This window comes from Gordionus sp. m RMFG-2023, chromosome 1, assembly GCF_954871325.1.
Source record: "Gordionus sp. m RMFG-2023 chromosome 1, tfGorSpeb1-WG-v2, whole genome shotgun sequence".
Classification (NCBI taxonomy): Eukaryota; Metazoa; Nematomorpha; class Gordioida; order Chordodea; family Parachordodidae; genus Gordionus; species Gordionus sp. m RMFG-2023.
In genome coordinates, this window is record NC_088775.1 from 18950298 (window position 1) to 19011245 (window position 60948).

At 26.4% G+C, this 60948-nt stretch overlaps 1 protein-coding gene across 3 annotated transcripts; it reads left to right on the plus strand.

The window, feature by feature from the left end:
* Positions 1-31296: 31296 nt before the first annotated feature.
* Positions 31297-60687, plus strand: LOC135931563 (protein scylla-like). 3 transcript variants are annotated; one of them, XM_065468784.1, is made up of 4 exons: positions 31297-31390; positions 31490-31669; positions 48732-49257; positions 60109-60687. In XM_065468784.1, the coding sequence occupies exons 2-4, from the start codon at positions 31495-31497 to the stop codon at positions 60242-60244; spliced, it is 837 nt and encodes a 278-aa protein (XP_065324856.1). In that variant the 5' UTR covers positions 31297-31390; positions 31490-31494; the 3' UTR covers positions 60245-60687. The 3 variants fall into 3 exon arrangements, with proteins under 3 accessions (XP_065324856.1, XP_065324855.1, XP_065324854.1); XM_065468783.1 differs by having other exon boundaries at positions 31301-31425; XM_065468782.1 differs by having other exon boundaries at positions 31302-31445; positions 60109-60686.
* The last annotated feature ends 261 nt before the right edge of the window (positions 60688-60948 follow it).

A 60948-nucleotide genomic window follows, 5' to 3' on the forward strand; every position in this document is an offset into this window, starting at 1 on the left:
TAAAATTTCAGTGAAGATGAGAAAGGTGACAATTGTCATAATCGTTATTTTTGAACTTTTTTGAATTTTTTTAAAGTAAATAGGTAAAAATATATATTGTAAAGATGTTAAAATAAAATTTCAGTGAAGATGTACCATAGAAAGGTGACAATTGTCATAATCGTTATTTGTGAACTTTTTTGAATTTTTTTAAAACAAATAGGTAAAAATATATATTGTAAAGATGTTAAAATAAAATTTCAGTGAAGATGTACCATAGAAAAGTGACAATTGTCATAGAACTTTTTTGAATTTTTTTAAAGTAAATAGGTAAGAATATATAATGTGATGTTAAAATAAAACTTAAATGAATATGTACCATAGAAGAATGATAATTGTCATAATCGTTATTTAAAATATTTTCGAATTTTTAAAAGTGCTAATGGATCTTTGAAAAATTTTAACAATAGGAAGGCTAACAAACTTTTAGCTTTTATTTTTCATTTAAAATTCATTAGATAAACATTAAAAAATATATGCTTATAAAAAAAATTTTAAATACCAGATTATCGATAACTGTTTCGGATGTTATCGTCGGAAAAATTAATGAGTTAATAAAAATACTTGTAGGATTTGATTGCAATTATCGGGTCGAAGCATTTCGTCCTATAATTGATAAAATTATAAATATCAGAACTGTTATTTTCGGCGAAAAGAGAACTTTTTTGGATGTGTAATATTTCCTTCCTACATTTTGATGAAAAAAATAGTAAAGGTATTTCTGAAAAGGCCTTGGAATAACTTACACAATTGGCAATATCATCATTTAAATCGAATATTTTTTTATGCTTACTAAATTATGAAATTTTTAGTAAGGGTGAAACTAAATAATTTATTTTTTATTAGATGCTTAAAAAATTTGAAGAATGGGCATATTTAAATTTATATGGGGGGCGAATGTGGTTTAAATTTTTTTATATGGGCAGGGCAAGACGAAAAGTCTATAAAAATTATTTAAATTTTTATTTCACATTTTTTTACCCATGATTAAATATCGCTTCAATAACTAAAAATTCTGCATTCTTTATGATAAAAAAAATTCAAAGGAAGACGCATTTAATTTAATTCAATTTATTAATAAATAAACGTACACATAATATAAAAATATTTTTATTAAAACGCGGAAATATATATATTTAAAAAATGTTAATATTTTATCATTATAAAAGTTCTATGTCCCAGCAATCAATAGATAAACATTGCTTCAAAGTGATGGATGAAAGGCGGTTACGTTTTTTAGTCATGCATTCCACCGCTTTGCTAAAGATTCTTTCGCTGGCAACACTCGTAGTTTGCTGAGCCAAAAAGTCTCTGGCCATTAAAGACAAAGTTGGATATATTGAGTTGTTTTTCTGCCACCAATCGAGTACATTGGTTGTCGGACTAGCTACTTCCTCTTTTAAATATGTATCTATTTCATCTGTGGCATGTTGTGGAATTTCATAATTAGCCCTAAATAATAAAGACAATATATATATAACTATGTATAATCATATTTACCTTCTTAGTTTATTATGTATACGCACAGAATAAGGCATGGCTTCCATATCGGGCTCATTGTAATCGTACGCTGACGATCCTGACATTGTACATTTATATTTAATATATAACGTTTCGAAATTTTTAAAATAATCAGGATTATTTATAAATTTAGGCAAAAATTTTTTCTTTGTCTTTGGGTCTAACAAACACGATATATAATTTGAAAGAGTATTTATGTGTTTCATATATATCTTTGATTTTTTTAACATAACACTAGCAGTATTTTTTAATGTTTCGTTTCATGATTTTCACTAACATCTTCTAGTGTTTTGACAATTTCATCTATAAATAAAACTGCCGAACCAATTGTAGAATTTGTATCTGCTAATATTTCTTGGGTAATATTGAAGAATGGTTTCAAAAATATTTCAATGTCTTTTAAAAATTTGGCCTCTTCATTATTTATAATAATTTGATTATCAGAAAGGCTGCCTTTCTTGCCTAAATCATTTACCACATCAATATTCTTTAAATATAAAATTAAATTTTAAAATGGTGTTTGTTATTACTTTGTTAATTACGGAAATCATTAAGAATTTGGAATTCCATCTTGTGACGACATCAAGTGGTATACGAGTCCCACCTGATAATTCCATATATTCCTTCATAAATTTGGGGGAATTATGCAACTTTTTAACGAATTTATTTATTTTTTCCAATTTTTCATTCATGATATTCATTCCTGAGCTCACTATTATATTTAATAAATGAGCCAGGCATCTAATGCTATATAGAGAATAACCGTATTTATCTATATAAAATTTTGTCATAATAGACACAGAGGAGAGGAATTTTTTTGCATTATCGATAGTAATGGACATTACTTTTTCTTGTATGCCAAAAGATTGGAGAGAGGATAAAAGATTATTTGATATTTCCTCACCCGTATGTGGATGAGGTAAATCTATTAGATCAAGTAGGAAATTGACAAATTTCCAATTTTGTCAATATAATGTATTGTTATAGAACAATAATGATATTGAGTTTATTCCGGTCCATATGTCCGTTGTAAGGCAGATTTTACTATTGACCTGTTTAAGGTCTTTAATAATTGTATTTTTAGATTTTTTATATAAATCTTTAAAGCAGGCAGCCGTCTGCCTGCATCATATTCTCTCATTTTTAAATATAAAAGAGAAAATATCTCTGAAATATGGAGATTCTATTATATTAAATGAGATGTTACATTTTATAATATATCTCATAATTAATTTATTCAATTGCGTATTTTCATGAGATACTAAATTTATTATCCCCACTAATGAATGTCTTTTTTTGTTTTTGTTTTCCATTTTTAAATGCGAATGTGATTTAGAAATGTGCCTTTTTCAATTTGCTAAAAATATATTATAATTTATTTAAACTATAATGTGTATTGCAATATATACACTTTCGGCGAGATTTTGTCGGAGTCATCTTGAATACATTGGAAATATTTAGCTATTAGATGTAGATATATCTGAAATCTGTGATAAGTCACATATAATAGCATCTTGGCTAGTCAAAGGCTCTATCTATATATTATTTATACATAAAAAATATATAGCATTTGTGATTTATTGTTATTATAAAAAAAAGGATATATTATATGATATTTTTTAAAATTGTTAAAATTTTATACTATCGAAATATATTACATCTGAATCTGTGTCAAACCCACGAATATTGATTCCTTCATTGTTTATGATTTCATAACTATTTTCTACTGCAATGTGAAAACTATCGGCCTTTTGATCCTATAAAATATTTTGTATAGTTAATGTTGTTAATGTACTTAATGAGTTAATTTTTGGGCGAAAAATCGACCCAAAATGACTCTGGTAGGAATTGATGCATACTTATAATGGATCGAGATCGATAAATTAAAGATTCAAGTAAGAATTGAATAAATAGATTAGAAAAATGAGTATAACCATGGTCCACAATTTATTTCAAATGAATTTATTAAATGGTGTAAAAACAAAAACGTAAAACATTTAAAAAATACACAGTATCATCCAAGGAAATTTTAAGTATTTTTATATCAATGAACTCAGAATTAAATCACAATCCAAAAAATCTAAGCACTTTTGGATAGAGAATTTAATTCTTAGTTCAATGATATAAAAATAATTAAAATTACGTTTAAAATGTAAGCCTTTTCCCTTTGAAGAAATATTTTTTTAAAAAAATTTACCATTTAATTTATATTTGTTAATTACTACGTAATCCAGTGCTTACAGTCTCTTTATACTTACTATCAATTTAGTTTTGAAAAAAAACTTAAAAATTCCATTTTTTAAAAATTGTATTTAACGAAATATAATTTAATCAAAAATTTAATTTCTAAATTAACCCTTTAAAGCTCGACTTTTTAAAATAAAACTAAAAAAAATTTTTTATAAAAAATCTTCATTAATATACACTAAGGATGTAAAATTTTATTTCGACTTTTTTTTTCATAGTTTACAGGTAAAAGATGTAAAATTTTATTTCGACTTTTTTTTCCATAGTTTACAGGTAAAAAAAAATCACGATACAATTTGACATCATTGAGCGAATTGCATGTATAAAAAAATATATATGTATTTATTATGAAATGTTTTGAAACAATTTCTATTCTGGTTAGAGTATAAATAAATTTCACATTTTTCACAATTAGTCCTTGAATATACGCTAACACATAGTTTACACCTTTTTCGAGTTTTGGACGCTTCTGGCCAATGCCCTATATTATCATCTAACTTATGATATTACCTGATATAACCTAGAACCTTTTTGTAATTTAGGAGTTTCATTTAAAGGTCTCCCTATTTTTCTTTTACTAATTTTACCTGCCATTAATAAAGCAGTAACAGTATGAATATTAGCACCTTCATGAATATTATCAAGTTCTACGTGGAGTGCATTTGTGGGCGAATCTATATCTATATTATCAATAATTAAAATTATCCTCACCATCATCAATATCTGTTAACGAAATATTACCTTCAATTTTAATTATTTTTATAAGACACTATAAAAATAAAAAATATAAATTCAATGTTAATAAAATAACTTATTAAATTCTCAATGATTTAATTTGGGATCATAATTTTAAAAATATATTTAATTGTATATTTTCAATAATAATTTTAAAAATAAATAACAACTATTTTTATTCTTATAATTTGTTAACGCCTAGCTGGCACCTAAAGGGAATGAGGGGAATAATTTTATTTTTTGGCATATAAAATTCATTGTTTTGTTTTTTTTTAAATTATATTTTTTACCAAAACGGGGGTGGGGAGGGTATTTTTATTTTAATTTAAGAAAAAATTTAACATTTACTTTCAAAAATATTAATGGTTATTTATTATATTTATAATAATAATAATATAAGGAAAGTTACAATATTATTTATGTTATGAAATCAAAAAAAATAATGATTAACGAAAAAAAAAAAGAATATTATATACTATATCTATATTTCGCGAGAAACAATTTATGATATTTATATCAATATTTAAACCAGGGTTGGCAAGCTAGTCAATTGATCAGTCACTTAACCAAAGGAGTATTTGACCTGGTCAAATACGGTCAAATTGATCACAATTTTTGCTTATTTTTTGGGTCAGCAATATCAAGAGGGGAATCTCACTAGTAGTGAATTTAATGAAGTATGTGATATAATTCTAGAATTAGCTATTTTACAAGATAGTGATGACCAAAATATTTTAAGTGATATAATTAATTTCAAAAGCAAAAACAGCATGTTTAATATAGCGAATTAGGAAAGTAGTAATTTCCAAAAATAATCAATTTCGACCTCAAGTTAATAGATTAAACTTTGCCCACCACATTAAGAAATTAATGATTCCTAGTTCTACTTCTTATTTTGAAGGAAATAGGTTGATTTGGGTTAATATTCTTATAAAAATAGTAATCGATTGAAGATCTAAGACATCAGGAAAATTGATTAAAAAATATTAAAGAAAATAATAATATTGAATATGAATCAGAACAAGAATCTGCTACGGATAGCTAAATGTTAGTTATTTAATGACAATGAATTTAAAAAATTAATAATATAGATATTAACTTAAAAAAACATATTTGAATTTGACCATATTTTACCGGTAAAATATCGGTCAATTGACCGAAACTTATTTGACCGGTCAAATGCACAACCCTGATTTAAGCCGCTAAAAAAAATATTTTGCAAATTATAGGTGCTGAACTAGGAGGGAAAAGGGAGATTTCGAAGAAACATTTTTAGGATTTCGAATTGGATTTTTTGTTTAAGAAATAAGGACTCGTTTTTGATCCCTGTCCTTAATGCAATTCTTCTACCCAATTGATTTAAGAACTTTAGGGAATGGGGACCAGGGTCTCCCAGAACGCTAAAAATTAGGGGAATGAATATAAAAGAATTCGTTCGGGAGGAATCTATATTTATTAAACTTATCGAGTTCTTGGAGTTCCAGGGGTGCGGTATTTCCGTTAGCCGGAAAGGAGGTAACACGCGAGACATCCCAAACAAGTCTTTTGCCGCCGTGATCCGGCTTGGTTAAAGAAACAAGACGAGCGCCAAAAAGAATTAGACGAATACAAAGAGGAACTTCTCATAAGAGGATATTATTGCAAAGTTTAGTTAATCATTTCATCAAAGGGTCAATAAAACCATTATCATAGCACTGAATTAAATCAGCAAAAAAACCGGGTCTAAAATCATCCAACCCCCCTGTTTTCCCTTTTTTAAAGGACTTCAAGCACTTAAGTACTTCATCACAGGTATGATTGGTTTGGGAATACTTAGAAATCTTAATCTCTAATTCATATTTTTTTTTATGTCCAAAATGTTTATTAAATTAGCAAAAATTAAGTTTCGATTTTTATATATTATTAGCTTCAATTTATAAGTAATATCATATTTTGAACAATAAAATTATTCAATACATATCATTATTAATAAATAAAAATGCATTTCAATATTTTATGGCCTAAAAAACCAATGGTTTAGGAAGCCTCTTGAAGTGGTTTGCCTCACTCTGCTATCGGGACTTGTTGAACAAAATTATCACTTTTACAAAAATTAAAATTTAAAAAAATAATTATAATCTTAAGATTTTTTATAAGTTACCTTTATAGAATATAGATTTAGGTATCTAATCATAGGAGCTGCCAATTTTGTAAAAATTGGTTCTAATAACCCCAGTCTCTCCTATATAGATAAGAGTTTAAAATAAAGGGACCAATTGTTTTGACTATAAAAGAGTCGACTTGAGTTAATCAACTAATTCGAATAACGTCTAGAGACTCTGAGTCGGGTGAACTGTCTTTTTAACAACACAATGTCTTTTGTTGCTAAATAGTTGACCGAGGCCGGCAAAACGACTCATATTCAAACCGGTTAATTATGAGTCGGCTGAAGCCCGACCCGTCCGCTATTTTTGAATAAAATATTTTTATCATTTCTTTAAATTGGTATCATATTAAATAACTTCTGAACCGGCTTGAACCCAGGCTGAAAACACTAATTAGGTATAATAATTTAAATTATATATAGAAAAAAATATTAAAACTTACATCATCTTCATTCTTCTGTTGAGAATCCATAATAGTATTAGTATTTTCTAACTCTAAATCTCTAAATAAGGTCTTTTTTTATAAAACATTGGGTTTATTAGTTTTAAATATAAAATTAATATAAATTACTTCATCTTCTACAATCTCTTGAGAATCCATCATAGTAATGGCATTGCTTGAAGAAGAAGATAAAGATAAACTACTCATTATAAATGTAAATTATTTTAAAAAAGATTTTTTTTTTTTAAATATAAATTAAAATAAGAATTTTTTTAAAAATAAAAATTTTATACAAAAACTTACTGGTGCCATCAAGGCGGTATAATCATTGAAATTTAAAATAATAAATATAATATAAATAATACATTTTAATGAAATAATTTAAAGAACCAAAAAATCTTGCCAAATTATTATTACAAATTTTAAATAACATTGGGAAAGAGAAACGTAAGAGGGATTTATATTTTCTAAAATAATAAATTAAAGAAATGTACAAAAATATAATGGTGCTAGGCCTTAAAAAATCAATAAAATTACTTTAAAATTTAAATGGTTATGTAATTAAAAAGTGTGCTCTCATCTCATAACCTCATCTAATCTTATGTTGTGATTTAATCTTGACGTGGATGCTACCTATTTCAAACAGTGCATTTAAAATTTAATAATTAAATTTTCTTTTCTTTTGGGAAAAAGGTGAAATCATATTTTTATTCACGTCGATTTATATTCATCCATGTAAATAAAATCTAAGAAGTTTTTTAATCTCATAAGCTTTTCCCACATATAACATCGACAACAATTATTTGAACTTTGGACAAATGTTAAAATTTTATGAAGCATATATTTTTTAATGTTACCTGATAAATTTTAAATAAAAATTAAAAGTAAAAAATTTTTAACCGGTCCGCTCGTAATTTTTGATATTATTTAGCTAGCTCGCCCAATAAGATAAAGGGGCGTAACTAAAAGTCTGATCGTTTCAGCTAAAAAGTTGAAAAATAGACAAATGTTACTTTTCTATGGTACATCTTAACTGAAATTTTATTTTAACATCTTTACAATATATATTTTTACCTATTTGCATTGAAAAAATTTAAAAATGTTCACTCATAACGATTATTACAGTTGTCACTTTTCTATGGTACATCTTCACTAAAATTTTATTTTAACATCTTTACAATATATATTTTTACCTAATTACTTTAAAAAAATTTAAAAAAGTTCAAAAATAATGATTATGACAATTGTCACTTTTCTATGGTAAATCTTCATTGAAATTTTATTTTAATATCTTTACAATATATATTTTTACCTAATTACTTTAAAAAAATTAAAAAAAGTTCAAAAATAATGATTATGACAATTGTCTCTTTTCTATGGTAAATCTTCATTGAAATTCTATTTTAATATCTTTACAATATATATTTTTACCTAATTACTTTAAAAAAATTAAAAAAAGTTCAAAAATAATAATTATGACAATTGTCACTTTTCTATGGTAAATCTTCATTGAAATTTTATTTTAATATCTTTACAATATATATTTTTACCTATAAACTTTAAAAAAATTCAAAAAAGTTCACAAATAACGATTATGACAATTGTCACTTTTCTATGGTACATCTTCACTGAAATTTTATTTTAACATCTTTACAGTATATATTTTTACCTATTAGTTTTAAAAAAATTCAAAAAAGTTCACAATAACGATTATAACAATTGTCACTTTTTTATGGTACATCTTCACTGAAATTTTATTTTAAAATCTATACAATATATATTTTTACCTATTTACTTTAAAAAAATTCTAAAAAGTTCAAAAATAACGATTATGACAATTGTCACCTTTCTATGGTACATCTTCACTGAAATTTTATTTTAACATCTTTACAATATATATTTTTACCTATTTGTTTTAAAAAAATTCAAAAAACTTCACAAATAACGATTATGACAATTGTCACTTTTCTATGGTACATCTTCACTGAAATTTTATTTTAACATCTTTGAAATATATATTTTTACCTATTTGCTTTGAAAAAATTCAAAAAAGTTAAAATAATGATTATGACAATTGTCACTTTTCTCTGGTACATCTTCACTGAAATTTTATTTTAACTATTTTTACCTATTTGTTTTAAAAAAATTCAAAAAAGTTCACAAATAACGATTATGACAATTATCACCTTTCTATGGTACATTTTGACTGAAATTTTATTTTAACATCTTTACAATATATATTTTTACATATTTACTTTAAAAAAATTCAAAAAAGTTCAAAAATAACGATTCAATTGTCACCTTTCTATGGTACATCTTCACTGAAATTTTATTTTAACATCTTTACAATATATATTTTTACCTATTAGCTTTGAAAAAATTCATAAAAGTTAAAATAATGATTATGACAATTGTCACTTTTCTCTGGTACATCTTCACTGAAATTTTATTTTAACATCTTTACAATATATATTTTTACCTATTTGTTTTAAAAAAATTCAAAAAAGTTCACAAATAACGATTATGATAATTGTCACCTTTCTATGGTACATCTTCACTGAGATTTTATTTTAACATCTTTATAATATATATTTTTACCTATTTACTTTAAAAAAATTCAAAAAAGTTCTAAAATTACAATTTAATATGGTACATCTTCACTGAAATTTTATTTTAACATCTTTACAATATATATTTTTACCTATTTGTTTTAAAAAAATTCAAAAAAGTTCACAAATAACGATTATGACAATTGTCACTTTTCAGTGGTACATCTTCACTGAAATTATATTTCAACATCTTTATAATATATATTTTTACATATTTGCTTTGAAAAAAATCAAAAAAGTTCAAAAATAACGATTATGACAATTGTCACTTTTCTATAGTAAATCTTCATTAAAATTTTATTTAATATCTTTACAATATATATTTTTACCTATAAACTTTAAAAAAATTCAAAAAAGTTCACAAATAACGATTATGACAATTGTCACTTTTCTATGGTACATCTTCACTGAAATTTTATTTTAACATCTTTACAATATATATTTTTACCTATTTGTTTTAAAAAATTCAAAAAAGTTCACAAATAACGATTATGACAATTGTCACTTTTCTATGGTACATCTTCACTGAAATTTTATTTTAACATCTTTACAATATATATTTTTACCTATTTACTTTAAAAATTCTAAAAAGTTCAAAAATAACGATTATGGCAATTGTCACCTTTCTATGGTACATCTTCACTGAAATTTTATTTTAACATCTTTACAATATATATTTTTACCTATTTGTTTTAAAAAAATTCAAAAAAGTTCACAAATAACGATTATGACAATTGTCACTTTTCTATGGTACATCTTCACTGAAATTTTATTTTAACATCTTTACAATATATATTTTTACCTATTTACTTTAAAAATTCTAAAAAGTTCAAAAATAACGATTATGGCAATTGTCACCTTTCTATGGTACATCTTCACTGAAATTTTATTTTAACATCTTTACAATATATATTTTTACCTATTTGTTTTAAAAAAATTCAAAAAAAGTTCACAAATAACGATTATGACAATTGTCACCTTTCTATGGTACATCTTCACTGAGATTTTATTTTAACATCTTTACAATATATATTTTTACCTATTTACTTTAAAAAAATTCAAAAAAGTTCAAAAATTACGATTCAATATGGTACATCTTCACTGAAATTTTATTTTAACATCTTTACAATATATATTTTTACCTATTTGTTTTAAAAAAATTCAAAAAAGTTCACAAATAACGATTATGACAATTGTCACTTTTCAGTGGTACATCTTCACTGAAATTATATTTCAACATCTTTATAATATATATTTTTACATATTTGCTTTGAAAAAAATCAAAAAAGTTCAAAAATAACGATTATGACAATTGTCACTTTTCTATAGTAAATCTTCATTAAAATTTTATTTAATATCTTTACAATATATATTTTTACCTATAAACTTTAAAAAAATTCAAAAAAGTTCACAAATAACGATTATGACAATTGTCACTTTTCTATGGTACATCTTCACTGAAATTTTATTTTAACATCTTTACAATATATATTTTTACCTATTTGTTTTAAAAAATTCAAAAAAGTTCACAAATAACGATTATGACAATTGTCACTTTTCTATGGTACATCTTCACTGAAATTTTATTTTAACATCTTTACAATATATATTTTTACCTATTTACTTTAAAAATTCTAAAAAGTTCAAAAATAATGATTATGACAATTGTCACTTTTCTATGGTAAATCTTCATTGAAATTTTATTTTAATATCTTTACAATATATATTTTTACCTAATTACTTTAAAAAAATTAAAAAAAGTTCAAAAATAATGATTATGACAATTGTCTCTTTTCTATGGTAAATCTTCATTGAAATTCTATTTTAATATCTTTACAATATATATTTTTACTTAATTACTTTAAAAAAATTAAAAAAAGTTCAAAAATAATAATTATGACAATTGTCACTTTTCTATGGTAAATCTTCATTGAAATTTTATTTTAATATCTTTACAATATATATTTTTACCTATAAACTTTAAAAAAATTCAAAAAAGTTCACAAATAACGATTATGACAATTGTCACTTTTCTATGGTACATCTTCACTGAAATTTTATTTTAACATCTTTACAGTATATATTTTTACCTATAAGTTTTAAAAAAATTCAAAAAAGTTCACAATAACGATTATAACAATTGTCACTTTTTTATGGTACATCTTCACTGAAATTTTATTTTAACATCTTTACAATATATATTTTTACCTATTTGTTTTAAAAAAATTCAAAAAAGTTCACAAATAACGATTATGACAATTGTCACCTTTCTATGGTACATCTTCACTGAAATTTTATTTTAACATCTTTACAATATATATTTTTACCTATTTGTTTTAAAAAAATTCAAAAAACTTCACAAATAACGATTATGACAATTGTCACTTTTCTATGGTACATCTTCACTGAAATTTTATTTTAACATCTTTAAAATATATATTTTTACCTATTTGCTTTGAAAAAATTCAAAAAAGTTAAAATAATGATTATGACAATTGTCACTTTTCTCTGGTACATCTTCACTGAAATTTTATTTTAACTATTTTTACCTATTTGTATTAAAAAAATTCAAAAAAGTTCACAAATAACGATTATGACAATTATCGCCTTTCTATGGTACATTTTGACTGAAATTTTATTTTAACATCTTTACAATATATATTTTTACATATTTACTTTAAAAAAATTCAAAAAAGTTCAAAAATAACGATTCAATTGTCACCTTTCTATGGTACATCTTCACTGAAATTTTATTTTAACATCTTTACAATATATATTTTTACCTATTAGCTTTGAAAAAATTCATAAAAGTTAAAATAATGATTATGACAATTGTCACTTTTCTCTGGTACATCTTCACTGAAATTTTATTTTAACATCTTTACAATATATATTTTTACCTATTTGTTTTAAAAAAATTCAAAAAAGTTCACAAATAACGATTATGATAATTGTCACCTTTCTATGGTACATCTTCACTGAGATTTTATTTTAACATCTTTATAATATATATTTTTACCTATTTACTTTAAAAAAATTCAAAAAAGTTCTAAAATTACGATTTAATATGGTACATCTTCACTGAAATTTTATTTTAACATCTTTACAATATATATTTTTACCTATTTGTTTTAAAAAAATTCAAAAAAGTTCACAAATAACGATTATGACAATTGTCACTTTTCAGTGGTACATCTTCACTGAAATTATATTTCAACATCTTTATAATATATATTTTTACATATTTGCTTTGAAAAAAATCAAAAAAGTTCAAAAATAACGATTATGACAATTGTCACTTTTCTATAGTAAATCTTCATTAAAATTTTATTTAATATCTTTACAATATATATTTTTACCTATAAACTTTAAAAAAATTCAAAAAAGTTCACAAATAACGATTATGACAATTGTCACTTTTCTATGGTACATCTTCACTGAAATTTTATTTTAACATCTTTACAATATATATTTTTACCTATTTGTTTTAAAAAATTCAAAAAAGTTCACAAATAACGATTATGACAATTGTCACTTTTCTATGGTACATCTTCACTGAAATTTTATTTTAACATCTTTACAATATATATTTTAACCTATTTGTTTTAAAAAATTCAAAAAAGTTCACAAATAACGATTATGACAATTGTCACTTTTCTATGGTACATCTTCACTGAAATTTTATTTTAACATCTTTACAATATATATTTTTACCTATTTACTTTAAAAATTTTAAAAAGTTCAAAAATAACGATTATGGCAATTGTCACCTTTCTATGGTACATCTTCACTGAAATTTTATTTTAACATCTTTACAATATATATTTTTACCTATTTGTTTTAAAAAAATTCAAAAAAGTTCACAAATAACGATTATGACAATTGTCACTTTTCTATGGTACATCTTCACTGAAATTTTATTTTAACATCTTTACAATATATATTTTTACCTATTTACTTTAAAAATTCTAAAAAGTTCAAAAATAACGATTATGGCAATTGTCACCTTTCTATGGTACATCTTCACTGAAATTTTATTTTAACATCTTTACAATATATATTTTTACCTATTTGTTTTAAAAAAATTCAAAAAAAGTTCACAAATAACGATTATGACAATTGTCACCTTTCTATGGTACATCTTCACTGAGATTTTATTTTAACATCTTTACAATATATATTTTTACCTATTTACTTTAAAAAAATTCAAAAAAGTTCAAAAATTACGATTCAATATGGTACATCTTCACTGAAATTTTATTTTAACATCTTTACAATATATATTTTTACCTATTTGTTTTAAAAAAATTCAAAAAAGTTCACAAATAACGATTATGACAATTGTCACTTTTCAGTGGTACATCTTCACTGAAATTATATTTCAACATCTTTATAATATATATTTTTACATATTTGCTTTGAAAAAAATCAAAAAAGTTCAAAAATAACGATTATGACAATTGTCACTTTTCTATAGTAAATCTTCATTAAAATTTTATTTAATATCTTTATGCAAAGAATAAGGATGGTGACTATTTTGCGCGAGGTTCGAGTCAGTAAAAATATATTTTATTAACTAATTTCTTTTTCTTTTGTTAAGGTATTTATACATTTTCTAACATATAAATTAGAATATAAAACGAAATACAAAAAAGTAAAATAATATATAAAAAAGTAAGGTTACGCCGTTTATAAAATAAAATTAGATTATAACAAAAATAATAAAAGTTCAAATGCACAAAACAAAAAATAAGATAAAGGAATAACGCAACATTCTCCCTCTTCTGATAATTTCATCGGAGAAGTCATAGAGAGTTTGTTGTTCAAGTGGTTTATAATTTTGGTAATCAAGTTGTATCACATTTCTCAAATTTCATAATTAATCCAGTCGAATATTGGAATTTGGAATAAATCGGAATATATAATTTGGAATAGTTGATCAAATCAAATATATGAATAATATGCACGAATAAAATTTTGAATTTTGGAACAATAAAATATATAATAAGGAATGATAATTTATGGAATAAGGAATAAAATTTTAATCCAGAATAAGGAACGATAAATCATAATAATTATTATATTATTTTTAAGTTAATCATAGCGTTTTATACTTTTAGCGTTTTATATTTTTAGCGTTTTATATTTTATAAGCGTTTAATTTTTCGTGTTTTAGTGTTTAATTAATTTTTGTTTATTTTCTATGTCCCAGGTTAAAATATGCAAATAATATATTATTCACATTTCCCTCTCTTTAAATAAAATTTTAAATTTCACACCCTAATTTTAATTCAAAAAAAAAAATTCTTCATAAGATGTTTTGAAAATTCACCACATAATTTAAATATATTTTTCTAAAATGAATGTTTTTTTACATAACTTTTTGTCTTCAAAGCTTTTAATTTCAAAAACTTTTTATCATATTAAGTATTACTTATATGGGTTATTTGAATCAATCATGTGATTTAAAAATTACATTTTAACATATTTAAAATTAAGTTTTATCTTCTTGTTTAGGATTTTTAATATTTTTAATTATATTTAAGAATTCATCTTTAGGTTTATGTTAATTTACAACAATTGGTCATCATTCAAGAAATCAAAAAATATCAATATTATCCATTATGATTTTACATTTTAGTAATTTTAAAAATTTATAACATGCCTTTATCCTGGCATAAAATTTTAATTTTTAATAACTTTTCTTCTTACGTGGATTAGAATAATAAGTAATCATCATTGGTCTCACAAAATAGAATTCATAACCTATCGTTCAACTTCCATATCAGTTCTTCCTAGGTTGTCACATTAGGTTAGGTGCTGGCTATTATATTCCAGTCCAACATCCAGAGCCGGGACACCATAAAGAAAGAAGCTTTTTGCATGAAAGAACGTACTAAGGTTTGATTCTTGGTCATCTCAGTAGTTTAGGTAGTCACAATAGATAAGATAGTCATAACATCACAATAGATAAGGTAGTCATAATAGGTAGTCATCTCCATAGGTTAAGCACAAGGTAGAGTCATAATAGGTAGTCATCTCCATAGGTTAAGCACAAGGTAGAGTCATAATAGGTAGTCATCTCCATAGGTTAAGCAATCAACACAATAGGTAGTCATATAAATAGAGTCATCTCAATGGATTAAGCAATCATCACAATAGGTAGTCATATAAATAGAGTCATCTCAATTAAGCAATCGTCACAATAGGTAGTCATATAAATAGAGTCATCTCAATGTATTAAGCAATCGTCATAGATTAGATACACAATAGGTAGTCATATAAATAGAGTCATCTCAATGGATTAAGCAATCGTCATAGATTAGATGGTCATCTCAGCAGATTAGGTAGTCATCTTTTTCTAGTCCACCACCCAAAGGGCACCATGCAAAGAATAAGGATTGTGACTATTTTGCGCGAGGTTCGAGTCAGTAAAAATATATTTTATTAACTAATTTCTTTTTCTTTTGTTAAGGTATTTATACATTTTCTAACATATAAATTAGAATATAAAACGAAATACAAAAAAGTAAAATAATATATAAAAAAGTAAGGTTACGCCGTTTATAAAATAAAATTAGATTATAACAAAAATAATAAAAGTTCAAATGCACAAAACAAAAAATAAGATAAAGGAATAACGCAACACTTTACAATATATATTTTTACCTATAAACTTTAAAAAAATTCAAAAAAGTTCACAAATAACGATTATGACAATTGTCACTTTTCTATGGTACATCTTCACTGAAATTTTATTTTAACATCTTTACAATATATATTTTTACCTATTTGTTTTAAAAAAATTCAAAAAAAGTTCACAAATAACGATTATGACAATTGTCACCTTTCTATGGTACATCTTCACTGAGATTTTATTTTAACATCTTTACAATATATATTTTTACCTATTTACTTTAAAAAAATTCAAAAAAGTTCAAAAATTACGATTCAATATGGTACATCTTCACTGAAATTTTATAATATATATTTATATATTTTTACCTATTTACTTTAAAAAAATTCAAAAAAGTTCAAAAATTACGATTCAATATGGTACATCTTCACTGAAATTTTATAATATATATTTGTTTTAAAAAAATTCAAAAAAGTTCACAAATAACGATTATGACAATTGTCACTTTTCAGTGGTACATCTTCACTGAAATTATATTTCAACATCTTTATAATATATATTTTTACATATTTGCTTTGAAAAAAATCAAAAAAGTTCAAAAATAACGATTATGACAATTGTCACTTTTCTATAGTAAATCTTCATTAAAATTTTATTTAATATCTTTACAATATATATTTTTACCTATAAACTTTAAAAAAATTCAAAAAAGTTCACAAATAACGATTATGACAATTGTCACTTTTCTATGGTACATCTTCACTGAAATTTTATTTTAACATCTTTACAATATATATTTTTACCTATTAGCTTTGAAAAAATTCAAAAAAGTTAAAATAATGATTATGACAATTGTCACTTTTCTCTGGTACATCTTCACTGAAATTTTATTTTAACATCTTTACAATATATATTTTTACCTATTTGTTTTAAAAAAATTCAAAAAAGTTCACAAATAACGATTATGACAATTGTCACCTTTCTATGGTACATCTTCACTGAGATTTTATTTTAACATCTTTACAATATATATTTTTACCTATTTTCTTTAAAAAAATTCAAAAAAGTTCAAAAATAACGATTCAATTATCACCTTTCTATGGTACATCTTCACTGAAATTTTATTTTAACATCTTTACAATATATATTTTTACCTATTTGTTTTAAAAAAATTCAAAAAAGTTCACAAATGATTATGACAATTGTCACTTTTCTATGGTACATCTTCACTGAAATTATATTTCAACATCTTTACAATATATATTTTTACCTATTTGCTTTGAAAAAAATCAAAAAAGTTCAAAAATAACGATTATGACGATTGTCACTTTTCTATGATACATCTTCACTGAAATTTTATTTCAACATCTTTACAATATATATTTTTACCTATTTGCTTTGAAAAAATTCAAAAAAGTTCAAAAATAACGATTATGACAATTGTCACTTTTCTATGATACATCTTCACTGAAATTTTATTTTAACATCTTTACAATATATATTTTTACCTATTAGTTTGAAAAAATTCAAAAAAGTTCACAAATAATGATTATGACAATTGTCACTTTTCTATGGTAAATCTTCACTGAAATTTTATTTTAACAACTTTACAATATATATTTTTACCTATTTACTTTAAAAAAATTGAAAAAAGTTCAAAAATATTGATTATGACAATTGTCACCTATCTATGATACATCCTCACTGAATTTTTAATTTAACATGTTTAGAATATATATTTTTAGATATTTCCTTTAAAAAAATTCAAAAAAGTTCAAAAATAACGATTATGACAATTGTCACCTATCTATGATACATCCTCACTGAATTTTTAATTTAACATGTTTAGAATATATATTTTTAGCTATTTGTTTAAAAAAATTGAAAAAAGTTCAAAAATATTGATTATGACAATTGTCACCTATCTATGATACATCCTCACTGAATTTTTAATTTAACATGTTTAGAATATATATTTTTAGATATTTCCTTTAAAAAATTTAAAAAAGTTCAAAAATAGCGATTATGACAATTGTCACCTATCTATGATACATCCTCACTGAATTTTTAATTTAACATGTTTAGAATATATATTTTTAGCTATTTCCTTTATAAAAATTTGAAAAAGTTCAAAAATAGCGTATATGACAATTGTCACCTATCTATGATACATCCTCACTGAATTTTTAATTTAACATGTTTAGAATATATATTTTTAGATATTTACTTTAAAAAAATTTGAAAAAGTTAAAAAATAGCGATTATGACAATTGTCACCTATCTATGATACATCCTCACTGAATTTTTAATTTAACATGTTTAGAATATATATTTTTAGCAATTTGCTTTAAAAAAACTCAAAAAAGTTCAAAAATAGCGATTATGACAATTACCACTTATCTATGGTACATCATCACTGAAATTTTGATTTAACATGTCTACAATATATATTTTTATCTATTTCATTTAAAAAAGTTCAAAAATAATTATCATGACAAATGGCACTTTTCTATGGTACATCACTTAAAAATTTTAAAATATAACTATGATGAATAGTTAATCAGAGCATTATAATTTAAAGAAGCTTTAAGTAACTTTCCCGCCTATAATATTAATATATACTAAATGTTATTTGACTTTTGGTCGAAAAAAATGATCTAGATAATTGGGTTAGGGGTGAAAAAAAGCAACCCTAACTTTAAGTCGTCTTTAAAAAAAAGATCTATATTTTGGGTCGGATTGAATAAAACGACCCGATGTTTGAGTCTGAGTCAGAAAAACGACCCAAACTTTGAGTTGGAGTCGAAAAATACGACCCAAACTTCAAATTTGAGTCAAAAAATACGACCCAAACTTCAAGTTTTAGTCGAAAAATACGACCCAAACTTCTAGTTTGAGTCGAAAAATATGACCCAAACTTCAAGTTTAAGTCGAAAAATACGACCCAAATTTCAAGTTTGAGTCGAAAAATACGACCCAAATTTTGAGTCGGAGTCGTAAAAAACGACCCATATTTTGGGTCGAAGTCGTTTTTTCGGCTTGAACTCTGGTCGAAGTCGTAAAAAACGACCAAAACTTTGAGTTGGAGTCGAAAAAAACGACCCAAAATTTGGGTGAGCTCTTTTCGAGCCGACTCGGCTAAGCCGATTAACAACACTACTTCTATAGTACATCTTCACTGAAATTTTATTTTAACACTTTTACAATAAATATATTTTTACCTATTTACTTTTCAAAAATAACAATTAATATTTTTCTATGATGGTACATCTTCACTGAAATTTTATTTTTACATCTTTACAACATATATTTTTACCTAAAAAATTTATCAAAAATAACGATTATGTTATGTTTAATGACTTAATTTAGTCGTCTATGTTAGTCGTTTTAGTCGCCTCTATTAGTCGTTTTAGTCGACTATGGTAGTCGTTTTAGTCGACTATATTAGTCGTTTCGAATTTTTCGACTAAAACTATTAGTTAGTCATGTGTTAGTCGACTAAATTTAGTCGATTAACAACACTCTGTGGTACATAAATAAAAGTTAGAGGAAAAGTTGAATGGACGGTAAAATGCTTATTGTAAAAGGGAGAAAAAAACGTTATTCTTGCGTACGTTTTTATGTGTTAAAAGATGATAAATATGTTTTCTTGTGGTTGGCATGTGCGGTATGTTTGATTTTTTTTTTCCGTTTTAATTTTTTTTCCTCGTTCCCCTTTTTTTTAGTTTATATTATAATGATCCATGTATTCTCGGCCAGCCCATAAAAGGGAATGTGAAAGGTTGTTGTTAAAATAAAATGAAAAGGGAAAGGGAAAGATGGTAGTATGATGCCTGGTTAAAGTTGTAATTTAAAATTTTTTTTTATATAAAATTTAATTAATAAAAGTTCAATTTTTTTGAAGTTCCCCAAATTTGTAATTTGAAAATTGTATTTAAAAAAACCAGTTTAATTATTTATTTTTTTAAATTCCCCAATTTGGATTGTTAAATTATATTTTTGAGAGGGAAGGGGAGAGTAAGGGGAATTTTTTTTTCAATAATGGTGCCGTGACCAGGATCGACAACATAAGGATTTAGGTACACAACGCATAAGTACTAATCACTATATAAGGGTAGGTGAGATTAAGAGGTGAGTTTAAGGGATTCTAAAAGTTTGTTTAAATGTTTAGTTTACAAAGCGTAAGATAGAAAGTATGTAATGAGTATTAGGCAGGAATATGAAAATAAGATCAGGGATTTAAGACAGTAATATTGGTTATTGTACACCCCATTTTGACAGTAGATATGGTCTATTATTTGGTACGCCTTAAGACTCATTGAATGGTGTTATAGGTATTCCGTCATAGGAAGATAAAACCTCAAGATCAGCAAGACAGAAAGGATTGCTAAATATTTAAATATTTGGAATTTATGAAAATATTAAGAAATGGACTTTTTTAATAAAGTATGTGGTATATAATTATGCATTTTGGGTTTTTAAAGGGATGACTGGACATGTGTGGGATAATTTATTATTAATTAATGTTAATATATTGTATATGTAATTCAGTTTCAATTAAGGTTGATATATTATTAAGTGATCTATTGAGGGTGAGTTAATGTTGTTTATTTTGAAGTAATTAACCATTTTTATGTAATAGGGTGTAATGTGAATTACACATATGATATATTTAATTATGAATGATAATTTAAAGGAATTGAAGTATGATGAAGTCAGAATTATAACTATAATCTTATACGTGGATAGTTATTTTGATTTAGTGTCTGCATTTGATATATATATAAATTGGGTAGGGATTTATATGATATATTAGATGATGTGTAATATTTTTTTTTAAATTATGAAATCTTTATATTTAATATATATATATTTTTTTTTAAATTATAAAATTTTATAAAAAGTTTTATTTGCAATTATTATATTATTTTTATGGTATGCAATGATGTGAAGGGAAAATATTTTTACAGATAAGGTCAGCCCGTGTTAATGGGTATGCCTTGAGGTGGGAATATTGTTAAAAAAATGCCCCTTACTCTCCCCTTCCCTCTCAAAAATATAACTTAACAATCCAAAACGGTCCTTTTAATAATATTAAATAAATATAATAAACATTACTATAAGTCCACTTTATTTATGCGCATATAACATTATATTTCATAAACATATTAAATCTTCCCCAATCAATCCCGTCTTCATCCAATATCATGTCTTCTTCACTCCAAATCGCAAACAAAGGAACTTTTATTGTTCTTTTCTAAAAACAACCCATGTGATCATTTTGTTTTCCTCCCATCCACCAGGACTAATTCCCCTGTCAGAAAATAACTGACATTTGGTGTATTATATTAAATTTATTTCTTCTTTTTTTCAACAGCTACAACAATACTCACTTCATCTATAATAATTAAATGAGCTTTTTTAAGGTTTTGAGCCTCTGGTAATTTAGGTCTCATGTGTGAAACCAATGTATCTAAAATAGTTACTGGAAGCTTAAAACCGTTATGGATAGTCCTACCACCGTTTAGAAGGATGGAGGATATTCCTGTGGTAGCAAAGGGTAAGACAATTTTTTGTTGCCCTCTAAGATAGTGTAGTAGGGTATTATAAAGGTATGTCTTTCCTGATCTACCGACCATCTATATAAAAATATCTGGAAGTAGTTGAGGCATCCTCAATAGCCTGGATAACCTGATCAAACGCACGTCGCTGTAAAATATTTAGATTGGCCACCATTACCATTGCCACATTTGCTTCTACTATAGGGTCATATAAATTAGATTGCGTAGTAGGGACAGGTGTTGGAAGATTAAAATCTTTACAATTGAACCCATGACAATTGAGCGTAGTTAAAATATCATGTAAAGCTAAATTGTTAGCTATGATTTCTGTATTATTTAGTAAAAAAAATCTTCTATTAAAAAAGGTCGTATATTAGACCATAAAGCTAAAGGATTTAGTTATTGGCCGAAAACGCATATAAAAGCAAAGGTATGGAGTAATTGATATGGCATTTGAAATAATGAAGCCTCATCTAAACATTTTTCCCTCGTTATCATCGCATAATAGTGATCTACTAATAGCGGCTTCTTTAAAAGTGGTTAACAATACACCATTTACTTTGCGCAAAAATTCAAAGCTGGTAGCTCCAGGATTATGGAGAAGAAGTAGTCGAAGATAAAATCGTTCTCCACATGTTATATTTGTAGAAAACATATGTGTTATAGATTTGTATCCACGTTTGCGTTCTTGCCAGGCATAATTTTTAAAAATATAATGATAGGGTATATCAACATAAAGGTATTGTCTATCGTTCGGAGAATGTTGATTTAAAATAAACCACGAAGTAAGGGTGGTATTTTTGGAAATGGCTATAGCTTACTTTTCACGTCCTGTATGAAAATAAATGGCTTGTTTAAATGGCATATATACTGCTAAACGAATAATGGCATGAGAACGATCATGCATTGGGTTTTCTAATAAGCGCCACATAGCTTCACATGAGCTTACATAACGTGCATTTAAATGATTTTTTATTTCATCATGTTTAGTCATAGTAGAATCTACATTTAAAACAATATTAGCACAATCATACCCTTTGTATACATATTTAAAGATATACTTAACTGATTTAAGGGAAGTACAAATTTCAATTATATGAGCATTATATTTTAGTAGTAGATATGAATTGTAAGGTATAACATATCTACCATATTTTAAAACAATAGTCATGGCATCATGATATCGTTCTTGCATATTCCTGGGAGATCCCTAAAATGAAGAAGGAAGAATAAATTGGGGACCTATCGAGAATTCTTTTGAAGTGGAACATGTAGAATTAAGCCGGAATATTCTTCTACACGAAGCTTAGATTGATTATATTTTATATAGTTAAGGTTATTAGCCTCCACCTGTAAATAGGAATCAACTATATATTGTTGCGTTAGACGTCCAGCATTGAGAAGAGGATTAAAAATATTTTGGCGTATTGCAAATCGTGCAATTTTAAATTGTAACATTTAAATTTTAGATCTAGGTGATTTTTCAAAACCTTCAGCTATCATATTAGGGGACCTGCCAGGTTCACCATGGGGGATGAGTATAGGATATACCATGGGATCTAAATTTGGACTTAATACGTTAAGAATAATAAGATCATTCTCTTTAGATATAGGATAAACCTTAATATCTCTTTTAAAAGGAGGTTCGCCATCTTCAATGTTAATAATCATAGCTACATCATCCATAGATGGTAAATTATAACGGCGCCGATCGCTAGATCTATCTCCCTTAAAGATCATATTTATGGCAGGTATTTTTGTATTGGAATTTGTTGAAAATTCTACTGCAGATTGTTGAACCTCACCTAACGTCTTAAAACTAAGAGCATAGGGGTTAATTTGACATATTAAGTGATCTAAATGTTTCATTATGTCTATGTTACATTTAGTATTAGCTGGATGTTTAACCCGCTCAGCTATAGCCTGAGGCGTATCTAATACATATAATTAAACATAGGTAGGATGAGTATTAGAGGGTGGATATAATTGAGAAGTACGGTGATATATTTGCCCATGAACTTTGAAGCAATAAGGGCCACTACCTGAAAACTCCGATATTTGAGCACCCATAGAAGCAAATGCTATAGATGAATTGTAAGAACGGATATTTTTCATAAAATCTTTGTGTAAGGAATCCTGGGGGTTTGATAAAATATTTTTTAAATACGGTGGGTAAGGTATTTGTGTAAGTTTTACTTTCCCTTTATGACAACAATGATTGAATTTTGAATCTGATCGTTTTTCATCTATAATATTCAAAGAAAAACAAAATTGGCATATTGTATTCATAGGACCGCAAGTATGCTCAATTATTAAATTATTGTCATTATTCTTAATTATAGGGAACATTTGTTTAAATTTTTGACGAAAATGGGTAGCACATGCGCGAATCATAGAAGTTTTATTTGATAAGTCAATGGGAAAAGATTGATTTAATTTAGCATTTTGAGGTTGAGGTAAAGAACCTAATTGAGGATTGATATATTTAGATTTTATTTGATTATGCATTTCAAGAATTAGTTCCTTAAAATATTTTAATTATTTTATAAATCTTAAATAAATAAACTTTTGTTTGATTTAATTTAGCATTTTGAGGTTGAGGTAAAGAACCTAATTAAGGTTTGCTATATTTAGATTTTATTTGATTACGTATTTCATGGATTCGTTCCTTAAAATAAGTTAATTATTTTATAAATCTTAAATAAATAAACTTTTGTTTGGCTAGAATTATTTATCTTTTTAGGCGTCATTGTTAAAGGAATTTTAGAAATAAAAGTGTAAGGGAATTTGTTTTATACTTTTGTATAAAACGGGCAGCGCATGCACGAATCATAACAGTTTTATTGGATAAGTCAATGGGAAAAGATTGATTTACTTTAGTATTTTGAGGTTGAGTTAACGAACCTAATTGAGGTTTGATATATTTAGATTTTATTAGATTACGCATTTCATGAATAAGTTCCTTAAAATAATTTTAATTATTTTATACAATTTAATAAATAGGTAAACTTTTGTTTGGCTGGAATTGTATATATTTTTATGCGTCGTTGTTAAAAGAATTTTAGAAATAAAAGTGTTGGGGAAGATTGTTTTATACTTTTGCCTAAAACGGGCAGCGCATGCACGCATCATAGTATCTTTATTTGATAAATCAGTGAGCAAATATAAATTAGTAGTTTGAGTGGTAGGTAATGAAACTAATCTAGTTTTGATATATTTGGATTTTATCTGATTACGCATTTCATGAATAAGTTCCTTAAAATAATTTTATTATTTTATACAATTTAATAAATAGGTAAACTTTTGTGGTTAATGATGCTTGGTACCTTAAGATACCATCAAATTTGAATTTTGTTCATTTTTCATTTGGATAGGCACTACCAAACATATTTATAATATATATTTGAAAAATCGTGATTTTTGGAAAGCCTCTATGGCCTAGTAGGCAAGAGCTTGGTTTACTTATCCCATGCTCCGGGGTTCGAATCCCGGGAATGATCATGTTTTTTTTCTTATTCTAACTTGGTGGTTCCATCCTTGGGGGGATAATATATAGGAGGCCGGACTCGACCACGTGATTCCTTATTAATATATTAAATAATAAGGATCTTATTACATTTTAATAAATTTTGGTCGGTATTTAGCAAATTAGGTTGGAATTTAGAATATTTTTATACATTAACTTGGTAGTAAGCATCATTAATCAACTTTTGTTTGGCTGGAATTAATTTTATTATTATTCGATGTTAAAGGAATTTTAGAATTTTTTTTTGACTGTTGCCTATGGAGTGTTTGTACTAATCAAAGCAGTTTTATTTGATGAATAAGTGGGAAAAGATTGATTTAAATTTGCATTTTGAGGTGTAGGTAGTGAAATTAATTGAGGTTTGTTATTTTTAGATTTTTTTTTATGACGTAATTTATGAATATTACGCAATTTACGATCACCTTCCTTAAATAATAAAAGTTTTTATAAAAACTAATTAATAAATAAACTTTTTTTGATTTGGAAGAATTTCTAGTTTCCATTCTTCTTAAAAATCGACCGTATTATTTGTAATGATTCATTCATTCCTAGCTCCTCATCATTTCACATTTTTGCCTAATTTGGCATCTGTCTATCCTCATTTATATATGTCTGTAATCTTGTATTTATTTACTTTTTTTTCTTAATCTTTAAAGTGTCAATTATTTTTTACAAATCTTAAAAATCTTGTATTTCTTTAACTTAAAACATAATTTATATTTATTTATGTTCATCTCACAATATCTCATGTCCATATTTTTATATGAACGGGGTAAATATTAACCTTTTTTTAAAAACTAATTTGTCATTTTTAAAAATTTGATAATTTATTTTTTTTTCCCTAACGATTATTTTATAGATCACATTTTAAAATGAGAATTAATAGATATTAAAAAAAATAAAATAATTGTACTTGACAGGGTAAGAAATAATTTTATCTTCATAAAAATTTAAAAAAGGTTGTGATCTTCCTAAATTTAATTAAAAATGATTTTCCATAGTTTCCATGATAATTGCTAAATAAAGTTAAATTTTATTAATAAAATAATTATACTTGACAGGGTAAGAAATAATTTTATCTTCTTAAAAATTTAAAAAAGGTTATTACTTTAACTTAAAACATAATTTATATTTATTTATGTTCTTCTCACAATATCTCATGTCCATATTTTTATATGAACGGGGTAAATATTAACTTTTTTTAAAAAACTAATTTGTCATTTTTAAAAATTTGATAATTTAGAACACATTTTAAAATGAGAATAAATATTAAAAAAAATAAAATAATTGTACTTGACAGGGTAAGAAATAATTTTATCTTCATAAAAATTTAAAAATGGTTAATTGATATTTTAATAATTACTTACGTTAATTATTTGAGCATATTTTGTAGGTACAATCATAACTTTAGTATTTTTTGAGAGGTGCATTTGCTTAACCCGACATTAAGTTTTCCATGGTATAAAACAGGTAATATAAACTTACATGATCGAAGGGTTGACATTGAATTAGAAAATTGACGACGTTTTAATATAAAAGGTAGTTGGATTTCACTTGGTACTAAAGAATTTGAACAAATTCAAAATCTAATAATATGGTAAGAATGAATATTATTAAATTTAAAATTATAAATTATTTCTTACTTTATCAAGTAAAATTATAAAAATCATTAATAAAAATGGTTGATTACTTAATTAATAAAACAAAGAAAATAAATTTAAACCAATGAAATAGAAAGAAAATAATTTTAAACCAATGAAATAAGACCTTATTAAGCCAATAAAATAAAAGATAAATAAGCCAATAAAATAAAAGATAAATAAGCCAATAAAAATAAAAAATAACAGCTAAATAATAACGTATATAAGAAAGATTATATTACAAAATTTAATATAGAAGGTGACTGAGTGGGAAGAATAAGTCATGGGTTCGAATCCAGGGTTGGCAGGTCAACATTTTCAAATTGTGGGAGAAATTCGGTATTTTGTGGGAGTAATATAAAAATTGTGGGAAAAATATGAAAATTGCTAAAAAAAATTACGGGCCGAAGGCCCGCAAGGACCGGCCTGCGGCCGGGATTTAGAATTGACTTAGTTATCCATCATAATTAATTATGATTTTCTTTAGTTTGTTTTTGAACGAAAATTTTAAATTTCCTTAACCCGCCCGCCCATTGTTTTATTATTTTTAATAAATATAAAATCGAATCTATTTTCCAAAATAAAATAGGTAATTATTTTTCAAAATAAAATAGCCAACTATTTTTCAAAATAAAATAGCCAACTATTTTTCAAAATAAAATAGCCAACTATTTTTCAAAATAAAATAGCCAACTATTTTCAAAATAAAATATCCAACTCTTTTTCAAAATAAAATAGGTAACTATTTTCCAAAATAAAATACGCAACTATTTTTCAAAATAGGTAATTATAGTACGACACAAAATTTCTTAAATACTATCTTTATTATTAAAATAACATATTGATTTATTATATTAATTTTGTTTAAAAATAATAACCAACAATTTTTTTTAAATACAAAAGAATGTAAACAAGATAAAATTTTATAAAAAAATTGTAATTTTACAATGTAAAAAAATATATTTTATGCTAATGTATAAATAAGATTTTATAAAAAAAACAAACAATTTTAAATTTACAATGTAAAAAATAATTATAATCAGTGCGGGGAAGTTGTTCTACAGTATTTAGTTAATACAATGGGGGAAGGGAATATGATATTTTGAGGCATCAAAAATCTTCAAAGCATAAATCAGAACAGGGCAGTCTATCAACATCTATTGCAAAACAAAAATATTCTTCAAAAATAAGAAATAATACAGATGCAACTACAGTTGCGGAAATGGTAAATACCTATCATGCAGTACAACATTCAGAGAGCTACTTAACATCACAATGTTGGTAGAATCTTTCCCCATAATATTTAACGACTAATATAAATGAAAAGTATACTTTGTAGAACACAAATGAGCAAGGCTATCATCAATGTTTTAGGATATAAATCCAGAAGGTCTATTCCTGACGATTTGAAAGATGTGCAAACATATGCAATTCTAACAGATGCATCTAATAAGGAGATATCAAAACATTTCCCTTGATCCTTTCCTATTTCAACAAAATTAATGTCATTTAAATAAAACTATTAAAAAAATTTTCTCCAGATATGAAATATCCAAAGACATAGCTAACCATATATAATGGTAAATATGGCAGATTTGGCATTACCAATGAATTACATGGCAGCTTTCTGATCTGATAATTCCTCAGTGAATTTGCAAAAACCAAAGTGTATTTACAGAATTGAGTCAGCATAATGTTGGTTGACAGGTTTCTCCTAATATGCGCCATCGTAGAATTTTAAAATTTTACAAACCTTTAAAAAATATATATATTATAAAAGCTGTCCTAATATTTTGAAAAAAATTTTCAAAAATAAATGGCAGAAGTATATTTAGGAATTTTACATATAGGAAATCTACTATATGCTGTTAATATGCAGTTGCAATTATAAGAATATAATTTAATAAAGGATCACTAAATTATGCTGCAGAAATACCAAAGTAAGAATATTATAACTATTATATCGGATAATTATTAATAAGATTTAATATGATGTCATGTTTGAGGAGATTGTAATGCTTCTTTATTTTTATGATTTGCCAAAATATTCAAAATATTAATTTTACAATGTAAAAAATAAATTTATTTGATTTTATGCAAATGTATAAATAAGATTTTATAAAATATAGAAAGTCAAATAGTTATAGTTAATTATATTTTATTTGAGATTTAAATAATGGAACTAAACGTTTACCGTCGTTATTAAGATATTTATAAAATTCCTGGCATGACATTTTATAATTTTGTTTAACCATTAACTCGGCCTCTAATGTTGTTAAAGCAATTCGATTTCTCTCCTTTCTCCAGGCAGTCCTCATCAGGCTAAAAATGCGCTCCGATGAGGCATTAGAATGAGGTAAGGAGAAAACATACTCGCAAATTTTTTCCAAACATGGGGATTTATCGTTATTACGAAAAAATTCCACCCATTTCTCCTCTGCTTTTAGACCATCTAACTTTAAGTATTCTGGCGAATCATAAAAAATGGAAAAAATTACAATCTCTTCAAACAAGGCTTCAATTTCTATCGGTAATTTTAATATATTTATTAAATTACAAAAACCATCAAATGATGGTTTCTGTTCCAATGTTATAATATTTATACACTTGTAAATAGAGTTATTAAAATCAAATCTTGATTGTAAATATTCCAAAATTGTCTTAATAAAAATATTTGCTTCATTTAAAAATACGTTAATTATAGTAATATTTGAACATTTTAATATGATATTTTTAGCAATAGCGCCATAAAATTTATTATCTATTTTTAACTGGAACAGAGCTGTAGCATGATTTTGTGAATCTTTATCAATAAAGAATCTTCTGATTGCAACTGAATATTAACTACATGAAGTAGATTTCCTACATGTGAAACTAATCCCAAATATGCTTCTGAAATTTCATCCTCGAAATTTTTTTTTAGCAAAATAGAACATTTTATTACTTAAATCTGTTTGGTATATGGGATATCCACTTCTAAAAGTTCTATTCTTCTAACACAAAAAGTTTGAAAATGTCGAGTGGAGCACTGCAATTCTAGATAACGATATAAAATATATTAAGTAATTTAAAATATATTTATAATAATTATACATACTGTTCTAACTTCTATTCTTTCTAACACAAAAATTTTGAAAATGTCAAGTGGAGAATTGGAGAATTAAATAAAAAATATATTTTAGAGCGGAAAAATAAAATAAAAGAACTAGACATATTTTTCGAATAAATATTTAAAATTTATTTTAAAAATATAAAAATAATCAAATACTGTCTCTCAAAATTATTATTTATATATTAAAAACATTAAAATGCTAAAAAAAAAATGTGGGAGAAATTAAAAAATTGTGGGAGCTTTTTGTGGGAGATTTCTAATTGTGGGAGTTTTGTGAGAGTGAGATGTATGTGGGTAAACTAAAAAATTGTGGGAGACTCCCACTGATGGGGGGAGACATGGCAACCCTGTTTGAATCCCGTTATATACAAAAAATTATCTTAAAATTTAACATTATGAGAGATATAGTCTCCATCGATTTATTTAACATTTAGAAGATAGGAAAGTTGAAAGGAAAAATAAAAATTAACATTAAGAAGATAATTGATGAGAAAAATAAAAATTAACATTAAGATAGGAAAGTTGATGAGAAATAAAAATGAACATTAAGGATATACGAAAACGTTCATTTCTTGATTACGGTGATTATATATAGATATTTCATTTAATTCTTTACTCGGTCCTAAAATTGAAATTGGCCGACTGGATCTGAAAAGGCATACAAATTTCGGGCCAGCTTAGAAATCTATCTTAAAAAAAACTTTAATCGATGACACTCGCATAAGAAAATATCCCTAGTTAGGTCTTCGTGCCTTCCGATAGGTTTGACATTAAATTTAATAAAACGATAAAAAGTCAATAATTAAATATTTTAATAAGTTAAAATTTAATATCTATTTTTAGAATTTTATTATTTTTTTCAAAAATACAAGGTCATTTTATTTTGACAATTTTTATAACAAAAAAATGATTCCTTAATTAAACAAACATACACACCTTCTTCTCAAAACATTTTCCAAGAATTCGTAATGTAACATAAGAAAAGCATAAATACATATAAACAAAGATATTTAATAAACAGATGTTTATTATATAATTTTAATGATTTTTTATATTTTGTTTGTTTGTTGTATTTATTTATTATTATTTTAAAATTTATTTATTATCTTTGTTTGAAAAATCAAAATAAAAATATTCTATTTTTTTAGCTATTTTTCGAAACTATCAAATTCTATTTGTAATAAATAATTAATATAATATATTCCACACAACGTAAAATTAGTTTACTTACAGTAATAATTAAATATATGTATAACTTAATATTTTTATTTTACAGAATCAATGGCCACATTACCATTTAACAATCAATATGAGTTCACTGGAGACCTCAGCTCATTACCAAGATCTCACAAATTTCTATTAAAGTTGGGCAACTTAATTCAAGTCCAAAACTCAAAGGTCTGTTCCTCAACATCACTAGCAAGTGACGTATTGTCTTTGTCTACGATGGTTGAAGGTTAATTAAAAAAAACAATTAAAATGTATATTTAATAGGCATTAGCTTTAAAAGTCTCTGTCTAATAAGGTATTGTTATAAAAATATGTGTTTCTGTAAAATTACTTATAATAGGAGAAATAAGTTTTATGTTAATAATAATTGATTACAAATCACATTAACTATTAATAAGAAAGACATAAATTGTTTTATTATATATATTATTAGAGATTTAATGGATTTATTAATAAAATTTATATACTGAAATTTTCAGCTTTATTAAAATTATCAATATCATTAAAGTTATCATGATCAACCAATGAATTAAATTTTCATAATACAAAATAATGTTTTTATATAAAATTATATTGATGAAATCAAATCAGGAATGGATACAAATATAAAATCTTGCATTAAATACTTAGCCACTTTGGAAAAAGTTGATGTGCTAAGCACACTTTTGTCTTTTCCAACAATGCCATTGATATAATTTTTTACAATAAAATCAATATTTTTGGTGATGGTAAATATTTTTTAAGAAAATTATATTTTAAAAAAAACTATAAAAATAAATAATTTGTGTTCATGAGAGTGGGGTTCAGACTAACCTCATCAAAAGTCTGGGAATGGACAGAATATGAGCTAAAAAATATTTTATTTTTTGGCAAATTTGGGATTTTTTGTACCCTTTCCCACTATTCTTTTCTTTGCATCACTAGCTATTAAAATAAACATTTTTCTTAAATAGTTTGGCCCATTTAAATATTCACACCAAGCTATATTTTTACCACTGCCTACCAAATGGTTCAAAATTGATATTTAGAAATTGACACTGTAACTACCTACCGAGAAGAGTTTAAATCTAGTGGCAGCTTCTCTGCCTTTAAATTATAAATAGGTGGTAAAATAATAATTATTTTATTGATAAAAATGAAACTTTTTATTTTGTTAGTTAGTCATTGTTTACCTTTACCTAGAGTAACTTACTGAATTAAAAAATTTATTAAATTTTCTCTGTCTACAATTAAATGTAGCTAAATAAATATTATTTTTTTTGTTATAAATCTTTACTGATTGATGTGATAAGTCATATTTTCCACCTAATTTTTATGACAATTATACACAATATTATTATATTTTTCTTTAAATGAATTCTTAAAATCAAAGCTATCACTAACAATTAGGTCTATTCAAAAAAAATTCTAATCAAATAATTACGAATACGAATAATAAATTATTTGTTTTATCCGAATACGAATAATTATTTATTCGATTCGAATAAAACGAATTATTCGGAATATTTAATAATCTAACATTTGTCATTTCTATTTGAGCACCTTCCAATCTGACTGGTAATGTGTTTATAAAAAGTCTAGCAAAAATTTAAAATCTTTGAAGTGAAAATTAAAGCAATATTTAAATTTTTATTTGCTGTATTTTTCGAATCTCACGAAAAGTTTATTTTTTGAATCTCATAATAAATTATATTGAAGAATTACACAAATCAAAGATATATAAAAATATAATAAATTTCTACAATAAATTATTGTTAGTAGCCTAATTATGTTAGAAGAGAATGCTTGATGAAATAGTTATGCTTGATATTGAAGTTGACAAAATTTCCCCACAAAAAGAACGATTATATGGAAATATCAAATCAATAAAGACGGTAAAAGGCTGCCTCAATCATTTCAAGAGCATTATAAAATGTAAAGGCAAAACAACATCCCCTCTTATTAATCATTATAATAGGTTTCATTCACACCTAGGAAATATCTATCTATACAAGGAACATCAACTGCGTGAGCGACTTTTCTTAGTTGGAACTAGAGGTGGTTCGTGAAATTACGCGTGATTCATCGTGTCACGGTGTGAGTGTGAATAAATTTTAAATTATTAAGCGTGACGGGCCTTCCAAAAATTTCTCCCAGGCTTGAACATGCTAAAAATCTTCCGCATTTTATAAACAACACCCGGTATCATTTCGTTAGTTCTATTTTCTTTTTATGTTTAGGTGTTTTTTATCGCGAGACTTTATGCTAAATTTTGCTTGAACTTTTTATAGAGAAGTCAGTTATATTTTAAAGGATTTTACAAGCTAGAAAGATAAATGTTGGTGTTACTATGGATAACAAAATATAAAAGTTGTGAACCGGAAAACTCACATGAATACTATAGGTCCAAAAATATACCATGAAATAAAACTTAAGATTAAAAGCATGATAAATATTAATTGCTTGTCCATAACCACTGATATTTGGACGGATGACTATACAAATCGTAGTTTTTTGATAATTATAGGACATATTAAAATCTTCTTTTTTCGGCCACAAGGGAAATGAAACCAGGCCTTAATATTAAAAGTGTAGTCAATTTAATTTTAGAAGAATACACAGAAGTAGAAAATTATTTAAATAAATGTATAGTTGTGTGACTGATAACGGGGCAAATCTTATAAGTGCATTCAAAGATGACGAAACGCTAGCATATATAAACCATATACTAAATAACATTACGCATTATATTTTTGACAATTATTTAACTGAAATAGCCTTAAATATATATGGTGTAAAAAAAATAGTATAATATTTCAAACAATCTACAGCTAATAGCAAACTAAGCCACCAAGATGTAATGACGAGATGGAACTCTGTATATATCATGATACAGACTTAAAATCATTTACTGAAATATAGGTGTACTTTTTTAGCAAGCAAGAATTAAATAGATTAGCCACAATTGATATCAGCACCATACGCAAGTTAAATAAATTTTTATCAATATTTAAAGAATACCTGGATAATCTGAGAGCAGATTCTCGTCCCAAAATAAATGAAGTTAATTTATGGAAACAAAAATTATTTGTTAACCTTCTGAACGTGATACAATAATAATCAAAACCTTAAAATACAGAACAAGATTTCTTTTTACAAGAAAGATTTATTATACAGCCACTACATAAGGTTCTAAATAAAAAATTTAGATAATTTCTAGATTATTCTGATGTAGCATCAACATCACCGATGAAAGCTGTGAGGATGAACTTAAAAGATTCATATAAGATAAATAACAAGACAATATTTTGAAGTTTTGGAAGCAGGAATATTCATTTCCTTTTTTGAGAAAATCAGCGAGTAAAACTTTGTCAGCTCCTGCAAATTCGGATTCTAGTGAAAGGTTATTTTCTGTAGCCAATCTCTTATTAGAAGAAAGGCTAACACAATTGAAATAAAAAAATGGACATTCTTCTTTTTCTAAATAAATTTCGATTTATAGATTGTGTTTATTTTTTTGTTATTAATATGAATTATGAAATTAGAGAGGTAAATAGAATAAATTCAAAAAAGTGTAAAATTATAGCAATCGTTTTGAATATTTTAAAAACACCGTGAATTTTCGGGCGTGAATCAAAATATTGTTTTTCGTGAGCGGGCGGGTCGGGTCGAAAATTATTTAGTGGTAATCGTGAATGGGTGTGAATTTTTTTTTATTGCCATCAAAATTAGGTCCGCACCCACCTCTAGTTGGAACTAATTTATTGTCAAAAAATCATGTCATATAAGGAAGAAAATATAAGAAAAACTCTTTGCCTTAAAAATTGGCTTAGAATTATGAATTAAATAATAATATACATATTAATTTTGTTTATAACTTGATTACATATTTTTTTATCATTAGATTATTGATTACATATTTTTTATTAATTATTATTAGGGATGTATCGATATTTTATATCGGATCGGATCTGGCCAATATTTCACCCATTTAAAATATCGGTTATCGGTAAATATTATAAAATTTTCCGATCCGATACAAAATGGCGTTTTAAACAAAAATAAAATATTATAAAATTTACAAAAAAGTTATATCTAAAAAACCATTTAATTTTATAAATAAAATTGAAATCCATATGTAATTATCTCTTCAGAATCTGTTTTTAGTGAAGCTAGTAATATTGATAGTATCACGTCAGACTGACCTCTGATAAATTGTAAATTAGAAATCTTCGATATATTAATTTAAATATTTATTTCAAATTTCATAATATATTTGTTTTACTTATTATATAAATAATTTATCAATATATTTTATATACTTTTAGAATTGCAATTGAATTAAATATAAACTATAACTGATGATAATAATATATTGTTATAGTATAGTTAAATTATAGATGTTATACTAAAAAGTATTAAAAATTAAAACCAGTGGTATCTTTACAGAATAAAAAATTAGATATGATATCCGATCGGTAATCGGCCAATATCAATTGAATATCGGATCGGATCGGCCCCCCAAAGTGGTATCGGTACACCCCTATTTATTATAATAATTTTTCTGTTTGAAATCAAATTTGTCAATATATTTGAGTAAGATATATTTTATTAAAAAAATTAATTTGAATAATTCGAATCGAATTCAAATAGTAGATTTTATTATTCGTACTAAACGAATAGTAAATTATTCGATTCGTTATAATGCACTATTCGATTCGAATTCGTTTTTGAATAGGCCTACTCACAATACATACTCATAAATATTTTTGTTATATATTTTTTTCAAAAACATGTCGACTTTCTTTTGTAGGGACTAAAAAATATTTTCCAACGTCACTCTTTTTTGAGAGTGCAACTCTACGGAAGTAACGCGTTAACGTTATAGATGATGATATGACTAAACATTAAAAAATTTATTTTTGTTTTATCTTAAATTAAATATTATCCCTAAGTCTAGAATGACTATCACAAAGTATAAGCTTTGCTTTACTAAATAATCGATGACAACTAGCACTTGGGGGGGGGGGGGTAATGCAGTATTTAATTTTATATGCATATTTAAAAATACTCAATTAGATTTAACGTCTAGGGAATTTTTTTATTGTATTATCATTTCTTTCAAATAAATTCTCCATAGTATGTGACGTTCTTGATATACCTTTTATCAATGTAGCCTTTCTAGTTGTCGTTTGGATCCTATAAAGCCAATACTAGGGTGAATGGTCCTTAACATGTTATCATCATCACCCTTGTTCTGAATTTTAAAGACTTATTGATGTCTAAAATAATATTGCACGTACATCACGAATCTGGCAGTCAATTATCCTTTAGAGCGAATGCCTCCGATTTTTATTTTAATGTCGCAGGCTATAGCCAATGGCCAGCTACTCCTAAATAAGCTTTAAAAACATTAATAGATTATATAATATAAATACTTTTGACCTTTTATCATGAGTCCGACAATCGGATTTTTGCAAATGTTAGTAAGTATCTGATAGATCTAATAGTAAGTATCTGATAGATCTAATATTAAAGACTTCTTAAAAATTAGCTAGAATTCTTGCCATCAATGTCTACCGGCAAAATATCTTGGTACTAGATGTTAATTTTTTTGTATTGATAAACAAGGGATTATTGACCAAGTAAATTGGCGGAACCGTATCAATTATAATTGTTTATGAGTCAGCCAATTCTTGAGAAACACATAGTACTAATGATTAATCAATTTGGTCTGAATTAAATTAGATCTGGATGCAGCCACTTCGAGTACACCAACATTATTGATATACTCTTCAATCTCTCAGAAATTTAAAGTGTAGATATTTTAAATTTAAAATAGTAATAAGTTTAATAAATATGAATAATTTTGATGTTTCTTCAGTGTGAAACTACATGATTTATTCGATGATATTATCCTCCGGCATTTTATACATCGAAATTAAAATTCTCTACTAAAAAAAATTTGAGTTCAAAATATTCCCCAAATTTGGGAAAAGAAAATTCTACATATCATTTTTTTATCGAAATTTTGTTGTTACCTGTATCATTCCATATCAATATCTTTATTGGCAGCATTTTATATTTTAAAATACTTGATAAATTAGATTTATAATTCAGATTTTCAATCCGAATCGGACTTATAAAAGGATATATTTAAATTATATCAACAGTCGAAAAATTTTAAAAAATTATATAATGAAGCTTTTAATATTAACCCCTCATATTTTCAATTTCCCTTTGAACGAGGAAAAAAAATTTCATTTATTTAAAAAGTTAGGTTTCAGAGGATTAAAATTTCCCGGACTCATTTCTTATAGGAGGGGGCGTTACATTTCATTTAAGTGTGCTCACATTGAAGTCAACTGTAGTAAATGTTTTTGATAGATATCATATTAAAACTTTCAATGATGGACTTATTATATGTGCACTTTTTTGTTAAATTTTAATAATTAATGAGCAGTCTAGGGTATTTATGTCGTTGGCCAAGACTTGCCATATTTATCAACTATTGCGCATTTTGCCGTTAACATTTTTATTAAACATATAGTAAGTAATAAAATAACTATATCGATTTTTTTTCTTATACACAACATGCAAGTGTAGAAAATACCTAATAAAATGCTGAATCATTAATTTTATATTATCTTTTTATTTAGTCGTTAAATAATTGATCCATTTTTGGATTCTTAACAATATTAGATCATTATTAAGAAAATATCTTTAATCTATCTTTATAAAAATAAACAAATTGTGTGATATTATTTAAAAAAAGTTTATAATTGTATATACCTAACCTATTTTTTATATTTATGTAAACTATTAATTATTATTTATTTATTGTAATTAATTTTTTGATAGATTATCCACAAAAAATATAATATTATTTAATATGAATGAATGAAGATTTGCTCACTATGGATGTGGAACAGAGTACATACAAATAATAATATAACAAAAAAAATTATGCTATTTGATGGCTGTGGTGTATTCAAGTGTTGTTGAGTATTTTTCTCTATTTTTAGCCTCAATAACCTTAGCCTTTGATTTTTATATTTGAAAATATAAGCTTAACTTTGAAGAAAACAGAAATGAAACTCGCACCTCAACCCTTAGCAGATTGGCACGCGCCTGCAGATTATAACACTTTTTAGTCATTATTACTAAACGCTTCCATGTTTTTTCGCAAAAAAAGAAGACCAGATAAAACTTATCCTCTCCTATCCCAACCCTCTTTTAATTTTATGACGAATTTGACTTACTCTCGCTCACATCGTCGAAGTGTTTGCATTAGAGATCTGCAAAGCCCGACCTATTTTTTAAAAATAATTTAGGGTTCGGGCTGTATAGGGCCTAATTTTTTTTTAAAAAATTCAGGCCGGATTTGGCACGATTTTTTAAATAAATTCGGGCCGGGCGAGAATTTTTTAATATTATTTAGGGACAAAGAAAATAAATTTCTTTCGGGATCGGGCCGGTTTGAAAAAATAGGCCTGATGCAGGTCCTAGTTTGCTACACAATTATAATTACCTCGCTGGAAAAAGATCTATTTTCTGTTTAAGTTAGATAAGTTTTATAATTTTTTTTATTATTAAATTTAAAAAATTACATCTAATTTTGTAATTTATATTTAATGAATTTTTGTTTGAGAAAAATAATATGAATAATTGCTTCTAAATTCCGTGACTAGTTTTTTTTTAAAAAAAATTTGTCGAATATTTAGTATTAATTCTAAAATTGAATAACAAAAACATGGTTATTTATTAGTGAATATGGATGATTAAAATACATCTTGAATTCGTTACATCTTAAATTATTTTTAAAAACATCAACCCCGTACCCTGGGTGAATGAAATTTATTAATACTGTATTTTGCGCTTGACGATTTTCCATGTTTTATTTTCCCGCTTGACATTTTTATTTCAGGTTTACCACATTCACTTTATTTAAATAGATGCAAATCTTACCTTTACATTTTTTTTGTCCCAAAATAAATATAAACATATCCCACACATAATTAAAAAGATAGAATATAAGAAGAAGTGGCAGATTTGAATACATCGAAAAATTATCCTAAAGGAACATTTTATATAAATATAAAGTTTACCATATTTACTAGCAATTAGAAAAGTAATCCATTATTCAAAAAAATTGATATTATAGCCAGATTCGTTCTGTTAAATATCAAAAAATAAAACATAAATCCTTGATAGGAATATCCTAACTCATTAAAAATAAACTTGCATGCTTATCCCACCTGTATTATATTCATCGGTTTCAATGAATTACTATTATATTTAGGAACAAAAGGAGTATATTTTTTTTAAATATAGATCGCTTATTTATATTTATTTAAGAAAATCAATATTGTATTAAAAATAATTCAATAGCTCTTACTCATATTATTAATAATATCAATTCCAAGTAATCTTTTATGGGTCATTTCCATGTCAATTGAGCAAAAAATGAAATTTTCGGCTTACCCTCTTCGATTTTTTTATAATTTGGTAAGCAAAGAAAGGTTAGTGTAATTAAGAAATAGCCAAAATTTTAGTATGTAACTAGAGTTGTTATTAAAAGTAGCGCGCTACCACTTTTGCTACCCATCAAAAAAAGGTAGCACGCAAAACAATTTAGAATGCTTATAATATAATTGTATAGTAAATAATATATAAAAATCAACATTTATAATATTTAAATATAGTTAGTTTTGACTATAAAAAAAATTATGTTATAAAAATAAATATTTATGGTATATTCATTTTTTATTTATTTTATTGCATTTTAATAAAAAAATGATTTCAATAATTTCATCCCCAAGTCTAGAGCGACGATCATAAAGTATAAGTTTTGCCTTACTAAATAATCTCAACACTAGCACTTGAGGGTAGGGCAGTATTTAATTTTTTATATATAATATTTAAATATAGTTAGTTTTGACTATAAAAAAAATTATGTTATAAAAATAAATATTTATGGTATATTCATTTTTTATTTATTTTATTGCATTTTAATAAAAAAATGATTTCAATAATTTCATCCCCAAGTCTAGAGCGACGATCATAAAGTATAAGTTTTGCCTTACTAAATAATCTCTCAACACTAGCACTTGAGGGTAGGGCAGTATTTAATTTTTTATATATATTTTTAATATAAGAAAGATTATCTAAAATTTTTATTTGAGTATTTTTAGATTTAAAAAACGCGTCAAGGGGATTTTCTATTATATTATCTTATATTTCAAAAAAAATATCAGTGGAAGTCATTTTTGTGGTTGTAACTAAGCCATCTTTGTTAGGTATGAGACTATTCAACTTTACTATGAGCCTACTATGTTGTTCTTTAGCATCATCGGAATTGATATATGGCCAGTTTAGTTTAAAATTAAGATGAATCATTGCAGCTAATACATTATCATCATTATATAGATTGGGGAATCTTTACAAAAATAGTGTATTTAAAATATATCTTAATCATAAAATTTTATAAATTTTTAGCTTTTAAATTTAAGTTAGAATAAATTATTCAGTCAAAATCAAAACAATTTATTTACCTTCTCTCAATGCTTTTTAACATAGAGTATACTAGGGGCTGGCATAAGATTAGATTATCATATCTCTGTAATTTTGTAATTAGGATACTTAAAGTGGGAACCCCATCTCCATATTATCCTCACCTTCCAAAATTTCAAGGGAAAGAGCTATTGCATAACCTAATAAATTAAAATGATATGAAATTGAATAATTTTAATTAGAATTACCTCTGTATACTCTATTATAAAAGTATGCTCTTCATCGTTAATATATTGGATTCCAACATTATCACAGAGAAAATTCATTTCTAATCTTCTTTCATCCTGAGCTATTAATTTGATTGGGTGGTATACTGAGTCCCATCTAGTGTGGTTAGGAGTTAATAAATACCTGCCTAATTTTTGTTTAAATTTATCTGAGAAGATTTGTTCAGCTTATTCCATAGAATTTGACATTTATAAAAAGTGGATCTTGATACCCTTTTAAAATCTTCATTTTTTTAGGGCTCCTTGAGCATCTACTGTTGCTATCAAATTTAGATATGGCATTCTTTGATGACTAAGCATTAGAGCATTTTTCATCACTTTTTATCTGTTATCTTATTCATTAGTGTCTGGCAACATAAAATTGTTGTACCAGGGGATAGAGTTTTAATCATCATGGTAAATTGGATTATCAACCAAAGACATTGGTTGAACTGTATCAATTATAAAATCAATTACTTTATCAGCCAGTTTTGAGGAATATTGGCATGTGCATTATTAATCAATTTGGTTTGAATTGAATTATTATTTGGATGTTGTGTCGCCTATACAAAAATTATTTAGATGGTTTCCTATTTCCTTAAAATTGTTACAATGAATATAATATTTTTATAAAATAAATAATATTAGAATTTAAAAATGACAATTACCTTTAGGTGTTTTTTGAGAATCCCGGAAAAAAACCCCCCAGGAAAATAAACCCCTGGATTTTTTTTTCATATTTATAAATTTACTTAAGACCTAATAATTGTGTTGTTAAACGGCTCGTTTTGAGCTGATTTTTTAAAACCGCTAACTCAATATTTTAGCCAGAAAAATATTGTTTAAGCCTCGAGATTTTGATAATATATTGTCTAAACCTTTGTTCCTTCTATGAGCAAATTTTTCAGGCTTGCGTTTCTGGATGAAAAATTGAGTTAACAGTTTTTAAAAATCGGGTCAAACTCAAAATGAGTCATTTAACAACACTACCTAATAATTAGGGGTGTACCGATACCACTTTTTGGAGGCCGATCCGATATTCCAGATATTAAATTGATATCGGCCGACAACCGATCCGATATCATATCTAATTTTGTATTCTGTAAAGATACCAATGGTTTTAATTTGTAATATACTTTTTATTAGTATAACATCTATAATTTAATTATACCATAACTTATGTCATTTAAATATATTATAATGATCAGTTATTGTTTATATTCAATTCTATTGCCTAAAAGTATATAAAATATTTTTAATATAAATCAATTTTATATAATAAGTAACAACATTGATCTATATACATAATGAGTAATAAACAAATATATTATGAAATTTAAAATAATATTAAACATTAATGAAGATTTCATTTTAGAAATATCAAAATTTCCAATTTATCAGAAATCAGCCTGCGGGTAACTGTCAATATCACCAGCTTCACTAAAACAGATTCTGAAGAGATTATCGCACACTTTTATAAACAGAATGCGCAAAAAAATAACAATATGGCAGAATGTTTATTAATTAATTATTATTAAAAAATATGGATTTCGATTTTATTTATAAAAATAAATGATTTTAGATATAACTTTTTTTAAAAATTTATAACATTTTATTTATGTTAAAGGCGCCATTTTATATCGGATCGGATTGGCAAATTTTATAATATTGGCCGATAACCGATATTTTATAATAGGTGAAATATCGGCCCTGAAATATCCGCCCGATCCGATAAAAAATATCGGTACATCCCTACTAATAATATAGGTATATTTTTATTTGGATTATAATGGATATACTCATATTTATAATGTATAGATAAATTAGTATTTTAGAAAAAAATATTTTAAAAATATATTATATTAATCTGCTAAATTTCTTTAGGCCCTAATTCATTATTTAAAGATTAATCATATTCTTCCATAAAAAATGCTTAAACAAGATAAAATGCTGAAGTTCAAATTGGTACTGGGAAAAAATAACATATTAGAATAATAATTATATTGATTGATATCGAATATTGAAGGAAATCGCTTTTATAAAATCTGGAAGGCTTCGCACCCCATCACGGTATTCCTCGCAAAGTTTCTTTAACCGAATCTGGGTATTATAACTGCGATTTTTTTTTCGGTGCAACTATCTACACGCCATTTTTCAAGTTTAGTTTCATCGATAGCCACCCCGCATTCCATTTTTAAATAAATACCCAGATTGATGGTTGTTTATTACCAACCAGATTAGAAAAACGATGATTCCAACCTTCCCATTGATTATTTGTGCGTTCTTCGTCGGATAGAGGTCTCTGATTCGCGTTCTTCGTCGGATAGAGTGCTCTGATTCACGTTTCAAGTTTCTGGAGGAAATCGAGGCTCAATTCGACGTGTTTGGAATTGAGAATGCTACTTGTGACAAATTCTATAAATATGGAAAAAAAATCCGAGGGTTTTTTCCTATTACCGTTTTTTGAGGTTATAGCTACTGGATTGATTTGAGGATATATTTTTTTTACATTTTAAACAAATAAATTTGTAGCCAGTTTTAATAATTTGATTTTAAATCATTACAAATAAATATCATAAAATAATCCAAAACTAAAATTGGATCGGATTTCTAAAGTCGATTTTTTACCAGCGCCAAAAGGCCTGATCCCATGGCCACACCGGGCCTGTTTTTTAACTTTATTGTTTATTTATAAATATATAACTAAAGTATAACAAAAACGGTTTTATAATCGCGGCTGAAAAAGTATATACAGGCCTATGCGGCTGAAAAAGTAACTACATATAAATGTTGTAAATATATAAGTATATTATGATCCTTGGTTTTCGGAAATTTGGGTAAGTCAGGTTGAGGTTGTTACGCAATATTTTTAAAAAATAATTAATTTGATAAAAATGAATAATTTTAACATTGCGTATACCTATATATAGGCAAAGAACATTAGTTCTTGTCAGTCTACCTTGCCCAATTTCCGAACTCAGTAAGATGTATAATTCTGGAAAGAAAATTTTTGTCTTCATTTTAAATGAGACGAATATATGATATAAGAATATGGCTATTGCGGGGGAGGGAGTGCTCATCCCTCGACGCCCTGAAACTGTTCCTTGGTGGTGATCCTCGCATCGGTGTTCTCTAACGCGTCATCCGTCGTCAAATTTAGGGTTTCGTCAAAGATGGCCGGGTTGAAGTCCCTTTCCAAGCTGGCTATCGCATCCTCTCTTAGGGCATCCATCTCATCGATCACCTGGATTGGGGTTGACGCTGCATGGCAGCGCGTCATCGATTCTGGGGAGACCTTCGAAAGGTGTTGTGAGCTCGCTCCTTTTCTATCCAGGATCTGCTAGACTCATCCGCTAGGTTATCCGATCTATGTTTGTTTCCTTGCTAAGTGGACAAAATCGAGGAAACCGATTGATAGCATGATCCTTGTTTCTAGATGTTTGCAGGTCGGCTATCTAGACCCCCCCCCCACCTTTTTTGACTAACGTTTAGGCTCTGTTACTAGAGAGGGTGATTGCGTATACGTTTATGACTGCATTCACCTGAAAAACGAAAGGATAGGGCTTCATTAGTGCCGCTATTACAACCACTGCTTTGGGGTACACCTTTAAGTAATCAATTGGTGCAGCCTCCTCAGTATTTAGCATGGTAGCATAATAATGCGCGAAAACTCTTGAAAATAATGTAATCGAGCCTCGCTCTATGGCCATTGTTTGCAGGCTGTGTTTATAGAGGATCAATAGACAGAACCGTAGTGTCGTTTACCTTTAATCCCCAAGCCGTTGCCGTGTCGAGGAATGCTATCTTATCCTGGAACATAAAGTGATCGGTTGAATGGGAAATTATGATGTCGAAATATACCGAGTAGTTTGCTCTTTTGACAGACTTCGCACAAACGTCCAATACAATATTTTATAGTGAGTAAGGAGAGAAGCCAGCTTCTATCGGAAGGGTTTTATATCGATATTTGGCTGTCGATGTAGCGAACCCAAAGAATCGTCTCCTACTTTGCGCTAATAGAATAGAAGGTTAATTTCAAATCGATTTTAGTCGCTTTGCTGGCTACTGCCAACATAGGGATGGTTTTTAACCGGAATGGGTATTTGATGAAATTTCTTGGAAATCCGAGATAACTCTGGGAGTTCCATCTTGCTTGGGAATTAGTAATAAGGGGTACAAAATGCTATATCTGTTTGTTCTTTCACCCCTGCCTCTATTAGCTGGGTGGTGATCGGGACGTATTTGGAGGCGAGCGGAATAAAACGATTTTTAAATTATCCTCCGTGATCGTTGATAGCTTGATTGTCAAAAATCCTCTCAATGCTATCCTCCTAGTAAATGGGGTTTCAGGATCGAAGCCGATAGTCCCAATCTAACCTGTAAATCCACTTCTAGGCTCTCCGTGGTGTCGACGCCCATTAGCCTAAGCAGCTTATGGACCTTCTGATTGATGCGCTGTCCACCGTCGGCGGTGACGGTGGTAGGACCGCCGCATGGGGAAATCCTGTTGGAGAATATGTTCGCCATGATGATAGGTTCCCCGTTCAAATCCAATTGCTCCGTAACTGGGAGATCTACTATTTAATCTCCTCCTAAACTAGAGTCGTCGTCTTCCTTCTCACGGTCATCCTGGCTTGTTCTCTTGTGAGGTGAAAACTTCGGCGCCTCACATCCCTGATCCACTGACGGACCTCGTTACGGCCGATGGCAGAGATACCCCGAAGTCGGGGGTGGGGGGGGGGGGTGGAGGAAATCACGAATTGTTAAAGTTAGCGCTGGTGGAAGGTTGGTTGGACTCGTCATAGGGGGTAAAGAGCCTTGTTTCTTTGACCCCGCCTTTCGCCCTGCTCCAGAGGCTTGATTTGCACGAAAGGGCGTCTCCGGCATCATCGGTGGCGGACCTCCGAATTTATACATCGTTGTTTGGGCTTCCCCCTTTATGTGGTCCCAGCCCTAGGCTATCGACTTCGCATAGACGTGGGATTTGATAGCAATGTCCCTCAGGAATTCCAGGGACATGTAAGCCTTGAACTCCCTCACTGCGATTTTCAAGGACGGAAACATATACGTCTCTTACTTTTAGCTGAAACCCAGGTGATTTCTCTGCTAGGCAAATTGCATTTAAGAAGTGTTTTGCTATTCTGATCAACCTAGGTTTATCCGATTCTCCCATGATATTAAGGGTTCTAAGCTCTTCTTCTGACACCATAGATTCCACCCTGAGTTCTATAATCAGTGATTGGCGAAACATCGTATGGGTAACGTTGAGCGATAGTATCCTCGTGTCTTTGACAGGTCTACTTTCCATAATCAACGGTGTTTTCGACGGCAGAAAGTCTATTTATAATTTCTGTTATCGTTCCTAACGTCATTTCCAGAACTAATGTTGGCTTTATCGTTCGTTTCTGGCCTCCATAGATACTCTGATTGCATCGATCTCTGCCTTCTTTTTCTCTCCTTTTTAGACATCGATCGAGTAGAGGTCAACGTTTTAACAAGTTAATATAAAAACTGTTCATAATGCTTAGCTTTCTCTTGGCTCCTCACAAATTTTGGGTTAGTCAGGGTGGGAATTAAACCACTCTTGGAACAATCACCACAGTAGATAAATTTATCCATGCCTTTTTTGAAAAAATGAAATCTTTACCCCATTCTTTTATATCCAAACCATCTAAAATTGAACTTAGACGAAGCCAATATTTAATTTTATGTAATTTAAAAAAACTATAGCTTTATACTTCAGGATGAAATACAAAGTTATCATTGAAATAGGGCTCAATCCACTGTTGACTCTTTTGTTATTTATTATAAAGATAATTATGCCAATATTTATTGCTAAATGACGTAATGATATCCGAATCTTTGCAACGCAATAGCAGTACATTATTTTCCAAAAACATTGGTAAATTTTTTAATTAATAAATTTTGTATGCCAAATAAAAAAAATAATTTATTTTGATGGATCCACTGCACAGTACAAAAATCTTAAAAAATTTATTAATATTTGCCATCATGTGATGGATTTTGGGGTACAGGCGGAATGACATTTTCCTGCTACATAGAAAAAGTGCTTGTGATGGGATTGGTGGCACTGTTAAATTAGCCATTATAGCAAGTTTACAATGGCCTTATTCAAAGCAAATAACATCATAATATGAATTTTACGAATTTGCTAAAGATAATATTATATATTTTGAATATATGACCCAAAAAAATTATGATAACGAAGAACTATTATTCAGAGAAAAAAAACTAGATCGATACCTGGAACACAAATTTACACCGTGATTTTGACAAAGTAAGATGTATTCGAATTCAATAGAACTATAAAATATTATATATATAATGATGAAAGTATAATTTGGGAGATATATCAGGATACAAAACGTGTGTTTGATTCTAATAGGTGGTTAGCCTTTGTTTTGAGGAAAAATCATAAGCAGGAAGAAATATATATAAAGTTATTACACCCAACCTTCTAATTCCTTTACATTTCCAAGTAGAAACTCACTGGCCAAAATGTCATATCTTAACAATAGTTTCACCGTTAACTGCTACTGGCCGTATTATACATTGTCGTCACAAGAAAGTTAATGCGCTACCGAAAAATTATAATCTTAAAAGTGTTATATATTAGATTATTTATATTGAATCAATTATTTTTAATATTTAGGGCGCCATATATGAAATGCACAATATTCTGATTCATATATTCAAGAACTCTAAACTTGGTTGAACATATTTTATGAATATTCATTAAATACATGTTATATGGGCAAATAATTTTATAATAAATCATAAATAATGTAAAAAATTGAATTTCTTTTATCGATAGACAATTTTATTTTTATAATTGACCGAAATCCCCATTTATTGTTATTTTCTCTTATATAATTTTTTACAAAGACGCCCTTTCGGGAAAATATCTTTAACTGGCCGCGTCCCTTTTAAAAAAATATAAAGTAAGAGTTATTGAAGGTCGTATTTTCTAAAAAAATCGTTTGACCGGAAATTGGAAAAATCAAAAAAAAAATTTGATCTAAATATTTAATCACATAATTTGGATATTAAATTTGTTATTTACAATGATGTAGTTTTTAGGATATGCTTAATTGAATGAAAGCAGATAATGTTAAAAATACGTCATTTTTGCCACATTAAACCCTACTATCTCCAAAAATATAAATATCAGAAGGCTAAAATTTTGGCTATCTCTTAGTTAAATTAAACTTTTTGTTTACTAAATTTTAAAAAAATCGAAAGGGGGTCGACCGAATAGGGGTTGATTTATTATGGAATGACCCTTATATAAATAAGTTTTACAATCTGGGAACTTAGCCGATTAATCCCCCCTTCTATATATTGAAATAGGTCTTGTATTCGTATTTGATATTTTTCAACAAAAATTATCTGGCTCATTTCCTTAAATTTCATTTTCTGATTTCTTAAAAATAATTTATAAATGTGAAATCTTATCTTTAATATTTACATTTGTTTTATTAAAATTGTTTTTTCATAAAAAAAAATTAGATGGGATATCAGTGAATAGCTTGGACGGATCTCTAAAACGCTTCAAATCGACTAGTCGACATAATAAGCCTAATTCTCATTTGGATAGCACCATTCCTAGCCCTCATCCCTCTCCTCACTTACCTCATGCTTCCCTCTTCAACTTTCGTAGGCGTCGGTCTTCCCCTCATTACGCTACTCCTCAGTTGACCTATCTGTCTAATTCTTCCTCAAACGCAAATTTAACAGACATCAACGTCGGTAATATTAGTTCGAACAATGTAATGAACCCCCACTCGGATGGAATATTTTCTATCCAGCAATACCTCAACCTGAAAATACCAGGATTGGTTGCCGAAACAGCTTCTAAGGAAATTATTGAAGCGTCTAAAAGCGAACCCTACGGCTTACGAGGTTGTGTTATTAGGGTTAAACTGGCTCTTAATAATATCAGTGGAACCGGCTACACTCTGGGGCACGTTATTTGTGACCCTGATACGATTACCACTCATAGAATGGAGCTCATTCTTAGAGAGGACGAACAAAAGTATAAATATTTTATAAAATAAGAAGAGTGGGTAGGGGGTTGGAAGCTTAGAATAGAAATAAAAATTATAAATATGGTGAATATATTCTGGGTGGGGAAATAATAATTAAACAAGCTTAAAGGTTGTATATCATCAATTAGTTCCAAAATTGGGTTTTAATTTTTAATGTAGAAAATCTAATTTTGTATGCTAAAATTGAGAAATTTGTCGTAATCGCCCTATCGTCTTATCTTCCTTAACTTCTTTGACGGTTTTACTAAATGGAGATTGGGTAATCAATCAGGAGAGTCGAGAAGGACATTATTACAAATGTTTGGGCCCATAATGATATTTTATTCTCAAGGAAGGGCTAACAGAGTATATTACCTTGTCGCCAGACACAACCAGAGTAACGGTAGAGCTATAAATCAATTTACCTCGAAAATAAAATGCAGGGGAATGATTAATATTGAAGAAATAGAAACAATCAACACAGCATGAAATTTTTTTTTAACTTGATTAGACTTGGGGTAAACACAGCGACTATCATAATCGAAAGATTTAATATTATATTTTTTCAATCCCCTTACTCATAATAATTTAAATTTTAACGCCCATCAAACTTTGGAATGAATAAAATTAATTTTAGGACTGTGCTTAGAGCCCTGCGAAGTGAATTTTAGCTGCCCGACCCGAGCCCGAATTTTAACAAAATTATGTCCGAGTCCGACCCAAGTCCGAGCACACTTTTTTAGGTCCAACCCGAGCTCGAATAAAAAAAAATTTATATGTGTTTAAATATTATAAAATCTAGGAAACAATTAAAAATTATGTGTATTTATTCACATATTATCACCTTAACCCTTTCGCGCCCAGCGAGATCATTTGTCATCAAAATTTTTAATCAATTAATTTTTATATTTAAAAAACGAATGGTTGCTATTTAGACACATTAATTTACAAAACAATATTTATTCTTTCATATTTTATCATTAACCTGTCAAAATTATTATTTTATTATATCAGAATATAAGTTCAAAGTTAGGTATTTTAGGCGCCAAAATTTTTACACTTTTACATCGATTACCATTCTGTATAAATATATATAAATCAAAGGTAAATAATATTTTTATGATAGATTATTACTAGTATTTCATGTTTAGTAAAAAAAAAATTAACAATAACTATTTTTTATATGATTTTTTAAAGAAAATCTAAATTGGGAACATTGGGATTTTCTTATGTAATTTTTTCCATAAATTTTTTAAAATTAAATATTGAAAATATGATATAGTAAGAATTGACTATAGGCTATTTTCCATTTAGCAAGCCACTATAATATTTGTAAAAAGTTAAGAAAGTGAAAATTTTATTTTATATTTTTTTAAAAATTTTATAAATAATTTTTAGATGACCTCAACATGTATTATACCAGAGGGAGATATATCTGATGTAGATATTGAGAAGGATGATGACTTTGAAAATGCCACAGTAGTTGATCTAAATATGACCTATGATATTTTACCAGATATTGGGTTGGAACTGGAAAATTATGATAATGATATTATCCCAAGTAATAGGAAAACCCTATGGCGAAATAAGGATTTACATAAATATAATACAGAATTCAAACAAGAATTTTTGCCTCCACCTGATAAGGAAATTTCGCCTTACAAATATTTTAAAAAATTTATAGACGATTATATTATTAACAATTTAGTAGAGCAAACTTTATTCTTTTCAATTATCTGGCAAATCAACAAATACAAAGTAGTGAAATTGAAAAATTTCTCGGAATTCACCTTTATACGGGCATTGTTAAATTGCCATCAATAAGGCAATATTGGGCTATAGAGACAGTGATTCCTCAAATTTCTCAATGCATGACAAGAAACAGATTCTTGGAATTGAGAAAATACTTTCATATTAATGATAATAATAATATAATCCTTAGGGGCCAGCCTAATTACGATAAACTTTTCAAACTAAGACCATTTATTAGTGCATTAAAAATGAACATGAGAAAGATTCAATTAGAGGAAAAATTATCAATTGATGAAATGATAGTCCCCTTCAAAGGGCGATGTGAATTTAAACAATATATAAGCTCAAAACCGCATAAATGGGGAATTAAAATTTTCGCTTTATGTGGATCATCTGGAATGCTATATGATTTCGAAATATATTTAGGAAAATGCACAAATATAAAAAAAAACTTTGATGTGAATTAGCGGAGATATTGTTATACGACTATTAGAAACTGTTCCCCCACATAAAAATCATAAAATTTACATGGATAACTTTTTTTCTTCATATAATTTAGCAGTTGCGCTCAAAGATAATGGCTTTATCATGTCGGGGACCATTAGATCTAATCGATTATTAGGATGCCATCTGGTTGATGATTAAATCTTAAAGAAAAAAGGAAGAGGGTCCCTTGATTATAAAGTGGATTCTAATAATAATATTATAATTTGCAAATGGTTTGATAACAAATCGGTTATCATGATATCATCATTTATGGGTATAAATTTCACATCACGAACGAAAAGATGGTCGGTATCTGAAAAATCTTTTATTAATGTCGAAATTCCGGCTATAATTCAAGATTATAATGCTGGTATGGGCGGAGTGGATCTCCATGATATGTTAATTGAACTATACAGAATTGACATAAAATGGAAGCGCTTTTACATGCGAATTTTCTTTCATTTATTAGATTCCTGTGTGGTGAATTCGTGGTTACTCTATAGACGCCACATCAAACAGAAAGATGATAAATATATATCTCTTTTAGCGTTTAAAGCTCGGATAACTAAAGGATTAATGATGGCTGGAAAGGAAAATTATGGAAAAGAAGGTAAACATAATTTAAAGATTGAAAAAAGAAAGTGAATAGTTTTCATCCAATCCCAGATATTAGATTCGATAAAATAGGGCATTGGCCCTCTGCGGCTCACAGACAAAGATGCAAGAATTGCAAAAATGGTTATACTAGATTTGAATGTTTAAAATGTAAAATATCTTTATGTTTAAATAAAAATCGCAATTGTTTTATTTCTTATCATTCAAAATAAATTGTATATTTTTTTACATAAGAATATCCCAATGATGACAATTGGTAACATTTTATAATTCTATATATATACACTTTTTAAAATAAAAAACGTTGAAAATGTGTTATTTGAGTCTTATTTAACTCAGTTTTAGAAAAAAAAAATTTTTGTTCACGGGAAATATGTCGGGCACGAAAGGGTTAAATAAAAGTATATTTAACCCCCCATAATCTAATCAGTATTCATATAAAGTTGCATTTTATTTAGTTTGTATACATAAAATTTTTCAGTTTAAATATAAGTAGTAAAGTTAAAATACAATCGAATTTCAAAAAAAATAATTTATGATTGATATATCGAAAAAAGATGCTATCATTGTTTATATATAGAAAAAATTTCTAAAGAATATAAGGTAAGGCGATAGTTTGCTGGGTATTGTTTTATTTTGTGCATTTTAAATCATTAATTGAGCGCGTTATTTTAAATTTAAAAATCTCATTTTGCTGGAAATACATTCCAGTAGGTTTGTAATACCCACCCTATAAATCTAGACAATTTTAAAATGAACTTTTGAAGAAATTTCAATTTATAGGAAAAAATTATTAGAAATTAAAGTTTATCATAAAATTGTCTGAAATTTATTGGGTGGGTATATGCAAATATAGGAATGCATTTTCGGTCAAATCAGATCATTAAATTTAATAAAACGCGCTCATTTAAAATGCAAAAAATGAATCAGTATATATACCCATTAAACTATGGCCTTACCAAATTTAATGATGAACATATCAATAGAATCGCATACTGAATAATTATGATATAAATAATTACGAGTCAAATTTTTCAGGCTTCATTCAACTCCCCTTTTTTTAATATTTATTTGTGGGGTCGGACACCTCTTACGCCATCCCTTAGCCCTAGATAATAGTCTTTAATATCCAGGATGGGTTTCCGACATCTCTTGCAGAGCTCAACTGTGTTGTTCCGTAAATTTTTTACCGATGATATTTAACTTGATTTTTATTTTATCATCTATTTTTAAAAAAAATCAATATTTTCTATTCAAAAAAACCCAATTCGCTTTTGCGAATGACAAGTGCATTTTAGTTTATTCACCAAAAGTGTTTACTATTTTAAATATGGGCAATATTTATGGCTATGTCCGTTGTAACGAATAATTTTTAATTTTGGCAATATGCACACTTTACATGATTAATAAAAAAAATATATCTTCAATATCTTTATCTAGATATTTTTTAACAGCTTTGATGGTGTGTATTAAAACGATAACGACAAGATAAAATACATAGGCATGGGTTAAGTAGATGAAAATGCCAGAATTTTTTTTACAAACGCATACTCGTCAATGTTTTCTATTTGGGTGATTCCACGTCAAATCGATCAAAAAAACGAGATTTTCAGCCGACCATCTCAAAAATGAATGAAACTTGGCATGTTAGTTATTTATGTTGTAAATGTTAATAAAATCAAAAGTTTAGAGTGCTAGCTCAACCAGATCCAAAGATATACGCTTTCAAAGTCGAAAATCTTGAAGTGCGTGATTTCATAAATCTTGTTTTTTTTTAAATACTTAAGATAAAGTTACAAATTATATATCATTTTATAGCCCTTAAAATTTAACGTTGGAAAATATTTTAAAAAAATCAAAAAATTTCAAGTGTTTACTTATTTCCTGTAAAAATAAAAAATTGACATTGTTAGGAAGGGATTTTTTTTTGGGTGTTAATATTCACTAAAAATTGTTTATTACCTTTATATTAAACGATTTAATGAAAAATCTCGATAGCCATTTTTGTTTTTTTAATTTTATTTGAATTTTTATTATAAAAAAAATATGAATAGTATTGTGATTAAAATTAAAATATCAATTGAATATAACCAAGAATGATGTCTTGGGGCGATATGTAAACAGGCAGCCTATACAGATATTATTTTATTGACGCTATATTGTAAAATAAACATATTTTAAAATTTTATATTCAAACTATTATAATTTCGAGCTTATTAATAGAAATTCCTAAGGCCATAATTTATAGATATATCCTTTCATTGTTGTGGATCTACTATCGTTATTATTTGAAAATTTATCAGCTTATTTTATTTTTTTATACCTATCATCGCTACCAATCAATCATCATATATTTCATAACTTAAACATTTTTTACAACCAAATGAATTTATGATAATTTGTGATTTCTTTGAAAATTATGCATCTATAATCCAAGACACTGTTCAAGGATTCCACTGGAATAATAATCAAGCCACTATCCATCCTATGATAGCATATTATAATAAGGGCAATATAGAAAACCTGAATTATATGGTAATATCAGACTCACTTCAACACAATGTTATTGCAGTACATTTATATTAGACTAAAATGATAAAATTTTTGACCAATCAATTCAGCAAAAAGCCAAACAAAATTTATTACTACTCTGACGGATCAGCTGCGCAATATAAAAACAGAATTTTTTTATAAATCTGTGTTACCATGAATCAGATTTTGGTGTAGCAGCTGAATGGCATTTTCAGCTACATCCCATGGAAAAGGTCCATGTAAAACGGCCTTGGCGGAACATTAAAAAGACAGCACGTTCAAGCCTTCAGCGCATCAGTTCTGGACACATTTTAACGCCAGTTGATTTATATTAATTTTCAAAACAAAACATGCCATCAGTAAATTTTACATATATAACCAACGAACAATAAATTTACAAGAGATTAAACTACGAGAAAGATTCAATTTAGCTCATCCGATTCCAGGAACTCGGGAAATACATGCTGTATTTCTTTTGAGTGTAAGTAAACTTAAATCAAAAATATATTATGCAGAGGACTTTCAAATTAACAATATCTCAAATGCCGATAATTTGGCTTTTGCAATTTGTCTTTTGCCGATATTAAAGGATTCGTAACATGTGTTTATGACGATTTTTGGTTGTTAGCCACAGTACTTAAAAAGAATGAAATTACTGAGGAGATATATATTACATTTTTACATCCCCATCGACCATCACCATCCTTTTGCACAATTGCGGAAAAAAAAGGCTACCCATTAATCAAATAATAATAGTAGTAGATCCAATTAATCGTTTCAAGAAATTCTATTAATAAGCACAAAATGGGATAAGATTAAAACAAAAGGTATTTATTTTTATATTGTTTGTGTATAAAAATTTTTAAATATGTTTATTTTACAATATAGCGTCAATAAAATAATATCTGTATTGGCTGCCTGCTTACATATCGACCCAGGACATCATTCTTGGTTATACTCAATTGATTTTTTAATTTTAATAACAATCAGGGTTTTGAACCGTTTAGTATAACGGTTCGGTTCGTTCCGGTTTTTAGTTTAAAATTTTATAAAAATTTTGTTCCATTTCGGTTTTTTAAAAAAAAATCATATCGGTTCGGTTTATAATTTATAACGGTTCTTTTCGGTTTGTTCCGGTTTTTATAAATTTAATTTTAAAAAAAATTAATCATTAACCATGTATATATTAATTTTAGAGAAATCTTTTTAGTTTATAATTTCTTATTTAATTTATCCATGATAATCTAATAGATATTTTTATTAAATTTAGGAAATATAAATTAGACAAATTAGTTTTTTTTTATTTCATAAATAAATAAGATAAAAACAAACATGCGTAAATACAATAATCAATAAAATAATATGTATACTATACTATTTAGGTTTAAAAAGAGAATTCGAACGGATAACTAAAATATTTTCTAATATTTCAGGATTTAATTTAGTTCTCTGCGCAGAGAGTATAAACTTAAGGCTTGAAAATGCTCTTTCTACGGAGACCTGCGTAGCTGGAACTGCTAGCACAGTTATAGCTAACTTATAAAGTTCTGGCATACTATTCTTTACATTTTCCCAATAATTCAAAAGATAGTATCTTTTTCTAATCTCTCTATATTATCAAATGACCGAATTATATATTCTATTTCTATACATTTATTATAATTTTCGATGCCCTGAGAATTATTCTTATTAAGACTTTCATGCGACTTTAATAAATCACGAACACGTAGGCATAGTATTTAGAATTTCAATATTCTGATTATTTAGATTTTGTATCAAGTTCCAATTTTTACAAAGATGTTTTCTGGCGATCTCTCTTTCTTCAAAAGTTAAAAATACATTATATCTAGGCTCGAAATAAATAGCAGAGCAAAAAACTTCATTTTTAAAATTTATTTCTCATGCTTTCATCGTAGAAACTAAAAGTCTGGCAAATGGAGTGTCTACTTTACTCGTTTGCATGAGACATTTGATCCACGCAGCATAAAAATCGCCCATTGTCAATTGTTCACTTTGTAAATATTTTGTCAAAACATAAGATGGATGTAAAGCTTTTAATATGTCACCAATTATTTCCCATTCATTCTCTGATAAACATTTTTGATCGCTTTGGAGCGATATTTCTTGGCAAAAGCTTTTTAACTCTAGTAATCTCTCCAACATTAAATAGATAGAGGTACATCTTTTGCAACAATCTATTAGTGGTTTTTTCAAATTTAATTTTGAGAGAATAGCCATTGTTGTCTGATTTCTTATTTTTTTGCAGATGTTTCTTGCTTTATTTATAATGACAATTTCATTTGAATTTTTAATGCAATCATTAATTGCTAATTGAAATGTATGTGAAGCACATCTAACACCTATTAATATGGGTCTGGCATTTGATGCAAGATTAATATTTTCAATATTAAAAGGTTCTTTATTTTCATCATGAATTATATCATTATTATTTAAATCATCATTAATTAAATAATCGTTAAGGTCATCATCTTCTTCATCGTGTAGTATTAATAGCTTAATTAACTTAATCATATTTGCTGCATTATCGGTGGTTATTGTGTAAATCTGCTCAATTTTTATTTCATATTATTTTAAAACATCTAGAATAATTTTTTTAAGATATTCTGATGTGTGTCGTTCTTTAATCACTTTCATGCATAGAGTCCTTAATTTTATTTTTCCGTTATTTATAAATTGAATATTGATCCCCAATATGGACCTATCATATCTAGTTGTTATATCTAATTTTAACGAAATAAGTTTTTGATACACTTCCTTTTTTATATTTTCCGAAAAATCTAACGCCATTTTTTAAATATTATTGCGATATTTTCCGAATTGATAGTTAAATTTCCACCCAATCCTATAATTATTGGATCTATGATATTTCGAAATTCTTTGTCTTCTATTGATTTTATTGGCCTACCGTGAACGGAGCGGATTAAAGTTTCTTTATTTATATTGATTTGTATTGTAGTAGTGTTGGACTTAAAAGCATCTTGGATTGTATTAAACTGGTTTGCAGTTTTCGTTATTTGAATTTTTTTAATAGTCAAATTTTCTTTCTTTTTTCTTAATAATTTGAATTCCCTATTGTGGAATCTTTCTATATGTCGTTCAAGATTTGCAGCATGGTCTCCAGTTAAGATCTTACCACAATCTTCTATTTTACAAATAGATTGATTTTTTATGATATCTAATTTAAAAAGGAACGCAAAGGATTTGACTTTTCCCGAACCATTTAATAGATAACTAAAAAGCTATATGATGATAGATGAAAATCTTTTATTATATAAATGGAATAAATAAAAAAGCTTAATAGAAACAATTTTACCTTCATTTTTATTTTTTTAAATAACTTGGATTATAGAATTTAAATGACAATAAATAAAATGGCCAGCAATAAATATTTTAATGATATAATAATTTTTTATTTAGAAAAATCATATTTTTTTTTAAATTCAGAATTCTAATATTTATTATTAAAATAATATGTTAGTTAGCATTTACCATTATCATATATGCAAAATAAAAAAAAATATGATTAAAGAATGGCATTTGTAATGAATATTTTTCTAAATCTGTATTTTTATATAATAAAAATTACTATAAATCTTCAGTTAACTAACATTGCATTAAATTATTTTATACTTTTATTTATTTGTGTTTTATATTAAATAGACTTACATTTAAAAATAGGAATTACATTTTGATGTTAAACTAAATATAACTAGTATAGTTTAATTCAAATTACCCACTCTGATATATTCTATATAAACTAAGATAAACTTTTTTTGAATATATCAATTAATAAGAAATTATTGTAAAACAATATTATATAAAAATTGGTCAGTACTTTATTTCTGTTAGATGTTAATATAATATGACAGAATAGGTAATTTAAGTTAAACTATAGTATTTATATTTAGTTTAACATCAAAATGTAATTCCTATTTTTAATTCACTGTAAGTTTATTTAAATATAAAACACATTAATAAATAAATAAAAGTATAAAAATAATTTAATGCAATGTTAATTAACTTATTTAAACCATTTATAGTAAGATTTTTATTATTTAAAAATACATATTTAGAAAAATATTCATTACAAATGCCATTCTTTAATCATTTTTTTATTTTGCATATATGATAATGGTAAATGCTAACTAACATATTATAATAATAAATAATTTATAATATTAGAATTCTGAATTTAAAAAAACAATGATTATAAATAAAAAATTATTATATCATTAAAATATTGCTGACTATTTTATTTATTGTCATTTAAATTCTATGATCCAAGTTTTTATAATGAGATAAAAAATTTAATTTAGCCAAGAATAATTATGTCTGATTTTAAGATATCTTATCTAATCTCTTATAAATTAAGTATTTAAAGAAAAAACAACAAACCTGGTATTATTTGATATATAATGTAGATAATAAAAATATTTAATTTGATATATAATGTTGATAATATGGAAATATTTAATTTGAAAAGAAATCACCAATTTAAAAAATGCCCCCAAGGAAAATTTTAAATTTAGGTTAATAATTTAAAATTAATTATTTTTAAAACCGGTTCAAAATATTTATAACGATTCGGTTCGCTCTTTTAATATTTTCTTCATAACGGTTCGGTTAAGGTTACGATTCAGAAAATCATAACGGTTCATTCCGGTTTTGCGGTTCGGTTCGAACCCCTGATAACAATACTATTCATATTTTTATTAAAAATTATATACTATAAAAAAATTTAATATAACACCATCTAATTGCATTTTTTTATTTAAAAATAATAAAATTAAAAAAACAAAAATGGCTATCGAGATTTTTTATTAAATCGTTTAATATAAAGGTAATAAACATTTTTAGTGAATATTAACACCCAAAAAAAATCCATTCCTAACAATGTTAAATTTTTTTTTATATTTTCCAACGTAAAATTTTAAGTGCTATAAAATGATATATAATTTATAACTCTATCTTAAGTATTTTTTAAAATAATAAGATTTAATGAAATCAAGCACTTCGCGATTTTCGACTTTGAAGGCATATATCTTTGGATCTGGTTGAGCTAGCACTCTAAAATTTTGATTTTATTAACATTTACAAAATAAATAACTAACATGCCAAGTTTCATTCATTTTTGAGATGGTCGGCCGAATCGCTGGTCGATTTGTCATAATTACCCATTTATTTCAGCAAGCTTTTTTGTACTGGGCATCGCTACATCTGTAGATGTAAATTTTGAAAAAAGTAAATTCTAATTGAGCAATTTCTATTTTGTATTATACAATTATTATTCTAAAGCGCTCTCCATTTTGTCAAGGAAGTTAATTACATGATAGAATGATTATGACAGTGTTAAGGGATACCGATAAGAACAATTTGGACATACTTTTTCATTATATTATTTTTATTATATTAAATGACTTTCATATATATTTTATTAACCTCCTCCCCCACAGATTTTTGACTAAGCTGAAATATATGTTGCCAAAAAAATTAGCCAAAATAGCTCCTATTATAATATCCTCACAGTATACTCTTAGTAAGAAGCGGTTGTTCCGCTCTTCTGAATATGATACATCTGCTGAAGAATAATAGATTTTATTATATTTTTTTATACTTAAATATTAAATAATATAGATTCATTCATTAGGAAATTAGTTAATTTTTTAAAAATTTACATTGAGTATTTAAAAAATCAGTTATTTTTTTAAAAAAACATTATATTTGATAAAAATTTTCATTATAGTATTTATATCTTATTTATAATTTACTTGTATGTTTTTTGTAGCCCTTTTAACTCAAAGACTAAATATTATTTCAGAGATTATAATTTAAAGAAATACAAATAAAAATTTTATATTTATTATATTTAAGGCATTGATTTTTCTTTTATTACAGAATATTATTGTCCCATGCAAAATGATAACTCATGAAAAATATATTTTGTATTAAATATTTATAACTATGAGAACGAAGAAGCCTCATATTATTCATAATTCATATTGTAATAACTTAGAATTTTTTTGTTTGCTTATGAAAAATTTAAACCTAAACTATTTTGTTAATTTTATATTCTTATCTTAGCAAGATGATGTAATATATTATTGTATAATGTAAAGATGATATAATTTATTATTGTATAATGTATTTTTATCATCATCAAATTTAAAATAAAAAAAAAAGATTTATAAAATTATATAAAAAAAACTCAAAAACAAACAAGCAAAATCTTAAAGAACCAAAAATATAATATATTTGCTATTACCCTATAAAATTTTAATATACACCTTATTTTA

What these genes read in the sequence shown, in the direction of transcription:
- LOC135931563 (XM_065468784.1), top strand. Translation starts at nt 31,495, where the DNA reads ATGGCCACATTACCATTTAACAATCAATATGAGTTCACTGGAGACCTC. An exon ending in TTTGTCTACGATGGTTGAAG is followed by an intron (nt 31,670 to 48,731) that starts GTTAATTAAAAA and finishes AAAAAAAATTAG; the next exon opens with ATGGGATATCAGTGAATAGC. An exon ending in CTTAGAGAGGACGAACAAAA is followed by an intron (nt 49,258 to 60,108) that starts GTATAAATATTT and finishes CCTCCCCCACAG; the next exon opens with ATTTTTGACTAAGCTGAAAT.